Source organism: Polypterus senegalus, chromosome 1 (assembly GCF_016835505.1).
Source record: "Polypterus senegalus isolate Bchr_013 chromosome 1, ASM1683550v1, whole genome shotgun sequence".
In the NCBI taxonomy this organism is placed as follows: domain Eukaryota; kingdom Metazoa; phylum Chordata; class Cladistia; order Polypteriformes; family Polypteridae; genus Polypterus; species Polypterus senegalus.
The window spans coordinates 126,846,818-126,918,906 of record NC_053154.1 but is presented as its reverse complement, the minus strand read 5'-3'; the positions used below and the strand labels follow the sequence as shown (position 1 = coordinate 126,918,906).

At 38.5% G+C, this 72,089-nt stretch overlaps 4 protein-coding genes across 4 annotated transcripts in view; all 4 read right to left on the bottom strand.

The window, feature by feature from the left end:
* Positions 1–2,429, bottom strand: part of LOC120534803 (protein ZBED8-like) — a 5,019-nt gene extending 2,590 nt beyond the window's left edge. The window contains exon 1 of the mRNA XM_039762365.1: positions 2,290–2,429. Coding sequence (XP_039618299.1) covers positions 2,290–2,429 — 140 coding nt within the window. The remainder of the gene's footprint in view (positions 1–2,289) is intronic.
* An 18,592-nt stretch (positions 2,430–21,021) lies between these two features.
* LOC120534693 (extracellular calcium-sensing receptor-like) lies at positions 21,022–35,271 on the bottom strand. Its single transcript, XM_039762310.1, has 7 exons — positions 35,183–35,271; positions 25,207–25,437; positions 24,195–24,489; positions 22,882–23,697; positions 22,501–22,734; positions 22,164–22,287; positions 21,022–21,935 (listed from the first exon to the last, which is right to left on the bottom strand). Exons 1-7 carry the CDS (start codon positions 35,269–35,271, stop codon positions 21,022–21,024), a joined length of 2,703 nt encoding a protein of 900 aa, XP_039618244.1.
* A 9,990-nt stretch (positions 35,272–45,261) lies between these two features.
* Positions 45,262–50,651, bottom strand: LOC120518356 (extracellular calcium-sensing receptor-like). The gene is made up of 5 exons (XM_039741127.1): positions 50,376–50,651; positions 48,193–49,008; positions 47,647–47,883; positions 47,163–47,286; positions 45,262–46,175 (listed from the first exon to the last, which is right to left on the bottom strand). The coding sequence occupies exons 1-5, from the start codon at positions 50,634–50,636 to the stop codon at positions 45,262–45,264; spliced, it is 2,352 nt and encodes a 783-aa protein (XP_039597061.1). The 5' UTR covers positions 50,637–50,651.
* Positions 50,652–60,200: 9,549 nt separating this feature from the next.
* Positions 60,201–65,619, bottom strand: LOC120534590 (extracellular calcium-sensing receptor-like; the record flags this gene model as incomplete). The annotated part of the gene is made up of 5 exons (XM_039762216.1): positions 65,479–65,619; positions 64,537–65,349; positions 64,217–64,453; positions 63,839–63,962; positions 60,201–61,051 (listed from the first exon to the last, which is right to left on the bottom strand). Coding segments are annotated over exons 1-5 (2,166 nt in total), but the record flags the coding sequence as incomplete, so codon positions are not given.
* Positions 65,620–72,089: the final 6,470 nt, after the last annotated feature.

Genomic DNA, 72,089 nt, shown 5'->3' with positions numbered 1-72,089 from the left:
TACTTCCAGTCCTTGAAATTGACTCTAGCAGCATTCTTCCTCCATCTTTACTCCTCCCACTTCCTCTATTGATCACATCACCAAAGTAAAACTGACCAATCAGATTGCTTTGAGGGACAGGGCACACACACAGACCTTAGCATTTTATTATATAGTAGATATACAGTATATATTTAGTGTCCACTATGTGATCATTCTACCACATTTATAGGGACTGATTCAAAGGGGACAGATGTAGTGTTTGTGTATGCACAGAAAGGCGCAAACCTGTTTTATCTTCAAAGTCAGGAGAGTGAGAAGTCCAGAAGATGATCCCTGATCCCAGCTAAGCACTGCCCTTAGTCTCATTGCAACCTGATAGAAACACCTCAGCACTGATATTCTCCTGACACTATAGATAGATAGATAGATAGATAGATAGATAGATAGATAGATAGATAGATAGATAGATAGATAGATAGATAGATAGATAGATAGTACTTTATATGTCCCAAAGGGAACATTTTATGAATAGGTTTGTCCTCTTTTGGTTCTCTCTTGTGGTCTTCACTATAGATATGAGAAAAGTATTGTAACGGAGCTCATAGTTTCATTTTCCATCACATTTATACCTTTATAGTGTCCCTGGAAACAATGTCACCACTTTTGGAGTGATGTCTTTCTGTGTTTCAGGATATGAGTTTTTGGACATGATAACTCCAGTTATTAGCATTGTAAATGTTGTAAAAGGCGCTATATAGCGCCCGACCCGGCACAGACCACGCAGAGGCAACGTGTACAAAACACACAGGCTTTTATTATTTTTCTTCAGCTGTGTGACACGTCTTCCCCGTGCCACACAGCCCAAACACAGTCCCAAAAGTACAAAGCCACAAACTCACTTCTCCACCTTCTCTTCCACCACTCCTCCGCAAGCTTAGTCCTCCTCCTCCCAACCCTGGCTCTCTGAGTGGTGGTGGCTGGGGCCTTTATAGCCCACCGGAAGCATTCCAGGTGATTAACCACCTGGTCCTAATTGAACTTCGGGTGGGGCTGGCTCGTCCAGCCAGGCTGTGGGAAGCAGGCAGCTCCCCCTAGCGGCCATGCTGGGCCCCAACCAAGCTGTGGAGGACTCCATCTCCCATGGAGCCCTGCGGGCGGTTGGGGAATCATCGTCGGCCAGGGAGGCTGCCACCAAGCGTCCCGGGGGAGGTATTGGACTGCCCATGGCGAATCCCCCGGGACAGAAGCAGCAGGGGCGTCCCTGCCGGGCATGGGACCTGGCTGTCCGTCACACTTCCCCACCCTCAGATGAGGCTTATGGGGCTCATAGGCCTGCCCCGCGAGGGCCGGTCCTCTCCAGGACAGGGAGTCGGCATCCTTGGCTTCATGGCTGCGCCCTGTAAAAACATAATGAACAGGTCTGGGGTGCTGCCCGGCGTCCCTGCCACTCGGGCGTCCTCCTTGGACAACCCCTCCAGACATGACCAGCGTGACCACAGGAATAACACAACCGACCCCTCCAGCTCGACCCTTGCGGGGAGCGGAAGCAGGCAGGAAACTCCTGCCCCTTTGCCCACTCGGGGAGGGCTTGTGAGGTGTTCGCCCCTCCGCAGTGTAGCCCTCCTGTACTGTCGCGCTTACGCTGCACCTTGTCAGGAGTCCCGACCTCTTTGTCCGGGTCCTCCTCTTCCTCTGGGGTGCAGTGACGGTCTGGAGACCCTGTGCCGCCTGCACCCCTTTAGGCGACCTCGAGACCGGTGCAGGCAGAGGGGCGGGGTTGTTTGGCAGCCAACATCCACCAGCTGCCTCTCCACGTTCCTCTGCCACCGTATCGGTCCACGGCGGCGTCTTGTGTAGTGGGCGGGCGACCTGGCAAGCAGCACTGATCATATCCGCAGCCGTTGCGCTCCGCCCCTTTCCTCTACGGCCCAGGCTTCACCTACCTGAACGCTGTGTCCTGCAGGCAGGAGGCTGGCGCCCCGTCTCTCCAGCCATTTAACAACGGCCGCCATCGGCGCCGATCTTCCAGTCAAGTCCTCCTTCGTCTCCTGCAGGACCTGAAAAACCTTAACTAAGGACTGCAGAGGAAGGAGAACATGTTTCAACTCCTCTATAGCCCAAGAAAAGTTAATGCGTTCGGTCGGCGCTGGAATTGAAGTCCCCTTGTTTCCTCCCACCGACCGCGAGCCAACAAGACCCTGCGGACCCTCCGCAGGTCCGTTTAAGGAGTCCGAGAGGCTCGGGAGAAGGTCCGTCACCCCCGCCTGCGAACTGTCCTCGGTGGGCGGCTGACACACTCCCCTTTACCTGTTTGGGAGGAGCTCCTGCTCCTCTAGCTGAGTCACCGCGCCGGGAAACTCCTCCGGGTTCTCCTCCTCCGGCTGACTGGCGGCCCGAAGGAAGACACAGCCAGCCTCGCTCTCCCGTCCGCCACGAACAGAGGCCATCTGCCCACCAACAGGTGGTTCGTCCCTCGGGGTCCAGGAGGTAGGCTGGCGCAAGCGCGAAAACCCTTCCGTGGCCCTTCCCTCTTGAGCCCGTCACCTACCTCCGGTTGTGACCCGTGGAAGCGGGCGGCATGCCGGTGTCTGGAGGCTGGCTTCTGTGTCCGCCCGGCTTTCTTTTTCCCCATGGCGCGGTGCCTGTAGGAGATCTTTGGCGGCCTCAGTTGTGCTGTGCTGTGCTGTGCTGCGCTGGCTGGCTTGCTTGCAGCTGCGAGCGCGTTCTCTCAGCGCTGTGCTGCGGCGTGTCCGCCGGCAAGTCGTGCAGGCACGTGCCTCACGCTTCGGCCTCGGTGGCGCTCTCGTCGAGGCGTGCCCTGCTGCAGTCAAAGGCCGCTCTCAGCGCTGTACTCACAATAGAGCACGCTCTCTGCCTCGGGAGCGCTCGGCACTGCTGTGCGGTGTGCGCTCCTGCGCTGAGCTACGTGCCCCCAGGTGTTGTGCCGGGCCGTTACACACAATTTTTATGCAGGTCCCGGTCCAAATGGACGGGCCGGAATCCTGCCGACTACGCCAGATGTAAAGGCTATATAGCGCCGACCCGGCACAGACCACGCAGAGGCAGCGTGTACAAAACACACAGGCTTTTATTATTTTCTTCAGCTGTGACACGTCTTCCCCGTGCCACACAGCCCAAACACAGTCCCAAAAGTACAAAGCCACAAACTCACTTCTCCACCTTCTCTTCCACCACTCCTCCGCAAGCTTAGTCCTCCTCCTTCCAACCCTGGCTCTCTGAGTGGTGGTGGCTGGGGCCTTTTATAGCCCACCCGGAAGCATTCCAGGTGATTAACCACCTGGTCCTAATTGAACTTCCGGGTGGGGCTGAAAACTCGTCCAGCCAGGCTGTGGGAAGCAGGCAGCTCCCCCTAGCGGCCATGCTGGGCCCCAACCAAGCTGTGGAGGACTCCATCTCCCATGGAGCCCTGCGGTGGTTGGGGAATCATCGTCGGCCAGGGAGGCTGCCACCAAGCGTCCCGGGGGAGGTATTGGACTGCCCATGGCGAATCCCCCGGGACAGAAGCAGCAGGGGCGTCCCTGCCGGGCATGGGACCCGGCTGTCCGTCACAATGTATTTCAACAAATTTACATTTATTACAAGTACCAATTATTTGTTGTTTCCATCTGCAACAGATTTAGGCAATGGCAATAAACATCTTTTAATAAGATATTTTCTTCCATTTTATCCCACATAATAAAATACAGACCTATAGTATTTTACTGTTTAAATCACTGCTTCATGTAGATACATTCATATGATACACACATAATAATTCGTATTTATTTGAATGTATTTTTTATGTGCTTTGTAAAGACTCTTGTAATTGTTACATTTCATGAGAGGTTGTGCAGTATATACTGTAATTTAAGATTGAATAATTGACAGGTACTTCCAACTCAGGCGCCGCCGCAAGTGGCAGCCTTTCCAGCAGCTCCGTGTACGACTTTATTTTTCTACCTTTTTCTCTATTTTACTGATCACTCCTATCATTTTCTTTTATGTGGAGTCGTTCCCTGGACACTTTATACTACTTGGACATGGATTTTTACACGCCAAGACTCGTCTATTCAAGTAGTCAACTTCAAGCGCTGAGAACAAATGTCTGCGCCGGTGTGGTTCCCTTTTTACCTGACGAGGTAAGAAGGTGGTATCATGGCAGCAGAGCTGAAGCTAAGCTAAAAGCGAAGCGACTTGTGAGAAAGTGGTCTTTCAATCCTTCGGTGCCTTCTGTGATCCTGGGAAATGTGAATTCACTCCCAAATAAGATCGACAAACTGGCCACGCTGGTGAAAAATGTCAGGACCTACAGAGAATGCAGTTTGTTGGGTTTTTGTGAAACGTGGCTAACAACTAACATCCCAGATGCTAACATGGAGCTACCCAGGTTTAGCACAGTTAGAGCGGACAGAGATGCAAACACCTGCGGGAAGCAGAAAGGAGGAGGACTCGCTCTCTATCTAAATACAAGGTTGTGTAACTGTGGACATGTAAACGTCAAAATCTCCACTTGCTGCCGGGACATCAAACTGTTGGCTGTAAGTCTGCGTCCCTTTTTCTTGCCCAGAGAGTTTGGACACGTCATTGTTGTTATTGTTTACATCCCTCCTCGGGCGGACATGGAGATGATGGGTGACAACATCCATTCTGCTGTTGCTAAATTACAAATACAGCACCCTGAGGTGCTTGTGCTAATCGCTGGAGACTTTAACCATGTGACGCTGGACAAAACATTACCTGCCTTCTCCCAGTATGTGGATTATAACACCCGGGGAAATAGAAATATTGACCTATTGTATGTAAACATTAAAGATGCATGCAGTGCCACCCAGCTGCCTGCTCTTGGGAAAGCAGATCATAACCTGGTTCTGCTTCAGCCTCACTACAAACCAAGAGTGAGAGAGCTACCTACAACCACACGCTCATTCAGAAAGTTGTCCCCTGAGGCAAAGCAGGCTCTGAGAGACTGCTTTGGAACTAAGGACTGGGATATCCTGCAGGGGTCACATAGTGATAACATTGAGGAGGTTGTTGACTGCACTACTGACTACATCAACTTCTGTATGGACATTCTAGTTCCAGTAAGAACAGTACGCTGCTATGCTAACAACAAGCCATGGATTACAAGTGACATCAAGGGCCTTTTGAACCAGAAGAAAAGGGATATTAAAGGCGGTAATCAGCATGAGCTCAAGCGCGTGTAGAAGGAACTCTGAGTCCAGCTGAGAGCGGCGAAGGAGCAGTACAGGAGAAAGCTGGAGCAGAAGTTGCAGAATAACAGCATGAAGGAAGTGTGGGATGGGATGAAGATCATCACTGGCTGCAGCTCAAAACGGGGTGCCACCATCAAGAGAGATGTGGAGAGAGCAAACCAAATGAACAACTTCTTTAACAGGTTTGACCACCCTAACCCAGTCTCACCTTGGAGTACTGCACCCTCCACTCATCCTTCTGCTGATACCAGCATAAGAGAGACATCCCCATCCACAATTACAACAGCCCAGGGGCCTCATGTATAACGCCGTGCGTAGAACTCGCACTATAACATGGCGTAAGCACAAAAGCCGAAATGTGTTTACGCACAGAAAAATCCAGATGCAGGAATCTATGCGTACTCCAACTTCCACGTTCTTCCGTTACATAAATCCCGATCAGCGTGAAAACTAACGCTCGTGCACGCATTATGTAACGCCCCAAATCCTCCCAGAATTACGCCTATTTGAATATGCAAATCAATATAAATCGCCCTTAAGCGCAGCCTTCTGTAAAAAGACAATGGGAAAAGCACGGGGAAAATATAAGAATTTCAGCGAATACCAAGTGGAGGCAAAGGAAAAACATACTATTTGTACAAATAAACCGTGGTATAATCAACAAAAGGAAGTTGATCGAGTGACATAGCGTGTTGGAGAAACTTGAAAGCTCACATTCACAAAATCGCACAGTGCCGGAAATAAAAAGAAGTCACATATCAAAGTTGCCGTGAAAAGAAGAGTTGTAAGCCCACTGTCTGAGTGTCATATGAAAGTTTATTAGGGTACAGAGAAAAAAGGCACACGGTGGGGAAAAAGCACGAAATGTCAACTTCAATCTCGACATTTCCACTTTAATCACGTAGTTTATTTTGTCATTTAGTAGAACATTATAAACTTCATCTTAAAATCGTTTAATTAACCAGTTTCTCAAATCACATCGTAATTAAAGTAGCACGTTAAATGCTTTGTTTTGTATTTGATCTTCTACGCGTATGTGATCTATGTGTGTGAATCACTACTTGCTTCTTAAACTGTCTCTCTTCCTCCAACTGGACACAGAGTCCATTACATTTGTGATATTACAGCTCTCTGAATAACTAAAATACTGAGATGTATACGTGATGTCATTTTCATGATGATAGGAGCTAAAGCACATTATTAAACATGTGTTTCATGAGCCTCGTGCTCATGACAAGCATTTATCTTTTGTCGAAATTTGTCGCTGCGTTTTTAGCTGTGTTGCTATTTTCTCTTTCTGTTTTATATTCAATATATATTGGCGTGGCCGCCCAAGAGTACTTGCTTTTCTTTCCCCAAGTAACCGATCGCCATACAATCAGCTCTGTAATAGACGTTAAGCCATCTGTAAGCTTAGCGCCGATTCTTCAAAACGTTTAAAGAACATTGAAATATCTTCGTAGTACATGTTTAATTATTCTATCCTTCACGACACTCCCAGTGAAGAATATAGATTATTTAAATGAAGTTAAATTTTATGTGTATAATTTAACAAACATATTTTGCTGCATTTCACCTTAAAAATGATATCGTCATCATATGTAAATATGCGCTTTATAAAGTGGCCCAGGTTGTGAGATATTATAACTGTAGTGCAAGTTTACAGTGGGGTGATTGTACTTATAAGTACAAACCGTTCTACAAGGAGCAATTGATTGAGTGCATTTAAAGTTCTTGGGATTAAACTGTTTCTGAACCGCGAGGTCTGTACAGGAAAGGCTTTAAAACGTTTTGCAGGGGCTGAGACAGCGTGTCCTTAAAGCTGTATATTCACAGTGATATCAATACTCCGAGTCGTGCAGTGAGAGTAATAAGGAAAAAGATGATCCGCTGTGGCAACTCCTAACGGGAGGAGCTGAAAGAAGAAGAAGAAGAAGAAGAAGAAGGAGAAGTGAGAGTAACAACGCTAAAGCAGTTATGGTATTTGGAATACTATGGCTGTTCCCTGGACCATTATATTGTTACGAGTTAATTACAATCAGATGCATTACACTAATAAACAATATGCGGTTAGTTTCTGTGTATTTATAAAGCTGCGTCATGAAAATAATGAGTAATCACACAAGAACAATACCATTGCTTTGACGCTGGGTGCCGCCAGTTTGCAAAACCGAGCGGAGAACTTGCGTTCGACAAGGCATGAGGTACCGTGGAAAAGTGCGTGGCTTTACGCCAAGTGTAGGTTTTATACATCGCGATTTGAACGTGGAAAAGTTCTTACGCAACATTTCTGTGCGTACGCAACGTTTATACATGAGGCCCCAGGTGAGCAGGGAGCTGAGGAGACTTCGTGCCAGCAAAGTAGTGGGTCCAGATGGAGTATCGCCACGACTGCTGAAGGGGTGTGTGCTGGAGCTGGGGAGTCATCTACAGCCCATCTTCAACCTGAGCCTAGAATAGGGGAGAATCCAGAGGCTTTGGAAAACATCTTGTATCACCCCAGACCCATAGGTATCAGGTCCTAGTGAGCTCAATGACTTCCGGCCTGTTGCTCTGACGTCACATATGATGAAGACCATGGAGTGGCTGCTGCTTCACCACCTGAGGTCCTCCACGCCCTCGACCCTCTGCAATTCGCATACTAGGAGAAAGTGGGAGCGGAGGATGCCATCATCTATATGCTACACTAATCCCTCTCCCACTTGGACAGAGGCAGTGGTGCTGTAAGAATTATGTTTCATGACTTCTCTAGCACCTTCAACATCATCCAACCTCTGCTCCTTAGGGTCAAGCTGACAGAAATGGTAGTAGATTCATACCTGGTGGCATGGATCGTGGACTATCTTACAAACAGACCTCAGTATGTTTGTCTCAAGAACTGCAGGTCTGACATTGTGAGCAGCAATACAGGAGCGCCGCAGGGGACTGTACTTTCTCCAGTTCTGTTCAGCCTGTATACATCGGACTTCCAATACAACCCGGAGTCCTGCCACGTGCTGTAGTTCTCTGACGACACTGCTATCGTGGGCTGCATCAGGAATGGGCAGGAGGAGAAGTATAGGAACCTAATCAAGGGCTTTGTTAAATGGTGTGACTCAAACCACTTACACCTGAACACCAGCAAGACCAAGGAGCTGGTGGTGGATTTTAGGAGACCCAGGCCCCTCCTGGACCCCGTGATTATCAGAGGCGACTGTGTGCAGAAAAAATGCAGACCTATAAATACCTGGGAGTGCAGGTGGATGATAAATTGGAATGGACTGCCAACACTGATGCTCTATGCAAGAGAGGACAGAGCCGACTCTACTTCCTTAGAAGACTTCCGTCCTTCAACATCTGCAATAAGATGCTGCAGATGTTGTATCAGACAGTTGTGGTGAGTGCCCTCTTCTACGCGGTGGTGTACTGGGGAGGCAACATAAAGAAGAAGGACAAACTGGTGAGGAAGGCAAGCTCTATTGTAAGCATGGAGCTGAACAGTTTGACATCTGTGGTAGATCGACGGGTGCTGAGAAGGCTCCTGTCAATCATGAAGAATCCACTGCATCCACTGAACAGTATCATCTCCAGACAGAGGAGCAGCTTCAGTGACAGAGTGTTGTCACTGTCCTGCTCCACTGACAGACTGAGGAGGTCGTTCCTCCCACACTATGGGGGGTAAACGTTAACATTATACAAAGTTATTGTCTGTTTACCTGCATTCTTATCACTCTTTAATTTAATATTGTTTTTTATCAGTATGCTGATGCTGGAGTATGTGAATTTCCCCTTGGGATTAATAAAGTATCTATCTATCTATCTATCTATCTATCTATCTATCTATCTATCTATCTATCTATCTATCTATCTATCTATCTATCTATCTATCTATCTATCTATCTATCTATTCTTTTCTGGTGCTTGTAAAAAGCTACGTGCATATGTGAGACATCACTCTCGTCTCACCAAAAGGCAAGGGAGAGTCAAAAAAGAGAAATAAGGCGGAAAGACAGGAGCTACTAGTGTATGAAGGAGCCTTCATTGTGAGGTAACTTGGAATTAAATCCTCTATTGGCTCCAGTGTACGAAAGAAGTCTGTCTGACCAGAAAAGAAGCTTATGAGATTCTACTGGTATGCAGGAGGGCAACATACCAGACAGAGAAGGGTCCATTGTACAGAACAGGGAATTCATATTTTCAGGTGCCTGATTAAGACAGAGAGATATATAGAGAGAGAAAGTAAAAAAAGAGGCTTGGAACAAATGTCAGCAAGCCAGCAAGCAGTAACAGTACTATCACACCTGGTCAGGTGAAATTATGATGGCTAACATGGAAATCGAACAGTTTGGTAGCTATCCTGGAGACTTGGCCCTTTAAAGCCTACTCAGAGCTAAATGTTGTAGGAGTAATGAATGTGAGCTGCTAAAGAAACACCCAGCATGGTGTTGCTTTAGTTATAGTAGTGCCACCTCTTCAATGTGACTCCAGTGCTGACTTCAGAAGTGACAGTTGAACAGAGTTTAAAAGTCCTATTTTAGCAGAGATGAATAAGTTTAAAGTAAGTATAAGAGTTGAGAAGAAGAATGAAGAGAGTGTAGGAGTGATGAGGGAATTGGTGGAGGTCTCATTTGAGAGGCCAGTCATCTGAAATTAGGAATATTCTGCACTTTTATGGATGCTAAGTGCATGCTTATCTAGTTATAATATAACAAACGAGTTCATAAAAACATATACATCAGTTTTAGGTATCAAAATGTTTCAAAACTTAAAAAGTAGACATTTTCTACTTCTGGTATATGACTTTATTAGCAGAAATCAATAAATAATTTCAAATTATGGCAAATTCTGTATTGTGGAAAGGCAATCTCTAGTAATGCTTTGATGTTTTTGTCTTTATTTTCCTTAGGCAATTCTAAATGTGAAATTACCATAGGGAATCATTTACAGTTTGACATCCGTGGCAGAGTGACAGGCGCTCAGCAGGCTCCTGTCAATCATGGAGAATCCACCTCTTCCACTGAACAGTATCATCTCCAGACAGAGGAGCAGCTTCAGTGACAGAGTGCTGTCACTGTCCTGCTGCACTGACAGACTGAGGAGATCATTCCTCCCCCACACTATGCGACTCTTCAATTCCACCTTAGGTAAAAACATTATACAAAGTTATTGTCTGTTTACCTGCATTTTTATTACTCTTTAATTTAATATTGTTTTTTATCAGTATGCTGCTGCTGGAGTATGTGAATTTCCCCTTGGGATTAATATCTATCTATCTATCTATCTATCTATCTATCTATCTATCTATCTATCTATCTATCTATCTATCTATCTATCTATCTATCTATTGTGGAAGACGAATGTTCTCTTCGTTCCCTTGTACTAATTCATGTCTGAGAAGTAAGCTTTACAAAACCATGTAATAGCATGCTTTGTTTTAGCAAACAGAAAAATGTTTGTGCAAAGGACTCAAGGTCTGAGCATTCCACACATGAGTCTGCCTTATCACGTTTTCCCTTAGCTTACATCTGAACGCCATAACAAAAGGAGCCAAGAAATCAAGTTGCACGAGGGGCGTTGAAGGGGCTAAAGGTTTGTGTATAATAAATGTGTTGACTGTTACATTTTATAATGATATTAAATCACGCATTCTAGGGGTATAAAACTGGACCCCACCCAACAGACGGGGTTCAGAAGAGCCCTGACGCTGTCATGTACATTTGATTGTCTGCTTTTCTGAAACTCTTCTCACCGTGACTCTGAAAATAAAGCTGCTTTATAACCGCACCTGCTGTCGGGTCTGAGTTTCGTCCACAGTTTTGGCGCCCAAACGTGGGGCAGGAGACGGCAGACGGCTCCTCGTGCAGGATCGTCCAGAGGACCGTGGTGGAGCCGATTCCGGCCGGATCGGGTCCAGCTTCAGTAAATGTAGGATTGGCCTGCCTTGGGCGTTTCCTGCGTGGGGAGTCCCTGACCTCCTCCTAGCCGATACGAGGCACGACTTGACGGGCATTTCCATGCAGGTGGATGGAGTCACGGTGAGTAGATCGGGGGATTCCTGTTAGTTTGACTGGTGTGCTGGAAGTAATATGAATATAGAAGGAAAAGGAATAAAAAGCATATGCAAAATAAAGAATAAGAAAGCATACTGTATGGAAAATACATAGGAGGGTTCTAAGGGCTCACGGAAAGTGACTTGGGACCCTACGGAAAACGGCACAGTGTGAATGTTAGCTAGTCACCCCTGTGGAAAGGATTAGAAAAGGGGAGTGGCACGCTCCTATAATAATTTGAGGAACGGGGGTGAAAGGGCGTATTTAGAGAATGTGTGTCTAAATAAACGGGAGGTCGAGTTTTTCATCTGCTGTCTGGTCATACTCTTGTTTCAACGGGTTGCTAAGGTGACGGAGACAATACCCTGGCAGATTGACGCATACAAACCGTCTGATGAAGGGATCGGGTAAAACCTCCATATCCTGGACTCCACGGGCGTATTGATGTAGGATTCTGCTGATGCAATAACGGACACGAAGTCACCTGAAGCTGTAATCCGGGAATAGGAGCGGACGGCGGGTGGAACGGGTTTATCGAGGGCTGAGTCACTTTCTGCTGAGATCCTGCCACTCACTATGGGAAAAACAATCAGTAGCCAGTCAAACAGTCCCCCAAGAGTCCTAAAAACCTAACGTTAGAAGGATTATTTTCGGGGGATCGCCAGGCTCCTAGTGCGCTGTCGGGATCGCAAGGCGGGTCCCTAGAAAGCTCATTGAAAAGACGACAGTATTAAAAAAAAGCATGTAGGAGGTGGAATAAGGACAGTGGAGGTGGATGGCCAGTGGAAGGAACTGGAGATATGATGAATACAGAATTAGAAAAATACTGTGCAGAAATACACAGGGTTGTTGTAATGGAGGTCCTTATCGGATGGATATTTATGACAGATGGGAATTGGTTATTAAAGACCGTGCGTTGGAAGCGGCACAAAACGGAATGAGCTTTTAGTTGCTGAACTTAAGAATAGAAAGGAAAAAGAACAGCTGCTTATAGCTTTACAGAAAGTGTAGGCTGATACGGGACCCCAGTCTGAAGGAAGGAGGAGAAGGAGTGATAAAAAAAAAAACTTTTATATCCAGTGCTCTCTTCCAACACTTTACCCACAACCCTTCCACTGCCACATTCACTCATTGCCCCAACGGCTCCTGTGGTTACCGATGCCCCAGTTACTGATGATTTCTTTGATGAACAATATCAATGCGACCCCTTCAACTTACAGATCCTGATGATGAGACTGACGGCCACTTGTTAGGGGCTATGGGAGGCTCTTCTAACTTACACAAAAAGCCCTCCATTTCACAACGTGCTAGAAGCAAAACCCTCAGAGATAAGTCCCCTGAAAACCTTACCCCATTTAAGTCCCCTAAACCTTTAGCACCCACATTTTCATGCCCTTTAATTGAGGTTCCTAACCCCCGACACGATCCCACACTGCCCCCAGGAAATGCTAACCCCACTACTGTAATGATACAGTACATCGTAACTGGGATATTCAAGAGCTGAAAGACGTAGTGTCCGAATTGCCTGATCGTAAGGTAATCGGTGGGTTGAAGTTTGTGGAACAGGTGCAGCAACTAGACAACATATATAACCCAGTGCGGCCGAGTGGACCCAGGTGCTACGCAGAAAGATGGGCACTACTTGGGCTACTGTCAAACATGGGCAGCATAATGGAGTACAGTGGCATTGGAATGAGGCATTGCCTCGTGGACAAAATAATGAGGGTCTTTTCCTTGCCAAATGGGAATCTGTGAAAACTGCAATAGCTGCAAAATATAAAAGGGCACCGACTGATACCTTTTCAGCTGCCAAACAAAAGAAAGATGAGACAGTAGATGAATGGGCACACCGCATTCAGGACTTGTTGACAAACCATTCTGGCTTAGACAGCCCAGACGACCGTAACAAGGCAGGAGTTCCTCCTTTTCTGTCAGGACTCAGAAGTGATATTCAAAATAAAGTACGCACGTCCTGTATTTGGATGGGAAAGTGCCACTTTTGATGAAGTTAAAAGACACGCGGAGCATGCTGAACGACAGACTAAACAAAAGAGTCAGACACTCAGACCAAGTTAATCGCGGCACAAATGAATTATTATGCAGGTGGAGCTGCCTCAGGCAGGGGGCGAGGAGGACGTGGATTTTTCCGAGAACAGGGGCGAAGCGGGGGAGAGGTCGTGGATTTTTCCTCCCTAATCCGAATTCTTCGTCTGCTCAGCCGCCTCTCCCCTCAGATCAAGCACCTACACATCTTGCCTGTTACGATGGGACACTTCTGCAAATTGCCCACATCAGCTTCCTCCCCCTTCCTTACCTGAACCTGAGGATATTCCTTTCACAGGGACCCCCAGCCACTCTTTTCAGTTGCCTTTGCTCACTTGCCATGCGGACACAGATCCTTTATTGACTTTGCTGGTGAATGGCACTGAAACTGCTTTTCTAGTCTGCCTTGAACGATACACTGACTGTTCTTAGTGCTTCTGGACAACCACATTTTTTACTGGTGTCTAAACCTCTTCGGGTTCAGCTTCATTTCAGTGGTTCCACTTTGATGCACCGGTTTTTTTATTAAATGAGCTCTGCCCTGTTAATCTGTTAGGAAGGGATGATGACTAAGCTCTCCCTCTCTATTTCTCTAACCAAACGAGGGTTTCACTATTCTATTCCTAAATTCCTGTGCCAAACCTCCCCCCACACTAAGCCCTCTTTTGCAGCCTGGACCCTGAACATCTCCTCACACACCATTCTTCTAAAGCCCTACACTCTTATATTCTTTTCCCCACTTGCAAGTCCCCAACACCCTCCACTGCACTGCCCAGTACTTCCCTTCTGAAGTGGACACACCTTGGTTAGAATCTTTTCTCTTTTCAGGTACTAGCCCAGAGACCCTCCATATCCCTTGCATTTTTTTTCTCATGCACACACAGCTGCTGCTGTCAGTGCACTTCACATATTCCCAAAGCGTTTTCTATTTGGAGGTTCGGTTCCCCATGTTTTCTTTAGCCAATTCTAGCACCGTTCACTTAGTTGAAATTGGGGATTGGGTGGAACAATGTTTCAATAGGACGGACTGGCTACATGTTGCTTACGGTATCTTTGATACCTCAGATCATTTGATAACTAAAGTTTGTGCTTCAAAATGATTTTTTAGTACATCGTGCATTGTGCCGTCCTTCCCTTTCTGCTTTTTCATTGCAAACCGCCTCTCCCTCTTGGCTTTCCTCACTTCCCGATGCACTTTGGTCCCAGGGGAAAAATGATTATGGAAGGATAGCACACTGTGAGCCACTGGTGATTTACCCAAAATCCTCCTTCGCCCGCATCGCTCCCAGTATCCTCTGTCTCCAGCAGCAGAGGCTGGCATCTCCGCCGTACATTCCGATCTCGTGAAACGTGGAGCAATCATTCAAATTAAACACTCTCCAGTCAACTCCCCCGTTTTACCTGTTTAAAAGGCTGACGGTTCATGGCGTTTTTGTTCAAGATCTTCGACACGTTAATTCTGCAGTTTTTCCTAGGGCACCTATTGTTACTAATCCTTCCACTATTCTTTCTACGATACCCTCGTCCGCCTGTTATTTCTCTGTTATTGACTTTGCTAATGCTTATTGTTGTATTCCTTTGCACCCCGACTCTCAATTCTGGTTTGCCTTTACTTTCCAAAACCGCCGTTGGACATGGACCGTTATGCCTCAGGGATATATTGTAGCCCTTGTGTATTGGATAAGCTCTTGCTCAAAATTTAAAAGGCTTTTGGCGAAAAGACAGTGTATTGATACAGTATGTGGAATGTTGTGTAGTACTACGGAAGCAGATTGTGCACGGGATACTCAGCAATTGTTATTATTTAGCAGAAAATGGCCACAAAGTTTCTAAAACAAAACTGCAGTTAATTCAAACAACTGTGAAATATTCAGGTCATGACATTTCTTGTGAAACAAGAGCTCTCTCTCTCTCTAGCGACGTATAAACACCATTCAAAATCTTCCTAGACCAAGACCTGTTACAAAGCAACAGGTTGTGTCTGTATTAGGCATTATAGGATACTGCCGGCAATGGATTTTAAACTTCAATGAAAGAGCACAGCTTTTGCAAACTTTAGCGTCACCCTGATCTCCCCTTTCTGGTCAGGTGGCATGGAATGATCAAGCTGGGAAGGCTCTATGTGACTTAAAAAAAAAAAAAGTGCCCTACTGTTTGCGCATGCGTTGGGACTGTTGACTATCTCGTCCATTCACTCTGTTTGTGGACGAAAAGGGGGGATATATGAATGCATTTTTTACACAACTCCATGGAGAAAAAACAAAGGCTTAGCCTATTTTTTGAAAAAATTGGATCCAGTGGCTGTGGGACATCCAACCTGTCTCAGAGCTGTAGCAGCCACAACAGAGGCCGTGCTAGCCAGTACAGATATAGTGCTCATGAGCCCCCTAGTGGTAAAAGTGCCTCACGCCGTACACTCCATTTTAGTACAGGCTAAAACCTCACATCTCACTACTGCTAGGGAATACACTACCAAAATATACTCTGTACATTATCAAACGTTACCAAAGAAAGGTGCTCCACCTTAAATCCAGCTACATTGCTTCCAACTGAAAATCAAGAGGAAACCCACAACTGTCATGATAAAATAACTAAGGTTATAAAACCTAGACCAGACCTGCTGGAAGCAAACCGAATTTCTTCAAGTTTAAGCGCGCAGGCAGCTGAGTTGATAGCTCTCACCGAGCTTGTCAGTTGTCAGAGGGAAAAATTGTAACTATCTATACTGATTCTAGATATGCTTTTGGAGTCTGCCATGATCATGGGGCATTATGGAAACTCAGGGATTCAAGACCAGTACTGGCAAGCCCATTCAGCATAAAAACTAAAAGAATCCCTCTTAGAGGCCATAACGAAACCATCAAAGCTAGCGATCATTAAAATGTCAAGCTCACACAGGAAAACAGGATCCTGTCAGTAAAGGAAACAAATTAGCTGATCATTTTGCTAAACGGGCTGCGTATAATAACACACCAATCTTTTTATTCCAACAGAGAAATGACCAGGACACTGATAATCAAATTATTTCTTTACAGAATGCAGCCACGGACACAGAGAAGAGAAAATGGTCCAAAGAAGGGTCCCTCTCTGATGGAGTCTGGACCCATAAGCAAACTAACAAACCTTTCCTCCCAAAAGCTTCTTTCCCAGGTATGGCAAAAATCACCCATGGCCTAGACCATGCTGGAAAAGACGCCATGGTTCAAGATGTTGAAAAATATTGGGAAGCTGTAGGTTTCTCTACATATGCAGAGCAGTTCTGCAGGTGCTGTGCATTATGTCAAAAGTTTAATGTAGGAAAGGGCACCCAGGTAAGTCCCGCCATTACACCTAACCTAATGGGTCCATTCGAACACCTTCAAATGGACTTCATTGAATTAACACCATCAAAGGGGTACCGATACTGTTAGTAATTGTTGATGTGTTCTCCCGATGGGTGGAAGCTTTCCCTTCCAAACATGCAGATGCCAAACCTGTGGCAAAAGCTTTGATAAAGGAAATCATTCCTAGATGGGGAATACCACAGAAATTACAAACTGATAATGGCACCCACTAAATTCCATTATAAATGAATTAACCACCTGGCTCCAGATAAATGTGCATCATTATTGCAAATACCACCCCCAGAGTGGAGGTATTGTGGAACGATGCAATGGTACCTTGCAATCTAAATTGGCTAAAATCTGTGAGCAAACAAATTTAACTTGGCCTGATGCTCTGCCTCTGGCCTTGATGGGATTAAGGGGAAGAACACATTGGCAGTTAGGGCTGTCGTCATTCGAAATTCTGACCAGATGGCCCATGCTAGTCGGCATGGTCATAGGTAATGTTACACTGCATACTGTGGACAATGATCTTCTTTCCAGTCTTACAGGTCTCCGAGCTTCTCTGAAGGAAGTCCACGAGCAGGTGAATCAGGCCTGGAGAACTAGTCCTCCATCAAAGGACTCCCCGATTCCATTAGGAACCTGGATTCTGGCTAGAGATACTCGAAGGAAACATTGGCATCACCCTCGGTGGAGAGGACCGTTCCAAGTTCTGCTGTAGACACCACATGCTGTTAAAGTTGAGGGACTGCCTGCTTGGATTCACATCTCACATTGCAAAAGATGGCACCCTTGATTGTGGTCCTACTATGTCTTTCCATCCCCTTGTCGACTGCTCTGGTCACCTTGACTTTTCCTTTCGGAATCACCACATCAGTTCAGGTGGATTTCTGTTCTATTATTGACTGTGGGACTGATCGACAAATCCAGTGGAACTGGTCTGACAAATATGTGTGTGTAACTGTTACAAACTCTGGATTCGAAGTAACTGTGACATGTGGGACTGGGTTTTGGCTAATACTGGAACTGATGACTGGGGTTTATCAACCCTATAAGGCCCAGAAGTATGGTCTGAAATATCGTTTTTCTATTATAAAGGACATGCCCCTCATGAATGTGCCGAATACCATTGTAACCCTTTGATCATTACTCTGAAGAACCCTTCTTTACATGATTCAGGAACCTATATTTTAGGGGCATATGTATCTGGAATAGATCCTCTAGGGAGATTTCAAATTAAGGTTGAGAACCCTGTTACTAACACCTCCCATTTCCCCACACACACACCTCTCTCTCCTACCCCTGGTCCAAACCCGCCCCCTGTCAAGGTCATGAATATTTCCACCTCTTCTTCCACTTTTCGATTGAAATTGGGTATGGGGATCAGAACCGTTGGCTGCAATGGGTATTATATTCGGCTAGACAAGTGAATCAATCTGATTGCTATGCATGTGCTATAGCTAGGCCACATTTGGCCACTGTCCCTTTTCCTCTTTCTAACATATCTGATCCTACTGGCCTTCCTTGCCTACTTGCCCTTTTTATCTCTTCCTCTATTCCAATCGACTCTAATTACATTACACTTTCCTTTCTTTTCCCCTACTCTTCCCATGACTCCCCGATATTCCAGCCTGATGAAGGTATTTATACCTGTTTTTAGAAACCTCACTTCCTCTCGTGGCACAAATGTTGGTAATATCCCATCCTCTTTTTGTTTCCAAACTTTTCCGATTAATTCTTCCTCTTTAGCTTCCAAATTATCAATTTTTCTGATTACTCAGAATACTGATATTTGGTGGATGTGCCATAGGTCTAAATTGCTTGACATCCTTCCACCTGACTGGACTGGCACTTCTGCTTTAATACAATTTGTTATGCCTTTCCGACTTTTCCCTTTAACTGCCTTCCATGTGTCGACCATGTTTGGCCGACATCGTCAACCCCATTCTGTGGACCCTTCCCAGTTTTCCCTACATGGCCCTGGGGTGTATTTTGATTCCATTCGAGTCCCTCGTGGAGTCCCTGATAAGTTCAAGGCAAGGGACCAAGTTGCTGCCGAATTTGAGTCTATTTTTCCTCAGGTTACTATAAACAAAAATGTAGATTGGATTAATTATCTCTATTACAATCAACAAAGATTCTTAAATTTTACTAAGAAGCTGTTGAAGGTATCCATGAGCAACTTGATAAAACATCCCTCATGACCTGGCAAAATCGATTGGCTTTAGATATGCTCTTGGCTGAGAAAGGAGGCGTTTGTGCTATGTTTGGTGATAATAATACAGCTCCTGATGGATCAATCACCCGTGCTTTAGCTGATTTGACATGAACTAGCTACTAATTCTGGCATTTCTAATCCTTGGGACAAATGGTTTATGTCCACTTTTGGGTCCTGGGGCCAATGGCTTAAATCAGTTTTCATCTCTCTTACGGTTGCTTTAATTGTTCTCCTGCTTGTAGCTTGCTGTATTGTTCCCTTGATAAGATACATTGTATCCAAGTATTTTACTGCCTCTATGGCAAAGGCTTACTTTTTACACAAAGAAAAAATGCTTCAGATCAGCACAGCCACCCCACACTCCTCCCCCACTCCACTCCATCCTCCCTCTCCTACCCTTTCCTACTCAACTCTCCCTGATCAAATATTTTTGTTTGCTAAAAAAGGGGGGAATGTGGAAGACGAATGTTCTCTTCATTCCCTTGTACTAATTCATGTCTGAGAAGTAAGCTTTACAAAACCATGTAATAGCATGCTTTGTTTTAGCAAACAGAAAAATGTTTGTGCAAAGGACTCAAGGTCTGAGCATTCCACACATGAGTCTGCCTTATCACGTTTTCCCTTAGCTTACATCTGAACGCCATAACAAAAGGAGCCAAGAAATCAAGTTGCACAAGGGGCGTTGAAGGGGCTAAAGGTTTGTGTATAATAAATGTGTTGACTGTTACATTTTATAATGATATTAAATCACGCATTCTAGGGGTATAAAACTGGACCCCACCCAACAGACGGGGTTCAGAAGAGCCCTGACGCTGTCATGTACATTTGATTGTCTGCTTTTCTGAAACTCTTCTCACCGTGACTCTGAAAAATAAAGCTGCTTTATAACCGCACCTGCTGTCGGGTCTGAGTTTCGTCCACACTATCTATCTCTAGGATGTTACTGAGCAATGTATTACATTTGATATTACACTTGAGTTTGATCGTTTATGTCTTAATAAATTAATTCTGATGAGTTTTAAAACTATCATTTGACAGTTTTAGTGCCTATTGCTTTAACATACACACAATTACCAAAATATGTTCACAGATGCTGAACTTATGAAGGAGATCACATAATGCAACACACTAACTTGTTATCAGCGCATTTGTTTAAAAAAGAAAAGGAAAAGAAAAAATCACTTACTTTAGTTTGAGTTGAGGCAAAAGAATAGGTAGTATTTTTGCTCTAGCTATTCTGACCGAATTGTGGTTCAGTTTCCATTTTCAGGTTTTTAATTGAACTCTGTTTTTCTGACCCCAGCCTGACTTTCAACTCCTCTTTTGAAAATCATATTTTTGCGCCTTCCATTTCCTTGTATTGTTCACCAAAGACACATTTCAAACTTTACATAATTAATTAATTTAATTTTTGGCCTCATCGTCTTCTTGACAAGCTTCAAAGCTGTTAAGTGTTTGAAGGCTATTCAGTGTAATTAAAAACATATAATGTAAATGTTATTAAAAGCATGTAACCATCACTGTTTTTTGAGAAGGGTAAATGAAGATTTATATACTTAACTCTTTTAACAAACTTTATTTTTGTGTCGCTCATTTCAATAGTAATGTCTGTCCCAAAGTTCTTTACATATTCATTACAGTAAAAGCACAGCATTACATTCTTAAAACACTTAATTCAATGCAGGGTTGCTGGTATCCTGTCTTAGCGGTTTCAGATGCATGAACCAGCTTTGAACAGGACACACTCATGTATACACCCACATACATATTGAGGACAATTTTGAGTTACCAATTAACCTAACACACATACCTTCAGGGATGAAGGAAAGAAAGCCCACATATCAATGACGAGAATGTGTACCTGGACAATGAATGGGCATGAGATTCAAACACAGCACAATGGATTCTTAAAGCAACAGTGCTAACTACTGCATTACCATTACGGTAAAAACAAATAATTGTATTCTTATTTTTAAATGAGTTTCTTAAGTCAATGCTGGGTACTGAACCAGCAATCATGTGATTGACAACATACTGTAAGCATTACCCTGTGGGTCACATTTTCATATGTTGAAACTGGTAGGAAGCAAATAGAGTTTTTAGAAAATCAGCATTACTTTCATTCATCACATGTAACCGATTTAGCTATTAAAAGTGCAATACGTACTGCAGTCAAACAAGCAATTGTTTTGAATGCAAGCCATTTCATCTCAAACTGATTTTGATGGGATTTTACCCATTAAGTGTTTCTTTGTATTTCTTTCTGGCCTTAATAAAATAATATAGCATTTTGGAATAAAAATGCAAAAAAGCAGGGCAAAACTTGAAGCTAAAATAGCAAATATCTCTACAGCTACTGTATACTTTCCTGGTGAACTAATATAAGCTGGAATAAAAGTGATCCAAACAGCACAGAAAATCAGAATGCTAAATGTAATGAATTTTGCCTCATTAAAATTGTCTGGAAGTTTACGTGCCAAAAATGCAAGAATAAAGCACAAACAAGCAAGAATACCTATATAGCCCAAAACGGCATAAAAAGCTGTTGGGGAACCAAGATTACATTCTAATATGATAGTCTCTGTAGAATGTTTCATGATTTTATTCGGAAACGGAGGAGATGTAAGCAGCCAAAGTAGACATATTAAGATTTGTATAAGTGTGAAACTGCATACACTTAGCCTTTGCTGCATTACGCCAAACCATTTCATAATATTATTACCTGGTATTGTAGCCCTGAATGCCATCAACACCACTATTGTTTTCCCCAGAACACAAGAAATACACATGACAAAAGTAATTCCGAACGCTGTATGCCGTAACATACAGGACCACTCAGAGGGCTCACCAATGAAAGTGAGAGAACAAAGAAAACACAAAGTCAGAGAAAAAAGAAGGAGGAAGCTTAGTTCTGAATTATTTGCTCTAACAATAGGGGTTTCCCTGTTTAGATAGAAAACTAATGTTATGAGCAATGTTAAAAAAGCACCAAACAGTGATAACACAACTAGTAATAATCCCATAATTTCTTGAAATGACAAGAATTCAATATCCTTTAAGATACATTCAACTTTTTGTTTATTGGATTTATATTCCAGTGGGCATTTCAGACAATCAGAAGAATCTGTTGAAAGAAATCAAATAATAGATGTGAACACTTTTTGCAGATTTTTTAGTTTAAATGATTAAATTATATTCTTAAATGCATAAAGCAAAAAGGCTTCTACTCAAGACTCTACAACCAAAACAGAGAGCATATAAAATATATAGATAAGTTATTCACACCCACATATGTGCACAATGCAGGTTATAATTAACAATCAGATAAATGAGAGCTCTATAGTGAATGCACCTGTTGTGTTGCTGATTTCCCCTTCGGCGCAAGGTAAACAGTCATAACAGCAAACTGGCCTTCCTTTCTGAACAGCTTTGCGAGTTCCAGGTTGACAACTCTCACTACACACTGACCGAGGCACCTGAAATACAATGTACCAAAGTATATGCTATAATATTACAAAACTCTAATACTAAAGATGCTGTAAAGTGAAATGGTTAAGAATATGCTTTGTATGAAGGGTATGGGCAGTTTGGCTAAAATGCAAAGCAAAATAGTCAAAACATGTCTCCAATTTATCACAAAACATATCTCTACAGAAATACACTACACAATAATTTTTCTAATTATTCACCTTGTTTTCTTTTCCAGCCCACAAAATGGAGTCATAATTCATCTTGAACTGTTGGCCTGCAGAAAGAAAGGCAAAATATCCACCAATAGTTACAATATCTATTGTGCCATCTTTATTGAGCTGCCAATTCACCACATCGTAAGTTCTGACTCTTGACGCTGGATCCCCATTTTCATCAAAATAAAAATTTTCTTCATTGTTTGTAAAATTAACTTTCTTCAGAGAGTTCAGAACCTTAAAGAAAAGAAGTGATTATGGATTAAATTAATTCACACACACAATGACGGTGAATCCCCTATTTAAGAATCAAACAAAACATAACCATCAACATTCAGTTTTGTCAAACCAAAATACTAGACAGATATAGGAAAAGTATGCTACCTGCCATGGTTCAATGTTCATCCTATTGACACATGTCTTATTGCTGCTGGTCACTTTAGTATCTTTACATTGCAAAAGATTGTGTAGTGCATAGGCAACTGCATACACAGCTTTATACACATTATTTGACTTCCCAAGATTTGATGTATCAGTATATTGATTAATTATTCCTGTGAAATCCTCTGCACCTGAGCATTGCGGCAAAACTGATGTATTATCTTGCTTAGTCAATGTGCAGTTGAAAAGAAGCTCCCAATATTTGACCATACCAGCATTGCCAGGAGTGCTTGAGGGTCGAACATTTAATAAAAAATTTTTCAAACCGGGTATAACAGCATTGCTAATGGCCATCCCAATTGCTCCACTCATAACTTTGTAATATTGTGCTAATGAAGGGTTTTGAACTGAAATCCAAGACTCTGTGCCAATCCACTGAAATCCAGTAATATTTTGAACGTACAGCTCTTTTAACAGGATTTCAAAATCACTTGAAGACATAAAGGCAATGATGACCTTTGAAGAAGATATTTTTATAGTGTTCACAATTCTCAGAAACTTTTCTCTTGACAGGGTTCGAAAGATGGCTTCTGAATATTCGATACAGACACCTTCTTGCTGGGCAATCTGCAAAAACATTGCCATTCCATAGTTTCCGTAGTCATTGTCGCTTCTAACTGCTCCTACCCATGTCCAACCAAAGTGTTTCACAAGCTGGACTAGAGCTCTACTTTGATAAAAATCACTTGGGATTGTTCTGAAGAAAGTAGGAAACAAGTTTTTATTGCTGAGGCAAGCACAGCTGGAAGAATGACTAATCTGTACAGAAGAAATACATAACCAAATATGAAAAAAGATCAAATGGTGATGCACACTGTGCTTCCACCCTGAGATATAATAATAAAACTAAATTTATATCATACACATTGTTCATTCAGCTTATCCATTTGTCTTATTATAATCTGTGATGCTGGACGGAGTATTTCAATGCAATTATCAAACAGTTTCTTCACATGTAATATCTCATTGTTCATAATGCCATCAATTTTAAATAGTACAATATAATTAATAGATTGATTCATTTGCAAATATGGACTAGGGTCACATTCGTTTAGAACACATTTGAACAGCACTCTCCACTTGAGATTCTAGACAGATATAGCATTTAATAATGGTAATAATTCGGATATTTTACAGTGTGAGGGACAACTGCCAAAAGACAAAGTATAACTGCTTCAACAAAGATACCATGCTTTTAGTTCTAATTATTTACCAACTCATTTTTGGAACAATAACAATAGAAAGAAGGTACTTACCACTGGTATGTTAAACGGTCCAAGAGTTGTTGCAATTCCCACAGTTGGCGAGGAGCTGGTTTGGCCAATAATTGCAAGAACATTAGGTGGTTTGACACAGGACATGTCATTGAGGTGTCCTTCTTCATTCCTGCTCACTAATGCCATTGCTGACTTAAGAGACAAACGAATATCTCGGCAAGCATCATAAATCATATAGCCCAGGCTCACACCAGGCAGTATGTCAGTTCTGTTATTTATTTCTTCAACTGCAAAAATCATTGTCTGAGCACACTGAAGTTCCCTAAAATTCAGACTGGGAGAAAGTTGATTAGAGTTACAGTTTGTCCGTATTCTGTATTTGATAGGTTTGTCCCAACATATTATATTCAGCATAGATATTCATAAATGAATTGCAAATTTTCATGTAAAACTATATAACTGGTAAACATAGTAAATTAATAACTGTATTTTGTCTCCTGTTAAAAAAGTATTTTTAGTAATCTAGAAAACCATATACACTATTGCCAATTACAAACATATTGACAGCAACATTTACTTTGTAAAGAGAAAGAAGTCAGAATCTTGGTTAAAAAATCATAACACATACATGCAGTCATGTTTAAGTAGCTTTTTTTAATATACAACCTGCATGAGATACTTAACTGTATTTGCCACATAAACATAATTTGTGTTTTACTGAACAATCCAACCAAACTTGCTATTAACTATTAATAAGGATGGACAAATAAATGAAGTAGATCATAAAGCATACGTCATAATGAATTTTCCAGACCTTTGCAGCAGAGAGAAATCAGAGGTGTAACACGTAAAAAAAGTTAACAGAACAAGAACACATATTTTCTGTGCATAATAGGAAAATGAAACTCAGTCATTGTATTAACAAGAGACTTGCTCTTAGCATATTAACCTTTTTGAAATATCCCAAAATGGACAAACATTTGCAAAAAGTCATTTAGGATTACAATTTGATAGTGTATATTGAGTTTTTAAGTATAGTTCTTTAACATACCTCTTGCATTTGAATTCTGCAGGCAAACTTGTAAATGCAAGACTAGCATCTACAGGGCTGTCGTTCAAAGAAAAGATCCCTCCAATTATAATGTCTCCATCTTTTGAAAACAAAGGGAGCTCATTTATACTCCACAGTTTGCAAAAAGGGTCTTCTGCTTTAGTTAAGAGAGCCATTAGTGATGCCACCAGTAGTAACATTTCTGTCAACTTCCTTACAATGTACAGCAGCCTTCAGAATTTATATTATATGTTTACTAAAAAACAAATAATCTTTTCATTGAAGCGTCAATTCTCTAAGGTCAACTGAATGCATTCATTTTACCAAGGAGAACAAAAACATCTTGAGCATTTACATATGGGGTGTTGCAGCAACAGTCTCCTGCATTTTTTTTTTGTCTTTTCATTGGTTAATATTTTTAAAGTAAACATGCACGATGTCAAGGTCTGTCTAACAAATATAAATTTGTTTAGTTTTAGAAATTTTCCACAATTACCTTTTATCAGAAGGCATGTTTAGTTGCCATGGAATAATAATGAAGCAAAGACATACTAGAAAGTCTATCCATCTGATTGCTTCAAAGGAATAAAATGATTAAAGCTAAAGTTAAAGCCAAATACCTGAGCAACATGTTTTCTTTAGTAACAAGAGTTACACGCAAGTCAGTACTTTGCTTTAACGAGTTATCCTATTTTTACTGTAAAATCAGCATTTTATAATACACTATGCTCATATTTGGTAAACCGCTTTATGCAAGATCACATACAAGATTAGGATTTGTTCCTGTCTAAGGTTTGAGGCACAGACATGTTATATAATCTCTCTCCACATCACACAGTGAGACAAATTTAATTTAAAATTCCACCTCAAGAATACATTCCAGAATTAGGAACTGTAGCCGTTTAACTAGGGGTGATATGGTGGAGCAGTTGTAGCAATGATGAACTCATAACAAGAAGACCGACAATCATGGGTGCTCTCTGCATGGAGCTAACATGTTCTACCCATTTCTGTGTGGCAATCCTCCAACAGTCAAAGATATGCAGGTTAGGTGAGCTGGCATTGCTCAATTGGCCCAGTGTGTGTGTTTTATGGACTGGTGCCCTATCCAGGGATTGTTCTTGCCCTGTCATCCCCTTTTTTGCTTTTATACTTTACATCTTTGAATGTATGGAAGATAGAAATTTATGTATTAGCAGTATTAGCATAAATAGACATAAAAGTAATTAACAGCTTCTAAAACATCAGATTACGCATAAATTAGAATGTTAAGCAAATAAGATTGGTCAAGCAAATGGTTAACTAAAAAATCAGTGATATTGCATTTTCTAGTAAAAAAAGGAAAATTACCAGTATTAAGAGAGGAAGAATAGAACAGGACAAGAATGATGTACAGAAACTACCCGAAGACAGGATAAGGAGGAATGAGAACACCGGTGTTCGAGGCTAGGAAGCTGAGGAACAATACCACTGACTTAATATAGAAAAAAATGGTTGTGGTAGGCACGTAAGAAGCCAGCTAGACTAGTGAATCAGCAAAAAGACAGCAAAAGGCTTTTAGAATTAGAATTAGAATTAGAACAATCTAGACGAGAACAGGCCATTCAGCCCAACAAAGCTCGCCAGTCCTATCCACTTGCTTCCTCCAAGAAAACATCAAGTCGAGTTTTGAAAGTCCCTAACGTCTTACTGTCTACCACACTACTTGGTAACTTATTCCAAGTGTCTATCGTTCTTTGTGTAAAGAAAAACTTCCTAATGTTTGTGCGAAATTTACCCTTAACAAGTTTCCAACTGTGTCCCCGTGTTCTTGATGAGCTCATTTTAAAATACAAGTCTCGATCCACTGTACTAATTCCCTTCATAATTTTAAACACTTCAATCATGTCACCTCTTAATCTTCTTTTGCTTAAACTGTAAAGGCCCAGCTCTTTTAATCTTTCCTCATAATTCAACCCCTGTAGACCTGGAATCAGCCTAGTCGCTCTTCTCTGGACCTTTTCTAGTGCTGCTATGTCCTTTTTGTAGCCTGGAGACCAAAACTGCACACAGTACTCAAGATGAGGCCTCACCAGTGCATTATAAAGGTTGAGCATAACCTCCTTGGACTTGTACTCCACAGATCGTGCTATATAACCTAACATTCTGTTAGCCTTCTTAATGGCTTCTGAACACTGTCTGGAAGTTGATAGCTTGGAGTCCACTATGACTCCTAAATCCTTCTCATAAGGTGTACTCTCGATTTTTCGACCGCCCATTGTGTATTCAAACCTAATATTTTTACTTCCTATGTGTAATACTTTACATTTACTGACATACTTTACATTTACTGACAGTTTTTCTATAAACAAGGTCACAATGAAGTAATGAATGAAAGTAAAATTAGTATATTCAGGCGCTAGCATAAATAAATATAAAAGAATATATTAGAAATTAACTTTAGAGCAGAAATTAAGGCAAATCAAGCATGCCAAGCAAATGATTGAATAAAGGCACATGCCATATTTCTTTTTAATTAAAGCTTAGCTTCAGGCCACCTTTATAACATAGTTTGAAAGGCTTAGAAAAGGAAATGACACAAGAAAAGCCCAAAGATGGAAAAAGGAAAACATCTGCCTGGCCAAAGACCAATCAGAAATAAGCAAAACAGAAACTAGAGATGAACAATGGACAGTAAGAACAGGTGCGGAAAGAGTTAATTGAACGATGTCAAAGTGATAAGAAATGATATATAAGTTTTGGGTTTTGAACTGTTCGGGGCTCAGCTCAATTTGGCTGCATTGGGTTGAGTCCGTGTTATTATTTGTGTTGTTTTATTGCAATAAAGCTTTAAAAGTCTATTTGCCTATCCTGAGTCCTAATAGCCTCCATTTTCAGGTAAAAAGCCTTCTGGTGATAATTTTTCGCCACAACAGATTGGTGACCCCAAGACGTGATAGAAGTAACAGGTCAGCTGCGCGAATCCAGCGGTAGGGACAGGGCTCTACGAAACAAGCACAAATGGTGGCCACCTAAAAGGTAAGCGATATTTTCGCTAAACTAATTTGTGTAAGGTTTGCCCAGAGGGGACTGGGCGGTCTCGTGGTCTGGAACCCCTACAGATTTTATTTTTTTTCTCCAGCTTTGGAGTTTTTTTTTCTGTCCACCCTGGCCATCGGACCTTACTTATTCTATGTTAATTAATGTTGACTTATGTTTATTTTTTATTGTGTCTTCTATTTTTCTATTCATTTTGTAAAGCACTTTGAGCTACATTTTTTTGTATGAATATGTGCTGTATAAATAAATGTTGATTGATTGATTGAAAGAGCATCCGCCCCTCCAACGGAGACAAGCAGCATTTGGCCTCTCTAAAATGAACAGGTAGGAATAAGGGATGGGCATACAGACTTAAATGGAATGTGTGAAGACTGTACAGCTAATATGAATGTGCAAGTATGAATGTGAGTGCAGTAAATTGAGTTGCTTTAAAGAATTAATGGATAACGCTCCGATCCAAGGAAAGAAGGGCTGCACTAGTAACAGGTGGTGTTGAAATCCTATCTAATACTAAGGTTACTGTGACGACGGCAAACCTTGTAGAGATAGGTATGAAATTCCTGAACTAACACCATCTTGCTGTGGCTGTATATGTTCTCCAGTGAGACGTGAGCAGGGTGGTGTAAAATTCCTGCTTGTCTCAAGAGGGAGCCAGTTTTAGGGAAAAGCTACAGCGGTTCCCTCCGACTGTGCCCCAGCAAGAGAATTGGTTCAGGTGCGACAGGAGACCTATCGTTGCCGCCCTGAATTAAAGAAGGGGAATTGGCAACGTGTAGGCAAAAAATTCCTGTTCAGATAAACGTTTTCAAGTTCCTATAGAGAGCTGGTGGAAGGGATCCGCGTGTGGATTTTAGAGAATGAACAACGTGTATATATATAACGTGTATATGTAATCGAGCACTTCTTTCATAGAGATACATTGAAAGATTTTTATCAAGACGGTGTTACTGTTAGGAGTTACAGCAAATAAATATATGAAAGCCAAAAGTAGTTCAGTTAAGAATACATTGCAAAAATTCATCTGGAAAAGCATTAACATAGTTCACTTGACATGATTTCTTAAAAATAAATTTAATACCATGATTTAAACACTTTCAGTTGTTTCATTCCTTGCAGCAGTAGGATTCCGTAAAATTATCAAGAAGCGTAATTGAAGTAAGCACAGGAAAATTAGGAAAAAAAAAAAAGTGCGAGCATGTGGTAAATTGGAAAAGTATCATAATTAGAATTTGGATATTAAAATGTGAAGTTTTGAAAAAGTTAAACTTAATTAAAATACTTGTGCTTCACGTTACTCCCTGTTAAAAAACAATTTGAGCCATATTTACAGTTTGATAAGTAAAATAGCCTTCAGAGAAATGTAGGAGGAAAGCACCAAAAGAAAAATTAAGCGATAGAAAAATGTGTGAGTATATACAGTAGATTATGTGTGTGTATATTTGTACATATATTTGTGAGGAAAGAATATAATTATATGTGTGAAAAAGAAATGTGCACTGTATTTGACTTCAAAGGTACCTGGCGCTCGCTGATGTCTGTGTGTGTGTGAGTGTGTCTGTGCTGAACTTATTCAATGTGTGTGCGTGCGCATTATTTGTTCTGTGTGCGTGTGTGTATGGAATTAAGGAAGCGAAACATTGATACTTCTGGGTAATGTAGTTCAATTATAATTTGCTGAAATTGCCTTGTGCACATAAATTTTTAGAGCTCTGACCAAATATAAGTTAAAATGAATTTTGAGTACGTGTAATATTTGATAAAATGAAACAGTATCCACTTTTAATTATATAAATGTTTATAAATATGCAAAGCATATTTCCTTCAGACCCTGATCAAGTCAAGGAAAGATATTCTTTTGATAACTATAACATACAAGGGAAACAATTTCATTCAATTTACTCTGTCCTTTTCTTTTTATTGTAATGTGTGTATATGAGGTTGTGCATTAAGGGGGTTATTACAGTGGAGTGTGTGGTGGCACAGTGGTTAGCACTTATGCTAAAGTTCAAGCTTATATGTGATTTGTATTGAAGCTTACATGTTATTTGTTTTGAGTTAATATTCTCAGTGACAGTTTAGCCTTTACTCTGGGAGTGCAGTCTTGCTGTGGTATCGAACCGCGTGATTTCTCAATAGTTGGATTTGTCCTGGTTGTCGCAGGATTGGATGGCCACGAAAGTCGCTGAGTCAGTTCACCAACGGTGTCTCCTTGATCTAGAAAGAGAGAAAGTGAGAGTGGAACTTGCTCTTCTTCAGAGTTCATTTTTCTTTCTGATTCCTTTGCTGCATTGTTTCCAAATATAGTGTGTATAAATAAATAATAAGTAATAAATACTGATTTGAGTGACTTTTTTTTAAATAATTAATTTTATTGCAATCATTCCATATAAATCAATCAATTTTTACAAATAGTAGGATTAAGAACAAGTCGACCCCCACCCCTGAGAGAGAGAGCAAAGCCAACGGAGTAAAACTTAAGGCTTGTAAACATATCTAATATGATGAGTTTGATAGGCCAATAGAGATGAATTAGAAGAAAAAGAGATGCAGAAATAATTGCTTCCTCTGTGCATTAAGAGCTTATTCTAAAATATTGATTAGATCCTGCCATGTTTTTTTAAAAAAAACTGTACAGATTCTCTAACTGAGTATTTTTTTTCCAATTTCAAATAGTATAGAACATCAGTTTCCCACTGACTTAGAAGAGGAGAGTTAGGATTCTTCAAGTTTAGCAAAATCAGTCTGCGTGCCAAAAGTGTAGTGAATGCAATCACAGTTTGTTTGTCCTTCTCCACTCTAAACACATCTGGAAGAACTCCAAACACAGCTGTTAATGGGTTAGGAGGGATTGTGAGACCAAGGCTGTCTGAAAGGTAATTAAAAATTTTGGTCCAGAATGATGTCAATTTGGTGCAGGACCAAAACATGTGATTCAGTGAGGCTGGGGCTTGATTGCAGCATCCGCAGGTTGGATCTTGCCCTGGAAACATTTTGGAGAGTTTTAGGCGAGACAGATGTGCTCGATATATAATTTTGAGTTGAATAATTGGATGCTTTGCACATATGGAGCTCAAGTTAATTATCTGCATTGCTATTTTCCACTCCTTTTCTGATATATTGATTGAGAGATCTTTTTCCCTGTGTCCTCTTTGAACTTTGAAAGGGATAATATAATATATTGCAGAGAAGGTGTCCGAGTCTTTGAGATTGAGCAATATTTTTTCCAGCATGGACGAGGGTGCAAGATGAGGAAAATCAGGCAGGTTCTGTTTAACAAAGTTCCTAATTTGAAGCTAGTGAAAGAAATGTGCAGCTGGAATGTTAAATTTGGAATGTAATTGTTCATAGGATGCAAAGACGTTGTCTATATAAAGATCTCTAAGCAATTTAATCCCAAATTTTTTCCAGATATTAAAAACTGCGTATGTTTGCGAAGGTTGAAAGAGGTGGTTCTCTTGCACAGATAAATGCTTCTCCATCTTAAAATGCTTTCTACATTGGTTCCATATTCTGAGTAAGTGAAGCACAATTGGGTTATTAGTATATTGCAGATAACTTGCATTTATTGGGGCACAGAGCAGGGAATATAAAGAAGTACTGCAGGATTTTACTTCTATTGCACATCAAGCCTATGTATGTTTATCTATTTGTGTCCAGGTTTTTATAGCTTGTATGTTTGCTGCCCAGTAATAAAACTGGAAGTTAGGTAGAGCCATGCCACCTTCTGCCTTTTGTCTTTGTAGGGTCGCTCTTTGGATGTGTGGATGTTTTGAGTTCCAAATAAATTAGGTTATTGTTGAATCTAATTGCTTAAAAATGATTTGTTGATGTATATTGGAATGTTTTGAAATAAAAAAAAGAGCTTAGGAAGAATATTCATCTTAACAGTGTTAATTCTTCCAGCTAGAGTAAGATGAAGGGTTGACCATCTATGCAAGTCTTGCTTAATTTTTTCCATGCAGACGGCAAAATTTTGTTGATAAAGAGCTTTATGTTTACTTGTTTACGTTTACCCCGAGGTATTTAAACTGTTCTGCAATGATAAAAGGTAGGGTGTCTAATCTAATATTATATGCTTGACAATTCACTGGAAAGAGTACACTTTAATTCAGATTAATTCTGAGACCAGAGATCTTTTGAAATTCTGTGAGTGCTGTTAAGATTTGAGGCACAGCATTTTGTGGGTCTGATATATACAGTACTATATCATCTGCATATAGAGAAATTTTCTATTCCAATATAAATTGTGTACAGTTCTCGTCTGCTAATAGAAGCGGGTTGAGATGCCATCTACGAGATGAGTGTGTGGGGCATAATGACTTTAGCTTCAAGATCAGAGGTGCATGGTCAGAAATAACAATAGCATCGTATTTGCAAGATTTAATCGTAGGCAAGAAATTATTATCTATAAAGAAATAATCAATTCTTTAGTAGCAATGATGTACTGGTGAGTAGAAAGAATATGTTCTTGAGTTTGGGTTTAAAAACCTCCAGGGTTCTGATAAGATGTGATCAGTTATAAACTTTGTAATTATATTTGCAGTGTTAGATGTCGTCCCCCCTGTGATAGAAGTCCTATCTAAGAGAGGATTCAAAACACAATTAAAGTCCCTAGCCATTATAATTTTATGAGTGTTCACATTGCGAATGGATGCAAATAAATTTTGTATAAATTCCTTTGTCATCTACATTAGGTGCATAAGTATTTATCAGAATCACTTTACAATTAGATAAGTTGCCCATGACCATCACATATCTCCCTTCAGGATCCAATACTACATCTGATGCTACAAATGAGACTGTTCTATGTATAAGAATTCCCACACCTCTAATTTTCTTTATAAAGCTAGAATGGAACATTTGGCCAGTCCAGTCTTTTTGCAGCCGGAACTGATCCTTGCTTAGTAAGTGGGTCTCCTGTAAAAATACTATTTTAGCGTTTAAACCTGTTAGGTGAGAGAGTACTTTCTTTTTTTTTAATTCGTGATTCAGGCCTTTAACATTTCAGCTCACAAAGTTAACTGTCCCATCATGGAGACATTGATTCTGAATTTATGATGTGATTTTATAGTCTTAACTGGAAGTGAGACAGCTTTAACCTTAATTTCCTATTTCCATAAGAGTTATTGCCATGCAGCTTATTGTTACATTGATAGTTATAATTATAAAGATTAAAAGGATAGAGTAGATATAAATATAGCCTGCTCTCTTTCTCTCCCCCTTCTTAACCCCCCACCCTCCCATTTTGCCTCCCCATGTGAGGCTGGACCCCACTTCACACAGTCCTGGTCCTCTGACATACCTAGAGACAGAGCATATCCAAAGCAAAACAAGCACCCACGCAGCGACGTTTTAGGATTAAAAATTTTAGATATCTATTGCAAATATAGTCTAAATACTATATGCCTAAAATATAATCATTAACAAACTATGAACTTAAAATATATATAATCTTCAGCAATCTTAATGTATTCAGATAATAAACCTGGATAATAAACCCGGGGAATGGTGTTAGAAAGTGGTCCAGAATAAGCACAGTAAGTCTTAATGCAATAATAGCAATAACAATAAACCAAGGGTATGATGTTAAACTTACTCCTTTAGGGTAGAGAGAAAATAAATAAATAAGATAAAAAAAAAAATTAAGCACAAACATCTATAACTGTAATTAAAACATAAACTGATAGTGTCCAAGTAATAAAGAGGATATATAATTATAAAAACCCGTATCTTAACAAATAGATCAAGCAGTAGCTTATTTGTCCTTGCCAGGACAGGCTACGACTCACTATTGTGTTTCAGAATAGTGTCGGGATCAGCCTTCTTAATTCCTTTTCTGTTTCTTCTTTGCTGGCGAAGACATAGAATTGACCATGCAATTCCACTTTCAGTTTGGCAGGATACAAGAGACTGTATTTGATATTGGCTTGTCGTAACCGTTGTTTGATGTTATAGAAGGTTGCACGTTTAGTAGCTGTTGCTGGAGAGAAATCAGGGAAGATACGAATGTGGTTATTTTCATATATAATCTCTTGCTTGTGTCTGAGAAGTGCCATCACCTCTAGCTTAAATAATAATCTCTCGAAGCGAATAATAAAAGATCTAGGTCTAACGGTATTTGATCCACGTACGCGATAACCCGAGGTTATCTCAGAATCTGCTTTAAAGTCCTCTCCAATTATTTTAGAAAATAGTTCAACTGCGAATTTCACTTGGTTTGGACTTTCTTGATTCTCAGGTAGACCTTCAATTCTAATATTATTCCTTCTGCTTCCATCTTCCAAAGCCGCAAGTCTATCTCCGAGTTTTTTGCATTCGGAGTTGGCAGTTGTTGCTTTTTCTTCAGCACTGGCAGCTAGATTTTCAGCTGTTTCAATCCGAGTCATGAATGTTTCCTTGACATCCTCCAGTTGATCAGCAAGTTTGCTCAGTTTATATGAGGTTTCCTGAATGTGCTCTTCAATTTTACCCAGCATATCTTCAAAGACTGCCTCAAAGCGAACACATATGCGTTTGATCCAAGTCTTTAATATCCTGCTTCCGCTCCTGTCGCAGCTTCTCATTTGCTTTTCCCATTTCCTTCTCATTTGCCTTCTTGCTTTTCTTTATATCATTCTTTATCTCTTGCATGAGCTCAGCGATCATCACCTTCAGTTCAGACAGATCAATTCTGCTTTCATGCACCATAGGTGAGGCGGTGGGCTCTACTGCAGCTGGTGTTCCTGGCTCGCGTGGAGTAGTTGAAAGTGCGGACTGCAAGGCCTTTTACAGTTTCAGATGGTCTTCTCCAATCGGCGAGCTGTCGTGACCTACGTCACTCACACTCATACATTTCCTCCCCATTTCGCTGTCAGCCGGAGACGATGTAGTGGACCGTGGTCCCGAGGAGTCTGGGCTTTCGCCCATCTGATCCAGGTCAGTCTCTGAAAGGCCGTACCTTGAACTTGGGCTTGCCAATCTGAGCTTGAATGTAGCTTTAGTTTTCGTTTCATTCGTTTCTTTCTGAAAAGCTTTCTTGTTGGCCATGTTTATATGTGCTTGCATATACTGTAGTAGTACCCTTGGTTGGTTGGATAAATACAGGATATCTCAGGATAATAAGAAGATAATATGAAAAATAACACTGCTGCTAGCGGAGCTCCGCTTCAGACATCCATCTCTCGCAACGGACGAGACCAAAGATTTGAGTGATTTTATGTATGTTATATAGTGTATTAAAGCAATCCCTGTCTGTGCATTTTAAACAAGTTGAAGGGTGTTTGAGAATGTGTGTGGAAACATGTGGTGTTGTTTGAAAGGATGAAATGACTGATATTAATGTGTGTGAGAATATAAATGTTTGTTGAAATTAAAGGAGCTCTTAATTTTAACTGAAAAAGATATGAACAGGTGGTGTAAAATTGTCTCCAGATTAGACATGATATTGTATGAGCACCCCTTTCATTTGAGTACTGGCCAGACTCTGATGCAAGGAACATTTTAATTAAAATGAGTAATTCAATTGGACCAATTTTTGTAATAATTTATTATTGAGTACATTTTCCTTTGTAATACATTAAGATTGACTTTATTTTTATAATGACTTGGGACATGTTTTCAATTGAGTAGAAATTGCAACCGCAGCCAAACTGGAAACAACTATAAAGGAAAGCTTGAACTTTGTGCTTATCAATTTTAAATTTTACTTTGACTGTTTAAAGGCAAATCGACTTGGACAAGCACAGACTGGATTGAAATGACTGTTTTAGTGCTAGCAATATTTCTAAAAGGGGTACCCCCAACAAAACAGATCTGACATCTTATGACATATTATTTCTGGGATCCATAGGTAGCTACCAATGAAGAATTAACATGCTGACTATTTAGATGAGCGTTTTTTTAAGTCTTTACATCTGCAGGTGAAAGGTGTTTTTTCCTAGTAAATCATAAATGACAGCATTTGAAGTTGAACCAGAGATTGGGCTGTGATAAAGGTCTGCAGATAAGCTAATCATCCGACTCCAAGGAGAACCCAGCCATACCGGAGATGGGATCAAGTCGTGGATCAGGCCATCGACCAACTAACTACTGGACAACACACTTCATTTCCAGTCCAAGACATCATGGATCCCTGCTGCTAAGAGCTCAATTATGCTGGTGACGATTGAGCCCAAAAGATCATCGTGGATTCAAAATCATAGATGACATCTGCCTGCTTTGGTCCAAGACTTCTAGATGTGGTCCTTTTCACCTTGAGATATTGGACCCCAACACCTGCTTTAATCCTTACAAGAGAAGAAAATTTGTCACACTTTTACTCTGCAGAGCTTGATGTTCTTTGCCGAAGCCCACTTTGACTGTCCACTTGTTTGACAACTAGCAACATCTTTCAAAAAGTATTTGAACCATAAACTTATAAAAGGTGTAGAAGGAAAAGGTAATTATCTGCAAGCAATGCAGAATACAGGGACTCCTAAATAATATGTATTAAATGAATGTTTGCATTAATGGGAATATTACATGATTATTGTGAATTCAAAGTGGTTAAGAATAAGATATTTATAGATAAGTGTTTTTATATACCTTCTGATATTTAGTGCGAGATAATAAGTTACCTTTAAGGACCAATGATTTATGTAATCTGGAGTTAATCAGAATCTAATCTAATATAGCATAAAATATCCATTAGAGATTGTTAAGTGACTGTCATTGCAGGGACATTCCACCATTGCAAGTTAGGGTTAGTCCAGTTTAGATATTCTAGGTTATTGATTGTAATATTATAACAAATAATGTAGAGCTTAACATTTAGGTAGGTTTATTAATTGAGAAGAATAATAGTAATCTTATGGGATGGCACACATAACTAGTATTTTGGGAACAAGGGACACTTACTATAAGTCAGAACATCCACAACCTTTAGAATAGAATGATACAGTTTAGGCTGGTATGTTGATGGCGATACAGGTCAAATGATTAACATTATGGCTTGTTGAGTATATGTATTATAAAATTAGGTGAAATGAAGTAATAATTTGGCCCATAGGAGATGGAGTGTCTTATACATGAAGTGGTGAATGTGTGGTCTGTGAATTAAAAAGCTCAGCTGAAGTCTGAATATTTAACTCTTAATAAGAAGTTTGGGTATAACCCTTGAAATTTGAATGTGATCTTGGAGATAGCCCAGTGACTTGCATTTTTGGAAAGTCTTCCAAAGGGAGGATTGACACCTGCTGTCCACAAAATAGCTGCATTAATATGATAAAGGTGGTTCAAGATTGAGACCACAGCTGGGCGTATATTTGGGTAACTTTATGAATGAATGTGCTAGGATGTGAGCATGGTGAGGTGTATAAAGACTTTATCTCTGATCATTATTGTGCACAGAAGTGGCAACATAAAATTGGGAACTTTTGAGTTTTTTAAGATAAATATTTATGCTATCTGTATTGCCACCAACAATATTATTAACAGGTCTGATTGTAGATGAACACACAAAACTAGGTATATTAAATATTTATTTCACCATATTTAGGAATTGGGGCAATTCTGACATTATGTGTACACTTATCTTAGAAACAAAAAGGTAAAACCAGTACACTTAGTATTGGCTTCATTTGAACCTAACGACATGGGGACCTATGTTTGTCAAAGTGGGAATTACTCTCTTGATTGTATCGTTATGTCCTTGAATGGTATTTTGCTGCTTATTGCCAGTTTTCTAATTAATTGTTACCAGAGTTGCTGTCAAACAAGTGTACATCTAAGTTCTTGAACCATGGACATCTTCAGCTACAGATTTTGATTCTCTTCTTGATGACAATGAGGATAATAAAATACTAAACCAAAAGGCTCCCTGGGTGAAGCGCTAGTAACCGTTCCCCAGGGTGGTGACCCTCTACGGTGCACAAAGTACCTGGGCTGAAGAAGAAATGTTATTTCACTGTAAATATATTTCTCCAAGCGAAGGGAAATCCCTTATTATGGACAATTGTTTTATTATTTTAAGCCTTCTGTATTATTTTCTTGTAACCATCATGGATTATGCTATATTCCGTTGTTATTCAATTTTATCTGCACTTATGATTGATTAGGCACATATAGACTGTAAGGATAGGGCCAGGAAGTATTTTGCTCCTCTATGTTGATTGATGGGGGAGATGTTTGGCACCTGTGCCACCAAAGGAGAGGTATAGGTGTTGAAGATTGAGAAGAACTGCAAGGGGTCTGTATTAGGCTTCAAGGAAGATTTGAAGCGACATCCCCTGCCTTTCTTTTGGAATCTCAGGATAGGTGGTGAGGCTTGAATAAGCCTCAAAGGGAGGAATATGGAAGATAAAACTTTTTGTATTAGCAGTATTAGCATAAATAGACATTTAAGTAATTAACAGCTTCTAAAACATTAGATTAAGCATAAATTACAATGTTAAGCAAATAAGATTGGTCAAGCAAATGGTTAACTAAAAAATCAGTCATGCATTTTCTAGTAAAAAAATGGAAAATTACCAGTATTAAGAGAGGAAGAATAGAATAGGACAAGAATGACGTACAGAAACTACCTGAGGACAGGATAAGGAGGAATGAGAACACCTCTGTTCAAGGCTAGGAAGCTGAGGAACGATACCACTGACTTAATATAGAAAAAATGGTTCTGGTAGGCACGTAAGAAGCCAGCTGGATTGGTGAATTAGCAAAAAGACACCAAAAGGCTTTTTCTATAAACAAGTTCACAATGATGTAATGCATGAAAGTAAAATAAGTATATTCAGGCACTAGCATAAATAAATATAGAAGAATATATTAGAAATTAACTTTAGCACAGAAATTAAGGCAAATCAAGCAGGCCAAGCAAATGATTAAATAAAGGTACATGCCATATTTCTTTTTAATTAACGCTTAGCTTCAGGCCACCTTTATAACATACAGTGGAACCTCGGTTCACGACCATAATTCGTTCCAGAACTTTGGTCGTAAACCGAGTTGGTCGTGAACCGAAGCAGTTTCCCCCATAGGATTGTATGTAAATACAATTAATCCGTTCCAGACCGTACAAACTGTATTTAAATATGTAAAAATATGTAAAGATTAAGCACAAATATAGTTAATTACACCATAGAATCCACAGTGTAATAGTAAACTAATGTAAAAACATTGAATAACACTGACACAAAACACCCAGGCTCCCTGATCAGCTACAGGAGCTGGCTCGCTCACGCGCTCTCTCTCTGTAGCACACACACCACCAAAGCCCCTCCCTACCTCAGCTACAGGAGCAGGCTGGCTCACGAGCTCTCTCTCTGTGTAGCGCGAGCGCACAAACACACACACACACACACCTATCCGTCCCCCCAATCTCTTCCCTGTCAGCTGCCCGGCTCTCTAATCTCTCTGTAGCACGTGCTAGTATTTGTAACTTTTTTCACCATGGATTCAATGGAGTCCCTTACTCTTGAATATGCTATATAAAATTGGCCATAAAAAATTGTTTTCATTCAGTTCTTGCTGTTTTATACTTTAGTTTCTGTATTCTTTTGAATTCGCACAGTTAAAAATTTCAATAATGGGAATTTTGAGTATTTTATGTCCACCTGCCTTGTGCCCTATACTTGCTGAACAGATTTCAGCTTTCTTACAACTGTTCTCAGAGCAAAGCACATTTAGAAAAGGGATGGCTGATTTATTATTATTATTATAAGTTAATGATTTTCATTTGTTTACATCACTCACTTATTTTGCATTTTCCATCAATTCTATGTTCAAGCTTCAAGTTTTCAGTGTTATGCAGAAAATAATATGTGTCAAAAGATTTTCAGTACAACATCACACCACAGTGTTACTCAGAGTAATGCTCACACATAGATGCTGTTCAGCAGGAGGTTTACAACATAAAATACACAAATTCACAACCTTCTCAGTTGTTTTGCCTCTTACAGGTCTGTTACAGTCAAGCCAATAAATATTCAAATATAGGTTGTTAAAAAAATATCAACAGACAGTACGTTGCATGTATTGTCTTAATCTGAGGAAGAAAATACTTGCAAAGTGAATAAGGTTTTTTGACTATTAGCAAAACAGATAGTGTATACATTTCAGTATACAGTGTAAGCATTTCAGTATTTGATGTACTGTATGTACTGTGATTTTTTGGGGCTGAAGATTTCATGCATGGAGTTATGGGTATAATAAATCAAAGCAGGCTTCATCGATCCTTCTTGGTGTTATGCATTGTGTGCAGTGTTCATCCCCTCTCTCTCTTCTGAGCTGCACTAGTGCTGTCGGCTGCTATAATTGTCATGGGAAAATCCAACTCCCCCAGTATTTCTCTGTCCCTTCCTGGCAGAAGGACTTATTAAGGTGTATTTCACACCGAATGTGTATCCACATCTTGCTTCAACTTCAGTGAATTATTCCACTTCATAGGTCACACAACGTACCATCCCATTTCTCTTCCCTTGTCAAAACATCCCCACTTATTCATTTATCCGTCCACGCTATTGGCAAGTGGTGCTGTTGTGCTGGCAGCGTTCAACTGGCAACCTGTCTTTGCTGAGCAGAAGAAAAACAGGGTGCCTTAAAATAGAAAACTCACCATAGAACTGTAATTGAAATGTACTGGAAAAAGTATTACCATTATTTTTTTTATAATGTCACCAAATTGCAATGAAATCATTGAAAGCAATTTCACATTTTTTTTTTATTGTAGGGTGGCTCTTTACCACTAAATACTGATATACTGAAATTTACTATCAGTGTGTACCTAGTGCCCTAGAAGTACTACTTTGTCAAATTTCTGTTTATTTCTTAAACAGGAAACAGAATTTTGTTGAATAGTAACTGAATAAGTGAGTGAGTCAACTTTCCATTTTATGGAGGCATACATATACACACACACACACATATATATACTGTATATATATACATATATATATATATATATATACAGTATATATATATATATATATATATAGCAAGGTTTCTGATCTTTTTTGCCAACCCACAGGATGAGATGCTTAAGCACGATTTCCACGTCTGTGGAGGGACGCTTGTCTGTCACCAAGGCACCATAGTGCTGCAGAAACGAGTACAAGCCGATCACGGTCATGATATAAGCGCCTGTTGCTGATGGGTGATGCAAAGGACATTAGAAATGCAGGGAGTAGTATAACATGGCCATTGACCTGGCCCCAACTTTGACCGTTTGCTGTGTCTGTGAATAGGAGAGTGGTATTTCCAGCGGCAATAAATAACCCTGCTGTTTCTGTTTCAAGTTGAATAAAGCTGTTTTAGCTAAAGTAATGAGAGTATGGGATGCAAGACAGCAACTCACGCGTCACATGGTACCAGAAGTGGGGTCTTGCACCAATGGAACACCAAGAGGCATATGATATCCTATTACCAGAGAAGCAAAATGAGGCTCCTGTGGGCGCTCCAGTCTTCATGCTCCCCAGGGATGTGCTGGTGAAGACGGCTCCCTGGGATGACCCAGAGTGTTTCCTGTTGTGCTTCAAGTGCATGGCAACACTGATGTGCTGGGGCAGGGGAGCCTCAAAAGCTATTGTGGCCATGTTTTCAACCAGGGAGGCCCTACAGGTCATGCAAAACCTCCCTCCCAATAGACTCGATGATTATGACTTCCTAAAGAAACAGATCCTCCTCCGTACATCCGTGAGTCCCGTGGTCAAGGGGTGCCAGCTTTGTCTGTGGCATATTGATCTGGACTGCCCTATACAAAGACAAATCCAGGACTGATTTACAGCTGGATCTGCAGAGACACTTACGAGCACATTGTGAAGAAGCTCACTATTGACGTAGTCCTATGAAGGACATATGGAAGACTTTGGGATGAAATGCTATGGAACATCATCTTGCTGCTAGACCTGAGGCAGAGACTGGAGGGCACACAAGCCACCTGGAAACAATGGGGCCACACAAGCTTGACCCCAACTTCAATCCAACCGGCACAGACTTCTAGGGTCACCAACACCACGGGTGGAAGATGCCATTGTAGGAAGCCCATAGTGGGCAGTGAACGCATCTGCTTTCGCTGTGATCAACCTGAACATCTGCCTCGGGAGTTCCCTCTCACACCTGTGCAAACCATGACCACCGCCCTGGCCCAGGTATGCGGCGCGCAGGTTTCCGCCAAGATGTTAAAGGAGGATAATTTTAAACTCTCTATTACATTAGCTGAACGGGAATTCTTAGCCCTGTTGGACTCTGGTAGCGACCTCTGCACAATCCACTGTGACTTGCTCCGACAGACCCCTTATAAGACCACAGACAAAATGAATATCCACTGTGTCCATGGGGACATTAAAACATATGAGGCTATATTACACCCTCTGACATTTAAAAGGAAGAACTTTAAGGTTTGGACTGGCATATGAGACACCTCACTCTTAATAGGAAAAGGAATGCCCTCTTCCCAAGGGTCTTGGCCACCTGCAGGGTGCCTTCCCTGTAGTGGATAAAAAGTGGCTCACACGAACAATAACACCATTGCCTGAGATTTCTATAAATATTTGGCACAACTCATTCATTAAGATCTTATCCTTTAAAGGATAAATTTGGTATATTTCAAGTTGAAGTTATATATTTACAATCATTGTATTTATTAATTTGCCACATAAAATTGCATTCTAAAGTTAAGTTTTTTTTTTTTTTCAATTTTAAAAGTACCTTGTCTGCACTACAAAAAACACATATTCAAAAACTAGACAAAAAACTTTAAAAGGGAGTGATTTTGCTTTTATTTAGCAAAAAAAGATGCCAATGGGATAAGCAAATTTTACTTGATAAGATTTCTTAAAGTAAGCTAAATAATCATAAATACAAATTTTTTGTCAATAATTCTTACAAGAAGGAAAACATGATTTAACATTATTATATAAATATTTTTTCACTTGCTTAGATTTCATCTTTGTAGTGTGTTCTTGCAGCTTACAATGGGACTGAAGGGTACCAGGGTTCTTAGGTGAATGAAAAAGCATTAAAACTTACCACTTAAAAAATCCATCCACTTTAAAGCAGCAAATATTTCTATTTGAGAAAACTGTTGCACTAGATTGAGTTTTGTTCTGTATTTGCGTTACCTTGTCTGTGCCTAGGCATTCAGAGTGAACTGTGGCAAAGTGTAACTGTAACACTACTCAGACCATGTTATGGAAAATTAATGTAAATTAAGCACAGAATACAAATTCAATTTAATATAGACATAAAAATCTAGGATTGTAATGCCATAGAGCAATGGATTTGTCTGCATGTGTGCTGAAATGTTTCAAGACATTCTGTGATTTTTTTTTCCTTTGAATTTACACTCTTAGGCAAAGTGGACATTGTTCAGTAGAACAAAAAAGTGACAATAAAGTGCAATATAACACAGTCTAATTTTTACAAATTTAATGAGAAGTATTATACAGTATGAAAATGTAATGTTATGTTACTATTTTGCAATAATCACTGTTGAAATGCAGTAAAAAATGAATCACAGCATTGGAGAATGACAACATGTTGCATTTTGAGTAGCACGAGTATGTAAGAATTTTTAACAACAGTGTTTCTTTAGCTTCTGTTAAAGCAATAAATAAAGCCTCGAGGCCTGCATGCAGGAAACAAGAAACAGAGCATGCAGTACTTGTTGCACTCGCTGCAGCTTTCAGAAAGAAGCAAGTACTGGAGCCTGGACCCTGCTGTTTGGCTTGACCTGCGATAGCATTGCACATTGCAACAAAAAATGGCAAAGTGATCTCACTCATATCTAAGCTTTGCAAAAATAAAATACCAGAATCAAAAACATTGGTGTTTCAAAACAAATATAAATATTTTAGGACTTTCGGTTTTGACTTTGGGAAAGTGTTTTTTTGTTAGTGTGAATTTAAAATTGTTTTTATTTTCCATCAATCCATCCATTATCCAATCCGCTATATCCTAACTACAGGGTCACTGTGGTCTGCTGGAGCCAAACCCAGCCAACACAGGGTCCAAGGCAGGAAACAAACCCTGGGCAGGGCGCCAGCCCACCGCAGGTGTTTTCATTTAAATTTTTAGAAATTCTAATTCCTAGTTAACACAATAAACCTTTACCAGTTCCATTGCTATTTGCTGAAGTGACAATTTAGTTACTAAACAATCTCAGTAATCAAACTACAATGCATGAAGTTTTACAAGGGCTTTATTGAACCCAAAGCATCACTTCAGGTTTGAGCATCAAAAAGGTTACTGAAATGCTAATGCAGATGCTCTGGCTTATGCTTCCATCTTCATAGGTGTGACTGTTCTGATGTCTTCAAAGGGAACACAGGAAAGCATGGAATCTTAGATTGTTGATCTTAGAGGAGTAATGTGTCTGATTATCTTAACTTAGCTCCAGTGTCTCAAAAGAAAGACCCAAGAAGTGGTTCTTAACGCTTTTTAAAATTATTTTAAAAAGCTGTTCCAAAAGTGTTTTTAAGTTTGATTACTGGTGCCACTGAAACTCAGAACTAGTCACATCAAAAATAAAATCCCATTTTTCACATATTTATTTACAGTTTGTGGAGTGGACATGTGCAAATGTGTTTACGGGAAATTTGAAAAGCCTGCCTCATTATATGTTGCAATTGGACTGCCCCAGAAATTTTTGGTACAGAAAGCTCATGTATTCTTATTGCAAATTCTAGTACATAGTGTTAAGTTAAACCATGAACAGAATGAGTTTCAGTATACTGTATATGCAATTTTTCATGTGATGGACTGGCATCTTTTTAAACGCAGAATCCACTGGTATGAAAATAGATGCTTGGATGTTGCATATTTCTGATTACGTGGCTTTGAAATACAAAATGCACACATCGAATGATTTCCTTGATATAAAGATCCTTTTTCTTGCATCTGTTTTATTAATATTATAGACAACAATGCTGTAATATACACCTTTCCACATATTAAATATAAATATTGTTAAACGGAAAATTATGAACATTGCCATTAATTTACCAGTAAGATTATCTTTAAGAGAATTCCTTTTAAATAATTTGTAAAACAAGTGGATATTCTTTATTAAAGTGATTTTGATGCCATTTTACCCATTAAATGTTTCTTAGTATTTTGTTCTGGCTTAAACAAAATAACAAAGCACTTAGGGATAAAAATGCAGAAAAGCAAACCAAAACTGGAGGCTAAAATTGCAAATATCTCTACTGCCACTGTATATTTCCCAGGAGAGCTGATGTATGCTGGTATAAAAGTAATCCACACGGCACAAAATATCAGGATGCTGAATGTGATGAATTTTGCTTCATTGAAATTGTCTGGCAGTTTTCGAGCCAGAAAAGCGAGAACAAAGCATAATGCAGCAAGCAGTCCAATGTATCCTAGAACTGCGTAAAATGCTGTTGTTGATCCAAGGTCACATTCTAATATGATGATTTCTGAGTAGTGCTTTAAGTTTCTGTTGGGAAATGGAGGGGACATCAATAGCCAAAACAGACATATTACCACCTGAATGAGCGTCAAAGTGCAAACACTTAATCTTTGCTGCGTCGCTCCAAACCACTTCATGATATCATTACCTGGCAGAGTGGCCCTAAAGGCCATTAAAACCACAATAGTTTTTCCAAGTACACACGATATGCACAACACAAATGTGATGCCAAATGCTGTGTGGCGCAGCATACAAGACCACTCTGTGGGCCGACCAATGAAAGTAAGAGAACACAGGAAGCAAAGTGTTAACGAAAAGAGGAGAAGAAAACTTAATTCTGAGTTATTTGCTTTAACAATAGGTGTGTCTCTCCTAAGGTAAAAGACAAATGTAATAGCAATTGTAAGAAAAGCTCCCAGCAATGCTAATGTAACAAGCAATATCCCCATGTTTTCTTCAAATGACAAGAATTCAATATCCTTTAAAATGCACTGGTCTTTTTGTTTATTTGCTTTGTACTCCATTGGACACTTCAAACAATCAGTAGAATCTGAAACAAAAAGGTGAACACTTTTTTTATTTTCATGGATTTAAAACATACATCAAGTTTAATTAATTTAGTTGGTCAAATGCAACCAAAAATAGGAACTGAAAAATGAGAACAAATACAATTAATTTCACTCAGTAAAGTAATTTAAAGTTGTAAATGCCACATTCTGAACCTTGCATAACACTCTGTTGACTTTTCGGTTCATTTAATATTTTTTGCTTTTTAAAATTTGAGTTAAAGTCTTTTCCAAACCTGTTTATTTAATTTTATAGTCACAGAGTCTCAGCTCAAGGCTGGAATCAACAATGGATAGTGTGTCAGCCTGCTAAAAGATATATGCATGCACACAGATCCAGTTTAGTCAACAATCAATATACGTGCCTTTGAAATGTCGGAGAAAATTGCAATACCCAGATGAGCACAGGAAGAATGTAAAGACCATACAAACATTCACAGGAGTTTGATCCAAGTTGCAAAACTATTTGGCAAAAGTAGTACCCTGTGTATCATGATACCAAATTGAATGTAATTAATATTATACATATTATTACCGCATAGCATTTTATTCCTCAGAAGTAAGATTTAGCTGCATTTTTTTGTACAGTTTCTAAAAACAGCAGATTATCTTAACAAAGTCTGAATATGCCCATATCAATTTGTCAGAAGCAAGCATATTTATAAGACATTTCACCATACTGTTACCTTCATTTACCTATTTTCAATGTATGGTAATATGCCTAATTGTTCATATCAAATATTGAACCTTAAAATAGAATTTAGGAAAATCAGTTTCTACTTAAAATTGTTGAAACTCAGTGCTTAAAAATCACTGAATTTTGTATTCTACCAGTTTAGTGGAAATGTTCTTTCATAATGTCTAAAGGTTCGATAGATTTTGCACTAGAATTCAATACTACAGAGAGTGGTAACAGCTATATTTATATTTTGGGCCGTTTGTTTTCTGTGTTCACATTTATTTTCACACACCTGTTGAGTTGCTCATTTCCCCTTCTGCACATGGTATGCAGTCAAAGCAACAAGCAGGCTGGCCTTTTCGAACTGCTTTTCGAGTGCCGGGTTGACAGCTTTCACTGCACACTGACTTGGGCACCTTCAATACAATGGATAATGTTGGTGAAAATCTGCTCAATATATTTACATTTTTTATTAGAAGAAAGAAAAGAAGATTGTTTTTAATAGTGATGCAAAAACAGCTGATTGATTTTTTTTTCTCTACTTTATAGTGCCTGGTGATATCAGGTATAAATAACATAAATAATACAAACTTTTAATAAAACTGTTATTTAGAATATAATCTCACACAACACCACTTTCCAGGTAAGCTTCATCAACAGTGGTAACATTTTTGAGAAAATCTATACCATGTATCACATATATAGTAAAATGCATTTATTTTGTGACTAGAGTCCTAATGTACAGTAATTTGAATTATTTTACAGATGCTTTTCACCTGTTTCGTTGTCCCAGCCCAAACAATGCTGTCATAATCAAATATGAATTGTTGTCGATTTGACAAAAATGCATAATGTGCTCCAACAGTTACAAATTCTATCATGCCTTCTTTATTTAGCTGCCAGTTTATTAAGTCGTATGTTTTGCCTTTTGATGCAGGATCACCATTTTCATCAAAGTAAAAGTTATCCCCATCATTTGTTGTGAAGGTCACATTTTTCAAATAATACAACACCTATAAGAAAAAAGAACAATTCTGGATAGTTCATATTGAAGAAATATGTAAAATTCATACTGTAGTGTTTAATGGAGACTTCATATTGCCCACAATATGTAATTGTGGGTCTGTGCAGGAGTGTACCCTCGTTGCAATGGACTGGCAAACCATTCTGTTTTAGTGTTGCCCAGATACATCCCACCCCCTGTGATTTTAAACAAATTTAAAAGGATTGATGGGGGATATGTGAATATAGTTTAGTGAAAAGAAATTGCTTCAAACCAACTGAAAACTGAAATGCACAATTCAGGGATACATATAGTTTACCTGTTGCGGTTCGATCATCATATTTTCAGCACATGGTTTGTTAGTAAGTGTTGTTTCCAAACGATGACATCCCAGTAGGTTATGTAGGGCATATGCTACAGCATAGGTGGCTTTATATGCATTAGTACAAAAACCATTATTTGACAAATCTGTGTATGGAGTGTTCACTTCTTTTAAATCTTCTGATTCTTTACATTTAGGAAGCATGACTACATTATCTTGTTTAGAAAGGGTGCAGTTGAAGAGAAATTCCCAGAATTCATTCATGCCAGTATTCCCAGGAATATCTGATGGACAAACATTTACTAAAAAATCTTTCAAACCAGATATAACTGAACCTCTAAGTGATGTTCCGATAGCACCATTCAAAAGTTTATAGTATTTCATATATGCTGGATTTCTGGCTGATATCCATGACTCTGTACCAATCCATTGATATCCTGTAACATTTTGGCTGAATAGTTCATTAAGAAGATATTCTAAATCACTGAAAGAAACAAAAGCTACAATCACTTTCGAAGTTGATCTTTTTATGATATCTACAATTTTAAGAAATTTCTGTCTTGGGTAAGTTCTGTAAACAGCTTCTGAGTACTCAATGCAAATTCCCTCTTGCTGGGCCATCTGCAGAAATGTGGCCATGCCGTAGTTACCATAATCTGTATCACTCCTCAAAGCACCAACCCATGTCCAACCAAAATGTTTTACAAGCTGTACCAGAGCTTTGCTTTGATAGTAATCACTTGGTATAGTCCTGAAGAAAGTGGGATAGAGATTTTTATTGCTAAGGCAGGCACAGCTGGCACCATGACTGATCTGCACAAAAACATAAAGCAAAGTAAAAAGAATGGAAATGTGTTATTTTCAAGTGATCATTATGGTATAATGTCAATTTGTAGCTCTACTGCTGAATGTGCTCCTGCTTTTTGGTATTACAGTATTCCAAATGTATTTTCACACATGCATAGCAAAATAACCCATCCATCCATGCTCCAACCCGCTGAATCTGAACACAGGGTCACGAGGGTCTGCTGGAGCCAATCCCAGCCAACACAGGGCAGGAACCAATCCTGGGCAGGGTGCCAACCCCCCGCAGGAACCACACTAGGGCCAATTTAGAATCGCCAATCCACCTAACCTGCATGTCTTTGGACTGTGGGAGGAAACCGAGCCATGAAACGCAGACACGGGAGAACATGCAGGTCTCAGGTCTCCTAACTGCAAGGCAGCAGCGCTACCACTGTGCCACCGTGCCGTCCTAGCAAAACAACATTTTTCTTAAAAAAAATCATAATATTTTAAAATAAAATGGGTACTTTAACGGTATACTAATTATACAGACTGCTAGGTTCATTCTAAAAGCAAGGAGCTATTTAATGGTAAATGTTTGGGCATATCTTGCCATCTAAATATATTTTTATAAAGTTGTAGGACATTTAGGAGGAAGCTGAAATCTCACATGCATTCAATATTAATGTTATATTAAGCCAATTTGTTTTGGTGAGGTTCATGTTCATAACAAGCTGACAAGAGCAGTTCAGACTTTCCTATCACCAAACATAGTCTCCAGTTCTTCTTAATAAATTCTTTGGGTGACTGAGAGACCCCTTTAATGTGTCCTGGCTCTATCTCAGTGGACTGTGATCAGTAAACCTCATGTGGAGATGCCCTGGTGTGTTTATGTTGATAAATGCAATAGAGGGACATACATCATGGAAAAATAAAAGGAAGCTATAAATGAAATCATCTAATATGTGTTTGCACCATAACATGCAAGTTGTTTCACTGAATCACTATGCATTACTTCTTTACTTTCAACTTAAAAACAATTATATTACTGATTATATATACTGATTATATATATGACTTTATGCATTAATGAGGGCCTGGAGTCTTTTCTTAACTTTCTTTACTTTATTTCTTTTCATTTTTTCAGTAGAGTTTCCTTATACACAAAAAATACACATTAATCTGTAACTCAAATGTGATCACACATAGTTGTACAATAAAAAAATCCTGGTTTGAAAAATGAATGAGTTAATAGATAGATAGATAGATAGATAGATAGATAGATAGATAGATAGATAGATAGATAGATAGATAGAATTTACTTTAATGCCACTGATGTGAAGAAATTGGATTTATTAATCAACATTTAAATATAAATATTTTAACATTCTTACCGCAGGTATATTAAATGGACCAAGAGCTGTTGTGAATCCTATAACCGGAGATGAATTTGGCTGTCCAATAATAGCAAGAACATTAGAAGGCTTACCACAGGGCTTGTTGTCACTTTGTCCTTCTTCTAACCCACTCACTAAAGCCATTGCCATTTTAAGAGCCAACCGAACATCTCTGCAGGAATCATAAACCTTGTAGCCTAGGGTTACCCCTGGCAGTATGTCTGTCTGATTGTTAATTTGTTCAATTGCAAAAATCATACTTTGTGCACACTGAAGTTCTCTGAAGTTTAGTCTATAAAACATGTTAAATTAGTAGTTTTTCTAAATGCAAAGCAAAAATGACATTTTTAAACAGTTTGCATTAAAGTATGATTATATTTACATTTAATCATTTAATAGACTATTTATTAAATATATATAAGATATCAAAAATACTTTTGAATTAGGCATAATAGCAATAATATATAAATGTGGCAGACATTATATTAGTCATTATGGTTTACAAATACAATTCTAATAAAATTACTGTATGTGGAAGTTCAGGTAGTCGTTGACTTACAACCTATGGGTGTTAACGACCCTTCGACTTACGACTACTACAACGTATCTGCTACACCAGCTCCATGTGTCATGACACTTTAATCTCAATCTCAGTTTATTACTTGCTGCAGTTTAGACTACATTAAGGTAAGTACATTTGTCTTACAATTTCAGGAAAAAAAGGCAATTTATCTCAAGACAAAAATAAAGGTGATCAAGCAGTATGAGGGAGGAAAGAAAGCAAATGCGATCGCATGTGAGTTTAAGTTATGCCATTGTAACCTGTGTTTGCTGCAGCACTCAAACTCTGCCGGTACAAATCCTTCTCTCACAGCTAACACAATGAACACTGGAAGTAAAATAAAAAGTGCTCTACAAAAAAAAAGATAGAAAATCCACACAATGTGCTAAGAAAGATGATAAAAAGGATATAAAACAAGCAATATGACTTAAGGGACTTATTATACAGTATTATACAGTGTTATACATAATATGCATATGCCAGTCCATATTATGTAACATAGTTTTAACTTGACGACTACCTGTAATGCACCAATTTTTATCAAGCATTCTTCTAGTTGTACTAGTTGTCTTTACACATTTCACTTAGAGTTTTTTTTATAATAAAAATTAGTTCTATTCTGAATAGAAAGCTAAAATGTTCAATGATATCTATTGCAAGTAAATGTATGAATACATGGGTTAACTTACGTTTTGCATTTTGATTCTTCTGGAATTTCTGTGTATGTAAGATTGACATCTATGGGACTATCATGCAAGGAAAATATTCCACCAATGATTAAATCTCCATCTTTCGAAAAAGCAGGTAGTTCTGTTTTTTTCCACTTTTTACAGAAAGGCTCTTGTGCCTTTGATGAAAATGCAATTAAGACTACAAATGCTAATAACATTTTTATGTGAGCCTTGACTCTAAGTTACTCTGTTTATATATGGAGTTTGTTTTGCACAGCAGATTTTCTTTTCATCATACTATGTAAAAACTAACATTTCTTTTCATTGAAGCATTAATTCCCCTGGTAAATTAGGATGTCAAATCTTTGGAGATCATAACCAGATGCTATTTAATTTACTTTGTTTATTTAAAAATATCTGTGTTAACAATAAATGGTAACCACATGTTTTCAAGAGATATTTCAGTATAACTTCATCAATTGGCAATGCAGTTGCTAGTAGATAATGCCATTTTCACCAATGAATTTGAAATATATTGAAATATCAAATGCTATATGATAATGAAATAGCGTACTTTAAAATAAAATATACAAAAAAGGCTTTCTGCAAGTAACCTGTTGCCATGTTAACTTGTAGTGCCACAGAAAACACCCCAAAGAAAAGGCTGCACATATCTGTATCAGTGTAAATGAACTTAATTACTGGCTATATTGAGGTTCAGCTGGGTTTGTGTTTAAGGTCTGTAGTATAGAAAGCCTCACATTAAGCCAATGATGGTTTAAACACACTTTGCACAGGTTGAGTTGGGTGCAAACGATAGTCAATTGTTGTAAAGAAGATTAATGGATTTCCTGAACTATTACTCATAGTTTTGGAGAAATAGAAATATCTCAAGACCAAACTAAAATATTATATTTGTTAATGTGATCCTTTACCATTTCATAGTGAATTGTTAATTTAATTTTTCTCCATTTACACTCAATTGTATGGCATTCCCTTTTAAGTTTTCAAACTGCTTAAGTCTTCCAGGATATTACAGCTGTGTTTGATTTTTTTCATATGCTTTTTAGGGGATACTACTGTACATTGGCCACTGCCTCAAGTTTTGCATTAAAAGTGTCGACCTTAGTATTTATGTTGCTGGGTATATTAGAGTAGGTACCTCAGTAAGGTTGATTGTTTATAATGTTAGAAAAGGAAGAGGTAGCTGTGGTATAGAAAAAATGTGCTTCTCTTTAGTCCTAATAAATAAATAATAATTTCCCCCGGGGATAAATAAAGTTCTCTCTATCTATCTATCTATCTATTGAACATAGCAATATCCAGTACCTGAATCACATCAGTTCTAAGCCACAGGAGATGACCACATCTAATATATGGCCCACTTTTTACGTCAATTAGGTGATATGTTGAGTAAGTTCAAAAGCTTTTAAAAGTTCCATAAATTTTGTAGCTTTTGCATCTATGATCTACATGAAAGTTGAAACCACCTGCTAGTAGGAGATTGTCATATAGAGTTATTATAACAGACAGAAATCCAAGAATTCATTCATAAATGAGGCATTATAATTTACCGGTAGGAAAAGGAATGTCATAGTTGTTTAAAAGCAATAGCAAGATACTCAAAAGATGTAAAACTGTTGAGGCTTGCTTTGGTTCAGTTTAAATGGCTCAAGAAACAAGCTAAGCCACCACATTTTTTCCTTCACAAACTGAGTAAAATTAAAGTTTGGCAGTGCTGACACAGCATATACTGCTTATCCATCATTACCAAACCACACTTCACATAGAATAAAAAATGATTTAAAAATGCTTTTATATTGATCAGTGCCATATTATGGGTTTCAGATGGAGGTGGCTCTGCAGGAACTGCAGCACAAGTAGAGATAATTGTTAAGTTACTTGCATTAATGCCGAACCATCTGTGCTTTTTAGTGAATCCATAATTTGCAATTATAGGCATATATAGTGCACCTCTTTAGGTTATCTCATTGTATACTTATTAAACCTTTCACATCTGTGGTCATGAATAATAAAAGATAGTCAGAAATATTGTGTTTAACGTTGTCATGCTTGCTGAGAGGACCCTAACGTTAAACCTCCTGAGATGCAGTCTATCTAATCTGTAGAAGTGTGGTCCCTCCCAGAAGAGTTCCTAGTTATCATTGAAGCCAGCTTCATATCACTCACAGAAGGATCTGTGCCACTTGTTTAGGGATAGAAGTCTGCTGTAACCTTGGCAGTGCCCTGGAGATGAAGAGTTTAGCAGTTGGGGATCCACTCCTTAACGTCTTGAACAAGTGACATGAGGTCCTTTTTCAGCACTTCTGACTCCTAATAACGGTGTCTATGTCTCTGGACTGACGGTTTTTGAAAACTGACAAGGCCTTCCTTGAATGGCAATAACACTGGCACCAGGGAAGCAAGATATAAACGTTTTGTGATTAAAAGCCAGAAAGTTCAAGTTTTGAACAATAGAGTTGCCAATTATGTATACAACTTGACTGTCAATCAAGATAGTAGGAGAGATTAATGCATAAAACAAGACAGGCTGGGAAATTGTGGTGAACTGAAGGTGGTTCTTTGCTTTTTCAGATCTGCTTAATAGTTCAGTACAATAAATAAGAAACAGTTCACAGCACAGTATCATCAACTCATAAACAGTACAAGAAAATGAGGTAGTAGAAGTGTTTAGAACAGTTGGCAAACTTTCTTTTCTTTCAGTTTCCTTTGACATGTGAGGAGCTGCTGAATACTGTTTTCTACATCTTGAAATTCTTTTAAAAACACTACTTTTGTAGTTGTTACAGACTCAAATCAAATGTACTATATGATTTTACTGTATAATAGTAACAATAAGAGCAGCTCACTACTCACAGCGTTTATTTTGGGACGCAGGAAAGCTGGAACCCGGAATAGGAGTCAGCAGTTCTTACCGCTGTACTACCAAATAAGTCGTGACAACAAACCACATTAACCCAATTTCTTTTTCTTTGGTTATAGTCTTGAATAAAAGCGAACTTGTTCTGTTAAATTTGTACCTTTTGTGAAAGTGCTTATTTGACATTTGGACTTCAGTCTTCACACATTATACACTTCATGTCAAAATTTTGTTGTTAGCAGTAAAACATGAAAAAGGTTTGTCTTTTAGGTAGTTACATAGATCTTTGTAGACACAGAACACACATGGAAATGCATGTGTTCCAAATAACGATATTTTTTTAGCCTATACAGCTCTAGGTTCTACCTCACTCCCTGATAAACAAGGCTTGAGCTGGGAGAGGTTTTTGCCGTTTTTGTGGTGGTGGGAGGATGGGACAGCATGCTGTTTACTGCTTGGGCTTATCAACACATTTACAAGACAAAAGACGCTGAATGAAGAAGCGGTGAACGGATTTAAGGTGGGCCAGGTTTACGAGTTTTTTCGTTTTGATAATTCTAATGTTAATCTCCCATAGACAGCATCAGAAACCACACTAAAATGAACATTTATTATTTTTGAAAAGTTCATAGTTTTATTTAGATAGTTGTTTAAGTAAAATGTACAGTGAATTTTTAAATATTAATTTAACAGAAAAGTTTGGGGATTGGCTTTGTTGTTATTACTTATAAAATGATGTGCTAGTTTATTTTTGTCCAAAAGAGTGAAAGAAACAGCAATATATTTAGACCTCGGTGCAGACCCAGGACATGCTAGAGAGATTATATCTCACAGCTGGTTGGAGAATGCCTTGGTATCTCATACCCCCATGGAGATGGAAGAGGTGGTTGGGGAAAAGGATGTCTTGACATCTTTGCTCAGACTGCTGCCCCCGCAACCTTGACCCACAAATGAAAATGGATGGATTGAGAATATGTGATATTAGTTGTATTATCAACTTTCAAAGGAAGCAAACTAGTTTTGACACAGAATACATATTAGCTTTCATTTAAAACTGTGGAATAATGGTATACCTTATATAATTTGCTCAGACACAGATAAATAGCTTGATTAGCAACTGGGTGTTTAGCTGGAGTACTGCTTGCAATCCCCTAACTACAAATCCTAGATATGCTATCTCAAGGAAAATTTGCTGCTTGGGAGGAGAAGTGACGCTCTATGATTCCTCCGCAAGGAAGCACACGTTAATTAATATAACCATCAGGATGCTCTGTTGCAGGCAAGGAGGTACATAAACAGCTGTCTGCATAGTTGATAAGAAACAGAACCCTCTGTTTGAAATTCCCAGAGTCCTGTATATGCCAGTGTGGGTGATAATGTTCTGTTATCTCAGCACATCTCTGCTGAGGGATCAATTATCAACTAGTGGTGGGTTTTCTTGCCAAAATTATACTTTGTAACTGTACCATTATCAAAAACTATAATTTTTAAGCATAAAGTCAACATACTGCACATTCTGTTTAATTTTAGTTTAAATTATTTGTATTTTGTGATTTAAAGTGCAGTAACATTGCTTCACGATTATTTAATAAAAATAAAATTGAAACATTTTTCTGTAAAATAAGTAATTAAAGCATTATACATTTTTGTAAATATTTAAATTAATTGACCTTGTCACTGCAAGTTCTGACATACTTACAAAGCTGGGTTATAAACATCAGCAGGAATAGAACTTGGTGATAACTTGAGGTCTGCCTATGTATCATATTTATATATGTATGGAATATACTATACTTGGTGGTATGATGGCACACTGGCAGTACTGCTTCCACAGAATAAGGAGACAACGATTCACATCCATTGCTCCTTGCATGGCGTTTGCATGTTCTCCTCATGTTTGTATGGATTTCCCCACAGTGTTCCAATTGCCTCCCACAATCCAACTGTATTTCAGGAGATTTACATTCATTAAAAACATTACTTATTTCATTATGCCCCAACTGCCAACACAATTGGGTAAGGATTATATACTTTTTTTCCACAAGACAGGGTTTTTCAGATTCATTCCACATAATAAAGTGTGGTCCTATAATGTTTTCCTGTTAAAAAAGAAGAGGTTTAAGCATGAAGAGCAAAAGGCATAGGATGATTTGATGAAATGGTACACCAAGATGGAGGTAAAGGGGATGAGGCTAAGAAGGAAGCTGAGAAGGACATGGTTGGAGGCAGTGTCAGATGATATGTAATGAATGGGTCTTATGCCAAAGAACACCTGGAATTGTGAAGAGTGGAGGAAAAAGATTTGAAGCGATTCACTGTGATAGTGATGATGATGATAATGACGAATATTTTATTACCAAATTCCACTGTGCTGCACACATAAGATTTTCTTGTTTGTTTTGTAATGACACTTGTGATTGTAACAGTTTGAGAAATGTGATTCAGTTTATAAATAAACCTTGATTAATTTCATAATAATTCAGTCAGTAATATGCAGTATTGCACTGTAGTTTAGAGGAGTTGATTATTCATCATTAAATAAATAAAAGCAATGGTAGTTTTACAAATATCAATAGACAGTCTCTAATCATTCACACCTTGAATGGTACAGTAGAATTCTTGTTGGTTTCTTCATGTTGTAAACACAAGAGGACACTACTGTGACAAACCTATACACAAAATAAAGTCAGTGAGTTCAAATTTTCCAAAAAATGGCTTTTCACTAAAGGAAAATAAGCTACTAAAGATCAGAAGAAAAGGATAAAAATAGTCATGTAAGGCTGTCCCAAATCTCTGTAACTATAGGCTTGCTCCCTGTCCTATTACCATTAGGCTCCATTTTTTTAAAATGGGAGGGTTGGGTTCCTTGTACCGTATGTTTGCTTTTGTTTATATCCTGTCAAGTTGTCTCTATTTAATAAATCAATATTTACCAGAGCCTACGAGAAAACTCGTAAATCTGGCCCACCTTAAATGCTTTCTCACCTCTCCGTCAGCAACTTTTGTCCTGTAAATGTGCTGATAAGCAGCAGCTGCCTGGTATCCTATCCCCCCGCCCACCACTGCAGTTCAATTTGCAAAGAAGTTTCTCAGTGCTCAGTGTTTATCTTTGAGTAAAGTGCTGGAGCTTTATAGGGTAAAAAAAGTACATCGTCATTTGGAATACTTACATTTCATATGTGTTCCGTGTCAACAACAATCTATGTAAAAACGGCGCTAACACAGAAATGTTTTTCATGTTTTAGTAATAATTCACAAAATGTAGACATGGAATGTATAATATGTGAAGCCTGAAATACAAATATAAAATAAACATTTTCACATAAGGTATAAGTACAGTATAACAAAACAAGTGCACTTTTATTCAAGAATTTTTACCGAAGAAAAAAAGAAAGCAGGTTACAGTAGACGGTTGATACGACAGCTTGTGTGGATCAATGCTAAGAATTGCTGCCTTCTAATCAAGAGGTCGTGGTTTCGATATCGGCTGCTTCCCAGATTTACCATTTTGAGTAGTTAGCTGCTCTTATTGTTAATAGCATACAATAAAAACATACACTTGAGTATGTAAAATACGTCAAAGTTAGCAGGGTTTTTTTCAGTTTTTATTCTCTCATGTTCAAGCTCCTGCATACTCCTACAACCCCCCCCGGATCTGACGCCATTTTCAGATAAAGACATGGTATAATAAACAAACTTGTTTTGTTATACCCCCTCTTTATTTGAAAACCATGTCAGATCTTGTGCGCAAACAAGACTGGCACGGGGAAAACTGTACATGTGGATGTTAGTGGTGTGCGTGACTAAGAATGACTGCGGATGTTAATTTTTTTGTTTCAGTTTTAATCTTGAGTGTTCCTGCTCACGCTGAATTTAGTATGCACCTTCTGATCCATGATGTCAAAGCCGCAAAAACAGAGAGACTTAGGTATATATGACATTTGGAATAATTCATTTTATGACCTGTATTGTACATTTTGGAAAATTTTGTTGCACTAATGCAACATTATATTCATTTGCATACCTTCATGCGGTTGTATTCAGTGACGCGTTTTTTTTTTTTTCCAATCTTGGCCAGTGACCACATGTTGCTGCATGTTGGTATTTCTTTTTAACTCCATGAGATGCAGAGGACAGAATAGTACAGAGAGGTCAGTTCCATGCTATATACAATCATCAAAAAACTCTGCCAAGTTGACTTGAGTATTAGCCTTGGAGTCATTTTCAGGTTCAGTTGTGTCTCTATAATTGGGACAATGACATGTAATAACCTTTAGTGTCCTTACTCCCCTCATCCTTCAAGTTACATTAAAGAACTAGATTTCTAAGACAATACTTTAGCTCCTTGTTACAAAGAGGAATCACAGTCCTGATTTGCTACCTGCCCTATTGCCATCTTCTGCGTGCCTTATCAGGCCTTAACCTCTTTAATAATTGAGGGTTCAACATTTTAGTTAAATAATGAATGGCCTGTATGACTGGAAGGGGTTTTGTGCAGATGTCCATACTGCTGTCATGGACAGATACATCTTTCCGCACTGCTTAGGTGTGAGACAAGCCTGATAAATTAGATTTACCTTTATTTTAGATCACTAAAGAGCCTTATCACTGCCATGTATTGTACCTGCCTCCCTGGAATTTCCCCATCAACCTGCATGTACACCAAAAAGTATTTACAAAATTACTGATCTTGTTGATATTATTTTAAAACACTGCTAAATTTTATCAAAATGAATGGCTAAACAAAAAGATACCTAATGTGGTGTTACAACCAAGACTTGGAGTTTTCTTAAAAAGAACTTGGATTGAAGGTAGGACATTGTAAAGGTGAAGTGACATTTCAGCTATTGGGCATATTAATTAAGCAATTTGCATAGATTTGCTCAGATATTTTGTAGCAGATTCTTTACTTTTTTAGATTGATAGTTCACTTCATACTGATCAAAATGTAATTTCAGCTTTTCTTTGTCATGTTGCTAGATTTCAAGCGTAACTTTTTCAGATGAAATAAACACCAATGTAAAATTCAAAACATGATTTTAATGAATACTATTGGCAGGTTACCAAAGAATGTTATTATGCCAAAAAAAGGACTTTAAAATAAGGGACAGGCAGAAAAACAAACAAACATGTAGCTCAAACTTTCATTCCACAATTTTTACAATATAGCATTAGTTATGATATATTTTAAATGCAACAAATTATCAAATTAAATTATAAATCACTATATTGTATGAGGAGTGTAATTTCAAATCAGATTCAAAAGATGCAAAACTATTTCATTGCAATGTGAAAAGTATTTGTGCAAAGCAAAGATTTTTGCCATTGAAATTGTTTGCTCAGTTTCCTGCTTGCCTGCGTGGGATTTCTCATGTACATTAGGCCAAATGGCGACTCGAAACCGACTCTGTATGAACATTACAACAGTTTTGTTAACAAGATCATTCAGCCCCATCAAGCAAACCTAAGTGTGAACATGAGTACAGTCAGGCAAAAGGATAACTTGATTTCCCTGCCAAATCCTGCTGTATTTGATTTAAATTCTTTCTCTCTGACACAATGTAATGGAAAATATTGGGAGTAAAAATGGATGACTGTACAGATGGCCTTCTAAGCTATCTCAGTGTTTGTTGTTTTTTAATACTGAGATGATGTTACTTTGACTTTACCTTACCCATTAGATTTTTCTTTGTATTCATCTCTGGTTTAAATAAAATAATGTAACACTTAGGTAAAAAAATACAAAATAACAAAGCAAAACTGGAAGCAAGAATTGCAAATATTTCTACAGCTACAGTGTACTTCCCTGGTGAGCTAATGTATGCAGGAATAAAAGTGATCCAAACAGCACAGAATATCAGAATGCTAAATGTGATAAATTTGGCTTCATTGAAGTTGTCTGGAAGCGTTCGAGCCAGAAATGCCAGAACAAAGCACAATGCAGCAAGAAAGCCTATATAACCTAAAACTGCATAAAATGCTGTTACTGATCCAACATCACACTCTAAAATAAGTATTTCTGTAAAATGTGTATTTTTGTTGGGGAAGGGAGGTGACACCATTAACCAAAGTGTACATATTATAACTTGTATAAATGTGAACATGCAAACACTTAATCGTTGCTGCGTGGCTCCAAACCACTTCATGATATCATTACCTGGCAGTGTGGCTCTGAAGGCCATTAACACCACTATAGTTTTTCCAAGAACACACGATATGCACAAAACAAATGTGATGCCAAAGGCTGTATGGCGCAGCATACAAGACCACTCAGTGGGTTGACCAATGAAAGTAAGAGAACACAGGAAGCAAAGTGTTAATGAAAACAGGAGAAGGAAACTTAATTCTGAGTTATTTGCTTTAACAATTGGTGTGTCTCTCTTTAGGTAAAAGACAAATGCTATAGAAATTGTAAGAAAAGCTCCCAGCAGTGCTAATGAAACAAGCAATATCCCCATGTTTTCTTCAAATGACAAGAATTCAATATCCTTTAAAATACACTGGTCTTTTTGTTTATTCGCTTTGTACTCCAATGAACACTTCAAGCAGTCAGTAGAATCTGTAATAACAAAAAAGTCATACATTTCAGTTTAACAGCATATCAGCAACCTTGTTTTAAAATATACAATTAAATGTTGAACACAGAAGTAGATGTTTGATTGAAACATACAGAAAACAACATGGACATTAAAATCTTCATTTATTTATTTTCTTAGTTGCTTTTTCTATGTACATTTCTGCTGACAGTGGAATGAAGAGTATGTTAGCTGTTGAAGCAAGTAGTGAGTTTTATGTACTACAATAAGTGAACTTAGATTATTATTATTTTTCTTCCATAAGCAACACTGGTTTGGTTTCAACAGTTTTCAGATAAGTGTCTTTATTGTCATGTCATCCATTCATAATGTTGCAGTACATAGTGGCACTAAATAAGAAGGACTGCAGTACAGTATGTACACAAACAGAGCATATATAACATAACTCAGGACCAGTGAAAGTTAAATAATATTAATAATTTAAAAAAACTGTTATACAATGCTCTGCTAAATTGTATTGTACTAACAGAGGTGGTGCAGTGGCAGGGCTGCTGCCTTGCAGTAAGGAGACCAAGGTCTGTCTGCCTGAAGTTTGCATGTTCTCGTCATGTCTGAGTTGGTTTCGTTAAGGTGATCTGGCTTCATCCCACTGTCCAAAGACATGCAGGTTAGGCACATTGGCAACATTAAACTGGCCCTACTCTATGTGCGTGTGTGTGTGTTTGTGTGTTTGTGTGTGTGTTTAGCTTGCGATGACCGGGGACTTGTACCTGCCTAGCACCCTAGTCTAGGATAGCCTCCAGTCTACTGTGACCCTGCTCAGCATTAAGTGGGCATAGAAAATGGTATTGTATGGTATACTAATAGATAAGTGAATAATTAATAGGTAGAAGAGTAGATAGTAAAAAATTAAAATAGACAGTAATAAATGAGATAACAAATAATAATGCAACTAAAAGTAATAACAACTAATAATAGAGACAACAGTAGTAACAGATATCCTGACTATAGAAAGACTACTAGGAACAGATCTTGGACTGGGGGGCTGGGACAGCACAGAGTTTGTACAGTTAAGGGGTAGATGCTTTTGTAGGTACCTGGCAGAACTGGTTTGAATGCTCTGATATCTTCTGCCAGATTGAAAATTGGCATTTTTGAATAGGTTAATGTTATACTTATTCTCCAGTTACAATTATACCCCTTAAATTCTAAATTAATTATAAATTACAATTAATGGTTGGGATATTAAGTAAGCTGCAGTGCTTGAGACTTTTTTGAAGCTCTGGTTAGAAAATGGATACAGTAATCCCTCCTCCATCGCGGGGGTTGCGTTCCAGAACCCCCCGCGATAGATGAAAATCCGTGAAGTAGAAACCATATGTTTGTATAGTTATTGTATATATTTTAAGCCCTTATAAACTCTCCCACACTGTTAACATTATTAGAGCCCTCTAGACATGAAATAACACCCTTTACTCAAAAGTTTAAACTGTGCTCCATGACAAGACAGAGATGACAGTTCTTTCTCACAATTAAAAGAATGCAAATATATATTCTTCTCTTCAGGAGCAGAGAATTTCAGAGAGAGAGAGAGTGAGCGCTCACAAAGAAAAGCAAACAATCAAAAAATCAATATGTACGCTTTTAAGTTTGGCGAAGCACCGCAATAAAGCAGCATTTTTTAGAGGAGCGTCAGTATCTTCTAAGCAAACAGCCTCTGTGCAAACCGCCCCTCTGCTCTCATCTCCTCCGTCAGGCGCAGAGAACGTCAGAGAGAGAGAGCAAGTGCGAGATTAAAGCAAACAATCAAAAAATCAATAAGTGTGCTTTTGGAAGCACCTCGATAAAGCGGCATTTCTTAGAGGTGCGTCCATATCCACTAGGCAAACAGCTTCTGTGCAAACAGCACCTCTGCTCGCATCTCCTCCGTCAGGCGCAGAGAACGTCAAAGAGAGAGTGCGAGAGCGAGATTAAAGCAAACAATCAAAAAATCAATAAGTGTGCTTTTGGAAGCACCTCGATAAAGCGGCATTTCTTAGAGGTGCGTCCGTATCCACTAGGCAAACAGCTTCTGTGCAAACAGCACCTCTGCTCACAGCCCCTCCGTCAGGCGCAGAGAATGTCAGAGAGGGTGAGATAGAGGCAGAGACAAGCAAACAATCGAGCACCGCGCAGGAAGCATATCTTATAGCATTGAGGAGTTTTAGTTAATATGTAATGCGTGCTCTGATTGGGTAGCTTCTAAGCAATCCACCAATAGTGTCCCTTGTATGAAATCAACTGGGCAAACAAACTGAGGAAGCATGTACCGTAAATTAAAAGACCCATTGTCCGCAGAAATTCGCGAACCAGCGAAAAATCCGTGATATATATTTAGATATGCTTACATTTAAAATCCGCGATAGAGTAAAGCCGCGAAAGTCGAAGCGCGATATAGCGAGGGATTACTGTACAGAGAAGCATATTCATTCCATAAATCTGTTATGAAAAATGCTTAACCTAGTCCATGGTTGTTTGGACTGGCCCTGTTCTGGCAACACTGGGTGCTAACCCCCACATTTTATTACATTTATGTTTTATATTTTTAAATTTATTAACTCATTTTGGAGCCAATTTGGGCAGCAAGAGAAACAAGCCAAACGTAATTTTTAACTAAATGTCATTAGGTCACAGGGGTCACAAGCACACACTCCACACTCACTTACTCATACTCAACACACACATACCACCACTCATACCAGGCCAGTTTAGAGAGGTTAACTTTGAGTTATTGATTCATCTGAATATAAATGTGTACAGCAATGACATACCAGATTTGTTGCTGATTTCCCCTTCAGCACAAGGTATGCAATCAAAGCAGCAAATAGGTCTTCCTTTCTGCACAGCCTTACGAGTGCCCGGACGGCAGCTCTCACTGCACACAGACTTGGGCACCTAAAGAAAAAGTTTATTAAGTTGTACATCTACCCAGGAATAGAATCATAAGTAAAGATAAAAGATGTGTTGTTCAAACAGGCTTGGGTGTTCTCTTGCTTTAACTAGTGTTCCACAAAAATCATGTGATGGAAAAAAAGACTAGCTTGTTTAAAGAAAAATAAGCTTAGTGCTAGTTTGTTTTGATTTTTTAAAGATTGTATTAATAAACATACTAAAATATTATTTCTATTGCAAAATAATTAAAGCCTTACCTCATTCCTTTTGGAGCCAGCCCAGACAATATTGTCATAATTTATCACAAATGTCCCCTCAGATAAAAATGCATAATATTCACCAACTGTTACAAATTCAATCATGCCATCTCCATTGAGCTGCCAGTTTACCAAATCATATGCTTTGCCTTTTGCTGCTGGATCTCCATTTGCATTAAAGTAAAAATTTTCCCCATAGCTGGTTGAAAAATTTACATATTTCAGGTAATTCAGCACCTGCAAGAACATAAATGGTATGCTGAAATGTAATTCTTTTATTTTCTCTCATTTCTGTTTGTAGGAAAGACAGCTTTAGTTACCTGTGATGGGTCAATTGGCATTTTGACAGAGCATGTCCCATTGGTAGCAGGTCTTTTTTCATTCTGGCATGATAACAAATTATGCAGTGAATATGCTACCGCATAGACTGCCTTATATACATTAGAGGAATATTCATTGTTTATTAAATCATCATACTGATTTCTTATATTATGTAAACTCTCAGATCCTGTACAAGCAGAAAGTTTTGCATTGGTCTGTTTAGACAAAGAGCAGTTAAATAAAAATTCCCAGAAACTATTCATGCCAGTGTTGCCAGGAACCATAGACGGGCGAACATTCAGTAAAAATTCATGCAGACCTGGGATCACTGCAGTACTAATGGCAGTCCCAATAGCTCCATTCAACAGTTTGTAGTATTTTACAATTGTGGGGTTTTTGGCTGAAATCCAAGACTGAGTACCAATCCACTGATGTCCAGTTACATTCTGATTAAATAATTCATTCAGAAGATATTCCAGATCACTGAAAGAAACAAAAGCTACAATCACTTTTGAAGTTGACTTTTTAATGATATCTGCAATCTTAATAAACTTTTCCTTTGGATATGTTCTGTAAATGGCCTCCGAATATTCAATGCAAACTCCCTCATTCTGAGCAGTTTGCTCAAATGTGGCCATACCAGAGTTGCCATAATCAGTATCACTTCTTATTGCTCCGACCCACGTCCAACCAAAATGTTTTACTAATTGCACCAAAGCTCTGCTTTGATAATAATCAGTTGGTGTTGTCCTGAAAAACGTGGGATAGAGATTTTTATTACTGAGGCAGGCACAGCTGGCAGCATGACTGACCTGCAGTGAAACAAACAAAAAACAAACAGAACATACTAGTATAGTAAATCAAATAAGGCATTGGCAGGAAAGCATATATGATATAATATTATCTATTGTATTAATTGGAAATAAAGAAGACTTTCTCACCGCTGGAATGTTTAAAGGACCAATAGATGTTGTGAATCCTACTACCGGAGAGGAATTGGTCTGTCCAACAATCACAGGTGCTCTTGATTTTTCATTGCAGCCATCCATCTGTCCATCTTCCAGACCATTCACTAACGCCATTGCTGACTGAAGTGCTAAACGCACATCTCTGCAGGTATCATAAATCTTATAGCCCAGATTGATTCCAGGCAGGATATCAGTCCTATTATTTATCTCTTCAATTGCAAAAATAAATGTCTGAGTACACTGGAGTTCTCTGAAGTTCAAACTGTTTAAATCAAAAGTATTTACATTTTTTTGTTGCCTTACCAATTAATATATATTTAGTTGAAGTTATGAAAACAAATGCAAGAAAAACAAAATTATCCCAGTGCAAAATAAGTTAAAGTCACAAAAACAACCAATGCACAAAATAATGTAAAAACAGATTGATGTAGACAATGTCCAGTCCAAGTTTATGCATTGTTACTTTAGGTAGCCTTTTGCGCAATGATCATACTCACAGCATTATCACTTAAAACAAGAATACAACACAACAATTCAATTTAAACAATAAATATCAGCATTTTATTGTTAACTTGTCTTGCTTCAACACATACTGTATCATTGCTTTCTATTTGTATCTGCTGTTCTGGCTTATCATTTTATGTGACTTTGTTGTACTGCCTATATTGTATGCGTGTTTATTTCATTAACTATTTTATTCAATGTATACCATACTATTTTGAGTTTTGCTAAAAACAAGTATATTTGAAGAATATTTTTTGTTTGAAAAACAGGATTATACTATATTAATGCCAGCAGAGCAGCAGAAATACAGTTCAAGTATACCAAATAACAAAAGAATTATTTTCTAGATGGCAGGCCAACATCCCAAGTTATAAAAAACTTATCTTATAAACTGAGAAGGGAAAATGACCACTGAGTGAAGTCCATTATAGAGTGGAGGGAATGTATTCTATATTCCCTCCACTCTATAAGTGCATTCTCTTGCAATAAAAAAGACAAAAGGAAAGAATAACTTACACTTTGCACACTGACTCTTCTGGTATGTTTTTAAATGTTAAGGTGACATCTATGGGGCTGTCATGTAGAGAAAACATGCCACCAATTATTATATCTCCAGGTTTTGAAAAAACTGGAAGTTCTGTTTTTCTCCACAACTTACAAGTAGACATTTCTCCCCTTACCGAGACAGTTATGATCAGTACTAACAAGCAGACCATTTTAACCTGACTCTTCAAAGTCTCAAGTGTAGGATTTATATAGTGTTTTTCACAACTTGTTTATACTGTATTATAATTGGACAAAGAGTGTTTTTTAACTTAGTAATTCCCAAACTTAATTCCATATAGAATTTGCCTCAAGAGGGACAGCTGCCTCAGATTTTCCATCTCAAAAATCATTGTATTATAATGCAATTAGTTTCTTTCAAAATTAATTTTCTGTTAGTACAGCTTTTATCACCACATTTTTAGGAAGAAAAAAACTGTACCATAGTATCTCTGTAATACTACTTAGGATAATACTATTTATTTGTGATATATTTTTATTTTACTTAAAAGACATGCTATGCTGGTGAGATTTCAGCAGTAAAAAGAACTACCCATAAATCTCATTTTCAAAGGCATTTCTGTAATATAGTTTTATTTGTCTGCAAGAAAAAAGGCTATAAAGTTTGTATGTAAAATTTTGTCACACTGTTTTTTTTACTATTGAAGGTACATTTTTTACCAGCCTAAACCGTAAAAGACATTAAAATATTGATTTTCCTAAAAACACAAGAAATTCACAAGACAATTTTAATTCCAAAAGTGTCAGCCAAAGCCCATGTGGAGCTCCAGGAAAAAAACAACAAACCACCATGCAAAAAAAAAAAAAAAACTGCAGAAAGACTGTATGTAAAAAACAAAGACCCATTCATTTAGTAGGAAAGACCGATAGATGGCAAACTAAACATGTGCAAAGTGCATAAGAGGTAATGTAATAATAATAATCATATAATAATAATCATAAATGAGTCCTTTCAGGCAAATGCAAAATTACAAATATGTAAATGTAAGAATAAAGAGTATGATTATCTCAGGAACTATGTACATTATACATTATTTAATTTAAACATTGCCCTGCAGTAAGGAGACCAGGAATTGTATCCCCTGTCCTCCCTGTATGCAGTTTGCATGTCCTCCCTGTGTCTGTGTAGGTTTCCTTCTTCTTCTTCCCACTGTCCAAAGACATTCAGGTTTGGTGAATTTCCAACACTAAATTGGCCCTGGTGTGTGGTTGAGTTGTGAGTGTGTTTGCCCCACAACGGACTGGCGCCCTGTCCAGTATTTGCTCCTGCCTTGAGCTCTGGGATAGGCTCTGGTACGACTCACAACCATGGTTTGGATTAAGCAGGTTAGAAAATGAAATGACATGATATTTACATGTAACACAGTAAGTGCAGATCTTTCACAATAGACATTTAATAAAATTCAAGGACTAACATGACAATGAAATCTTGTAACAGTTTTACCATCCTGGACTATCTTGCTGCAAAGTCCTTCATGATGATGTCGGATGAAATTTGTCCAGGAGAGTCATGGTAGATTAAATAGATAATTATTAAGACAAAGTGCTGGGCAGAATACTCTAAAGTTGTTTAAATACTGAATCTTGAATATATTGTCTTTAATATGTTCAGATTTGTATTCTAATTGAATACTCGCAATGTGTACCTTATTCTGAATACTTTATGAATACTTTTTTTTATATTTTCAAGAATTGATATATAGCCTAAATTAATAAAAATTGTTTAACAAGTTAAACATATTTAAATTAAATTGTGACCTAAAAATGCACTTCAATCTATGTCGGTTGAAGCCCATTTTGAACCTTAGCCGGGGTGGACAGACCCATGTTGTCCAAAACACCCAACAGGTAATAGCGCCCTCTCAGTATCATCAAAGTTTGACTCATGTCCCCCTAAGTGTCCAGAGTGCACGGCCCTTAACTTCAAAAATGGTGCCCCTCAAATGACAGCACATTAGGCGGCCCCCTATGTCACCTAATGGGTTGACTGGCTAGGACTTCAGCCTCACATTAACCTCTGTTTTTACTGTTAATCAATAAAACGGGAAACCAACGTTTTCAAGAAAATGTTATTAATAAAAGCTGAATATTTGAAAAAAAAAAATGACTCCATCTCAGAGAGTGCCGTAGCCATTTCACATTCATGAGTTGTTCTTTTTTAAAGAAACAAATTTAAACAAAATTATCATAAAAAAAAAACAAAATCAGGTTATGGTTTTTTCACGTGGCATACATTTAACTAACCTGACAACTAAATAATTCATATTCATAATTCCATCCATATGCGGTGGGCTGGCACCCTGTGCCCTGCCTTGTGCCCTGTGTTGGCTGGGATTGGCTCCAGCAGACCCCTGTGACCCTGTGTTGGGATATAGCGGGTTGGATAATGGATGGATGGAATTCCATCCATTAATTTTTTTTAATCCATTTTAAGATTGTTTTCTAAAATTTTATCATCTGCAGTGAAATGTCGAAAATGGAAAACTCATTCTTATAGGGAATGCGCAGTTTGTCAGCCAAGTTTGCGGAACCAAAATTTAGAAAGAATTCTCACTCCATTTCCCAGGGCCTTTTTTATAAACAAAAAGATTGCAGTCAATGAGTTTTGTCTGAGTACTCACGCACAATTCATTTAGCATTAACTGATTTGTGTTTGTATTTGAGTGTGTTCACCCTGCCATGGATCGGCATCCTGTCTGGGAGTTGTTCCTTGCCTTGCTCAGGAAAATGAATGGAAAGATAGCGGGGTGGGTGTATGTGTTTCAGAAATGATGTTTGTGACGTATGCATTATGTCTACACCACATAAATTACAGATTAGATAACAGTTTTATATTTAGCTTGAAAGGAGTCATTGCAAATTGCATATTCAGTATTTGGCATTCATTTTTAATGTTTGAATTAAGTCAGATGTTTGTTGAATCTGTAGATTTCTGGAAATGTTGCAGGTTTTACAACCTGTATTTTTTATTGTTTTATACGGGATTTTCAAAGCTCATGTCTGTCCTAAACCCTTGAATGTTTCAAGAAACTATAGTTAATATATTTTTTTTGTACTAATCCATCTATCCATCTTCCAAACTTGCTTATTTAGGGCAGAGTCGCTGGGCACCTGGAGCCTATCATGGCAGTCATCTGGCACAAGGCACAAGGCAGGAGCAATCCCTGGAAAGGGCGCTTGTCCATCACACATCTTTGTATGTATAGCATGGTATTTTGAATTCATCTTTGGGGGTCAGTTACAATTTACTGTCTGCTCAGGATGATCCCATGCTGATTTGGTCTCAGTAAGTATTTACGGTAAGAAGCCTAACTTTAAGGCTTAGCACTGCAGCTGTGTGTCCCAGAGATGCAGATTAGGAACAAGAGTGCAAGTGCTGTTGCAGTGCGCTTCTTGAACCCAGAGAAGGGACAAAAGTTGCATACTCACTTAGACCACCTTGTGAGAAGGTTTAATGGGCTTAGTACAGGTAATGTTACAAAAGTAATTCTGTACACATCAGACAATCTTTCACCAACATGAAAAACGAAATACATGCAATATGTTAATGATATTTTCTATTTAGATGTGGACTGAAATAGTTTTAACTCAGTGACACAGAAAAAAACAAGTGATGCAAGAAAATATTTATATTACATAATATAAGAAACAGGAAAATACGAATAAACGTAAATGTAATAATTAATCTTCAGCAAAAGCTGCTGGTTTTGAAAGTGCATATTGAAAAATGCTACCAGTTTCTTCCATACTGTATTACTTGGAGTGTCATGAAAGCATCTTTATGGCTATTCTCAAGATCTGATATAAGATCTGTCTCAATACATATTATATAGAGTAGTGATGGTTGATTAGTGGATAATTCTTTTTAAATGATCCTTCCTACTGAACTATATGAACCATTTCGTGAGCACGGTCAAAAAAGTTCAGTGGAGCTCATGAGCTGTCTTGTATGATGTCATCATCGTCTTTCGTTTCATTGGTAGATGTTTAAAGTAAATGCACATGAACTGCCTGAATTATAAGTCTTGACTCATTTGATTCATGAATGAGTCACGATCTGAGAATCAGTCTGATTCTTGTTCTTTTGAGCCGTGAATGAGTCACCACTACCTGAGAACCAGTCTAATGATTCATAAATGAATCATAACAGTGCACAATTTCTATTCAGAAAACTGTGAAAATTATTAAATTATATATTTGTGATGTGATTGGGGGGAAACCCCTCACCAGACTTCCCATATATGACAGACTCAAATTAAATGAATCATGAATTGAAATTAGTAAAGTTAATTAAAATGCCCATCAACAACAACATTTATTTATACAGCACATTTTCATAAAACAATTTAGCTCAAAGTGCTTTACAAAATGACAAAAAGAAAGTCACAAGAATAGAAAGCTATTAAGATTACGCAATAATATTAAAGAAATAAACATCAACAAAATAAGATAAAGTCAGATGGCTAGGAGGATAGAAAAAACAATAAAAATTCTGCAGGGTTAACAATGTCAAAGGTCTGCCCAGCCCCAACTGGGCATTCTCCCTAACATAAGTGTTCCTAAATCCTCAATCCTCTTAGTTAGGATTTGAGGAAGTTGGTCTTGTGAACAGCTGGGACAACCACCTTCATTCCATCATCCCAGGGATCTGTGGGGTGCTTTGATCAGAAGGTGGTAGCGCGGACCACCACCAAAGAAGGACCAGAAAAATACAGCAAAGAAGAGTGAGAATTAGTACAAATTGTGGATCTCTGAAGAATATGATAATTCTATGCCCATTTATAGTCTATTAGAAATACAACTGAAAAGTAACTATGAAAAAGCCAAATTAAAATAATGGGTTTTTAGCAGTTTTTTAAAATGTTCTAATGTGGCAAATTTCTATAGGTAACGTATTCTATATTTGAGGTGCAAAACAGCAAAAGGTTGCCGCACCACTTCTTTTAAGTTTGGCTTTTGGAATTATAAGTAGACTTCTAATCGAAGATCTAAGTTTATGACGGAGTGTAGGGTGGACAGGCATTTCAAAATAAAGGACAGAGCAAGATTAATTAAGGCTTTATAAACTATTAGTAGTAGTATTTTAAAGTCAAATCTGAATGACAATGGTAATCATAGTAACAACCTTTAACTGGTGAGATGTGCTCAAATTATCTTTTTCTAGTTAAGAATCTGGCTGCTGCATTCTGCACTAATTGCAGTTGATTGATTATTTGTTAGTCTTGAGAGGAGTGTGTTACAGTAATCTATTCGACCAAAAACATCTGGCTTGACATTTTAAACCTAAGGAATCAAGTTTATTTCTAATATGCTATATTTGACAATCACTAAGATTTCCTTATTTAGTTTGATTAAGGAAACTATAACAATTTTTTGGGAAATTTATTGTAATGAGATTGAGAGTTTCAGTTACAAACAAATTTCCAAATTTTAGGCATTTCTAGAAACAATGTCAAAGTTTGACTAATAGACTGAATGATGTAGTGGGCAATATATTGTATTACAGAGGGGTTGAT

Bases quoted from the DNA above. Each gene is read 5' to 3' on its own strand.
- LOC120534693 (XM_039762310.1), bottom strand. From the start codon at position 35,271: ATGGCCAACAAGAAAGCTTTTCAGAAAGAAACGAATGAAACGAAAACT. The intron at 23,698-24,194 runs GTAAGTACCTTC...TCTTCTGTACAG, and splicing joins GACCGTTTAACATACCAGTG to ATTAGTCATTCTTCCAGCTG. The intron at 22,288-22,500 runs GTGAATAATTAG...ATTGTATTTCAG, and splicing joins GGGCTGGAAAAGAAAACAAG to GTGCCTCGGTCAGTGTGTAG.
- LOC120518356 (XM_039741127.1), bottom strand. From the start codon at position 50,636: ATGATTTTTGCAATTGAACAAATTAACAATCAGACAGACATACTGCCA. The intron at 47,287-47,646 runs GTGAAAAGCATC...ATTGTATTGAAG, and splicing joins GGGCTGGGACAACGAAACAG to GTGCCCAAGTCAGTGTGCAG. The intron at 46,176-47,162 runs GTGTGTGAAAAT...TTTTTGTTTCAG, and splicing joins GGAAATGAGCAACTCAACAG to ATTCTACTGATTGTTTGAAG.